General features: G+C 42.9%; 1 protein-coding gene across 9 annotated transcripts; it reads right to left on the reverse strand.

The window, feature by feature from the left end:
• Nucleotides 1–17,779: 17,779 nt before the first annotated feature.
• On the reverse strand, nt 17,780–57,429 carry LOC147465092 (O-fucosyltransferase 35-like). Of its 9 annotated transcripts, XM_086518123.1 has the most exons (10): nt 57,085–57,429; nt 56,424–56,999; nt 40,318–40,464; nt 40,110–40,194; nt 39,975–40,045; nt 39,811–39,899; nt 39,601–39,733; nt 39,272–39,501; nt 38,713–39,189; nt 17,780–18,454 (listed from the first exon to the last, which is right to left on the reverse strand). In XM_086518123.1, the coding sequence occupies exons 1-10, from the start codon at nt 57,127–57,129 to the stop codon at nt 18,229–18,231; spliced, it is 2,079 nt and encodes a 692-aa protein (XP_086374249.1). In that variant the 5' UTR covers nt 57,130–57,429; the 3' UTR covers nt 17,780–18,228. The 9 variants fall into 9 exon arrangements, with proteins under 9 accessions (XP_086374249.1, XP_086374277.1, XP_086374269.1 ...); XM_086518151.1 differs by having other exon boundaries at nt 39,975–40,039; nt 40,318–40,353; nt 56,424–57,227; XM_086518143.1 differs by having other exon boundaries at nt 40,318–40,353; nt 56,424–57,227.
• Nucleotides 57,430–72,089: the final 14,660 nt, after the last annotated feature.

Below are 72,089 nucleotides of genomic sequence, written 5' to 3' on the forward strand. Positions count from 1 at the left end.
TGAAACATACTCTTCACCATTGTCAGTGCGTAAGCATTTAAGCTTCTTGCCACTCTAATTCTCCACAAGTGTCACAAACGTTTTGAAAATACTAAACGCTTCATCCTTGTGCTTGAGAAAGTAAACCCATACTTTCCTCGAGTAATCATCTATAAATGTCATAAAGTAAGAAGCTCCCCCTAGAGATAGGTTAGGCATAGGTCCACACAAATCACTATGAACAAGTGCCAACTATGTATCTCTTCTACTGCTTCTATGCTTATGTGGCTGCTGTGTTTGCTTACCATACAGACAATGTTCACAGAATTCAAAATCATTAAATGAAAATCCAGGCAAATAACCAGAACGAGACAAGATTTCCATTCCCTTCTTGGACATATGTCCTAATCGGCTATGCCACAAAGAAACGTTCGGCTGCTCGGTTACATTGATTACATTTTTAGAGACATTTGATACATAAATCATGTAAAGTCCTCCAGACTCTACTCCATGTGCTACTATCATAGAACCCTTGGATATCTTCCACATGTTCTGTCCAAAAGTGGTGACGTAGCCAGCATCATCAAGTAAACCTGTGCTGATCAAGCTCTTTGTAATTGCGGGAACATGTCTCACATTCTTCAGCGTGAAAGAAGAGCCATTCTGAAACTTCAATTGAACATCTCCAACACCTAAGATCTCACATGTCTGCCCATTGCCTAGCCGAACATGATCTTTAGTGGTCACATAAGAGGTAAACCACTCCTTGTTTGGAGACACATGAAGTGATTCCCCCGAGTCTATAATCCAGTCACTCAGTGCATTTCCATCAGATGCTGTAAGAAGAGCTGAGTCCATTGTATTCTTCAAGAAGTAGATGTCTCTTGACACTAGACTGTCATCCTCTGCAACAGTGTTTGTCACATTTATTTCTTGAATCTTCACTGAGGACTTGTTCTTCTCACCATGGTCTTCAGCTTTCTCTTTGCCTTTTTCTGCTTTCCATTCTCTGCAGTCTCTTTTCATGTGACCCTTCTTGCCACAATGGTAGCATTCTCTGTCACTCTTGCCTTTAGCACTGCGGGACTTGCTACGAGACTGGTTCCTCTTTCCACCTTTGTACTTTTCTTTGGTCCTTCCCCTGACAACTAAGGCTGTTCCTTTGCCTTTGTCCATTGTCTTTCTATTGGTTTCTTCAGTAAGCAGACTTCCTTCTACACCTGCTATGTTCAAACCATCTGGAGGTGCAGAATTACTCAAAGCTGTGCAAAAAGTGTCCCAACTTTCCGGCAATGTGATCAACAGGAACATAGCTCTAACAGGTTCATCAAACTTGACACCTTGAGCTGACAACTGACTATAGATTGTGTTGAATTCATTCAGATGATTGGACATAGGTGTCCCTTCTTTCATCTTCAAGTCAACAAGCTTCTTAAGCCAGTATACCTGTGAAGCTGCACTCTGCTTCTCATAAAGATCACTCAGCTTTAACCATGCTTGATAAGCCGACATCTCGTCTGCTACATTGAAGTAAACGCTTTCTGCCAAAGTTAGCATAATGGTAGAAAGTGCCAATTCATCCATTTTGCTCCATTCATCTTCGTCCATATCTTCTGGTTTTATCCCCTTGAGCTTTATAGGTTTTATCTGCTTCTTTTGTACCAACACGTGCCAAATATGCTTCTTCCACAATGGGAAATTGGTTCCATCCAGCTTCTTGATATTGTAAAGAGCAGTGTCCTGTGATCCAGCCATAGCTACGCTTCGCAGTAGTTTACTTTCCTGGGAAAAATTCGGCAGAGTTTCCCCTGTAAACTGACCTCTGAACCAATATCAACCTGTCAAATGAACCAAGAAAGCTTCAGATTCTGCAGAAATTTTGGTAGAGTCTCCTTTGTAAAATGGCTATGGTGTACTAAAAACAGACCAAAAAACAGCTCAAAAAACCACTGTCTCTCTAACACTGTAAGCTGTGGGTAAACCTATCCTGCACCTGTACTGTCTCTGACTGTCCTGTCACTGTCCTGTAAGCATAGACTGCGACAATGCCTCAACGGCAATAAAGCAAAGATGCAATCCCAACTGTCTAACTCACAGTCAATACATCCTAGCTGCCTATCTAAGGGTGCTCGAGGGATCGCTCCAAGACCTGTATCACCGAAAGGATCTCAACATTCGAGAATCCCCGGCTCAATAAAACCTCACTCGACCCTCAACAAAGGCTGCAGTAAATATGACAGTACATAGACTTCCCACAAAGTCATACATCCACAAATTTCCCACTGTATGCTGTAACCGCTGCGGCGGTTGTTTGCTGCGTGACTCACAGCCAACAAACCCTTAACAGACATACATCATCTCTTACAATACATCCCATGTGGAAGTACCTGCAATGTCAGGGTGAAATCTGGAATATCAAGCAGCAAACACAAGCTACCTGATGAACTAGTGGATGTCGCCTACAGTCTGTGTGTAGATGCGCCCGTGTCGTATGTGACACGCCTCCAAGAACTGTGAGCCGTCCTTCGATGTGTAGACAGCCACAAATCAACACTCTGGGAGTGTCGATATCCTCAGCACCTGCAGTTGTAGGCCGAAAACCCCAAATTTGCAGAGTCAGATCTGCACCCGCTGAGACCACGTAGTCGAAAATGGCCTGCGCAGACCTTTGTCGAAGCCGAACGGTGGCCGAGATGACCTCAGAATGAAATTCTGACAACACCAAGCCCTTTTTGTCCCACGAGATTTGGGGCCGTGTCTTCGCCTGTCGAATTTCACTCCAATCTGAGCTGGTGACTCTAGCCTTCTGCAGTGCTGCCCTGAGCCTCGATCTGAGATCTGATACCAGTTGAAGGAGTACGAGCGGAAGTGCGACGCGAGAGAGAGTGCGAGAAGAAGAGCACGACGATATGGTGAACTCGCTCTACTGTAATGTGTAGAGCATAGTGAGTTCTTATTAGGTTTTTACAAAAGAATATGTGTACATACCTGGCGGCCCGCCCACTTAGTTGGGCGACCACATTGGGCTTTATACCCCAACAGTCATGTCTTTGGGGCTTTGCCGTTGCCACGAAGGCTATGTCCTTCCCTCTTGTATTCTCTAGGAGAATAGCCATATCTTTCCTCGGTAGAGGAGGAAGGTGAAGAAGAAGAAGAAGAGGGTGACCTCTTTCTTGCCCTTTTCTTCCTTTGTTTCCTCTCTTCCTTTTTGGAGTGACGAGGAGAAGGACTATGGGTTAACCGTTTCCTCTTGGGAGGAGTTGGCGATCGTTTAGTCCGCTGTCTTCGTGGAGCACATCTTCGGAGGAACTTAGGGATTCATTGCTTTCTTGTTCTTTGGATTCCTCCTCTCATATGGGAGAGAGTCTTCTTTTGGGAGTCTCATCAAGAGGCCTCCTAAGCTCTCTCTCCTCTTGGAGAGGAAAGGAAATCCCATAAGCATGAAGTTGTTGAGTAACTTCACCTTGCAAAGTAGGGTTGCCCATAGCTTGTTGCAACCTAGTAACAAGATAGTTAACAAACATGGGGGCATCGTCATTAGCACCTTCATGTGCAAAATCAAAGTTATCAATGTTCATTCTACTCTCTTGGTTATTGTCAGCCATGTTAATTAAACTTATGTGTTTACTTAGTGTATGCTTTGGCAATTCAAAACCTTAGTTGCTACTCCTCTTAGCCTTTGAAAATAGGCACTTAAGTATCTACACCCACGGCTCGAATTGGTTAATTATAGAGAGTAGTGGAGGGGGTATAACATAGCAGAGTTGCCAAGGGATAGCTCCTTTTGAACTTCTTATGGCTCAATAATGGTAAAGCCGTAGGCAAGTCTAAAAAGACTCCATTATTAAGACCAAATCTCCCAAGGTGTGCACCATATCCCACATAATGGGCTCAACAAAATCGATAATAGATCCCACTTACCCTAATATAATTAACAAATCAACCATTAATAGGCTACTTAAGGACCTCTCTTCTTAAGCAAGAAAAGAGAAATCAAATGTTCTGATACCAATGTAATGGAAATGGCCTATGAACTTTGAGAGTAGCAGAATTAGGGAATTAGATAAAGCACTTTTGTGACATTACTTTGTGAGCATAGCGGGTGAACTTAATTGATGGTAGCAACATAAACATGGTACTTAGTTATCATGGCATGAACAATACTTTTGCAAGAGAGAGAGTTTAGAGAACATGACAACAGTTGAGGACAGGATTCATACGGAGCCGGTCCCCCCTCCAATAGGCATTTGTATTATAGTTTCTCCCATCAAGAGAGACTTGGTACAATACAATCTTTGTGTTCCTTGTGACCAGTGTATTTTTTTTTGGCTAAAAATTGCCAATTTGGCAAATCTTGAAAATTTTGAGCTTTTTTTTTGCTATAAGGTTTTGTATTTTGGGATAGCTATTCGCCAAAGATATACCCACTGAAGAACTTGATGGTAGGGGAGATTGAGGGCCAAGGAGGTTTGATTGATTAGATTTTATGTAGGAGGTCTGAGATCTTCACACTTCCTCATTTTGTTTTTATCTAGATTTCAAAGACCTTACCTTACTCAACAAGATGTTGTCTCCTAGCAAAACCCCAGTACATATAAGGTGTGTTGTGACATTGATACTTATTTGGAAAGTTTAGGTGGCACTACTTAAATCACTTCTTTCTATTATATAAAAAGTTGTAAGAGATGTTCCTTTTATCCTTACATGTGATATTGAAAAAAATGACCAATTAAGGTATAAATATATTTTTTTGTTGAGAAAATGATAAATTTAATTTAAAATATTTTCCTCGCAAAATTCATAAATCTAGATTCATTTTCTCGCCAAAACCTTGAGTAATATTTTAAGGTCAATGACAAAAAAAAATACAATGCTTATGACCTAGGTGATACAATGAAGATGGAAAGCTTCATGCATCACAAGCATAATATAAACTTTGTAGAAAGCATTAACTATCCCAAGCCTCGGTCCGAAGGCCTCAAACACCTTCAAAGGTGGAGAGGGCTAGCGGGGAATGAGGGTAGGGAAGAGGAAGAAGAAACATTCCATAGGAGAAAGAAATAGTTCCTCACTTATCACTACTCTTCTTGCTAGCATACATAATAGCATAGTAATGAAGATGGAGAAGAAGGCAAGCTTAAGCATTGAAGCATGGCTCTTGGTTGGATTTGCATTTCATAGCCAAGAGTGTTGGTGTAGGCTCTCACTTCTCACAACCTTGGAGAAGGAGATGGAGTTCCTCTACTTTCACCAAGTGAGAAACAAAATGAGTGTGTGTGTGTGTGTGTGTGTGTGGTGTATACCCCCCCAGCACACCCCTTCCTTGCTTGGGGCAAGTTCTACCTTTTTCAAATACCTCAAGCTCATTGGATCCCGCTCCCCCTAGCCAATCACATGCATCATGCATTTCATGTACATGTGTAGCCTTTGGACAAGTGTCCTCCTTACCCCTTAGAGAGAGAGAGCTTGAAAATATCTAGATATTTGTTGGATGGAACTAGAATCTCATTGGACCCCTCTTTAGCCCAACCAATAGCATTCAAGCACACCATGTGGCTAAGCATAGGGAGAGTCTGACATGTGTCCCATGTGCCCCTTGAGAAAAGGGGTGCCCTTTGGGTGAGTGGAAGGTTAAGCCAAAGATTCCCCTAACTTTAGGGCTTTCCCCTTGCTTTGTAGGGTCTCTTTTTGACTCAAGCACCTTAGTCATCAAACACGACAAGCACCTCAAGCACCTTAGTCATCAAGCACGACAAGCACGTTATTCATCAAGCATGACAAGCACCTCAAGCTTAGGTCGGGTTCCCACCTCAAGATCAGCCCTAGCTTGCCTAAGGTCAAAGGACTTTTAGCACTAACCATTGGAGGTCTTTAATGAAGCTAACCTTAAGGTCTTTAAGCTCCATTATTTAGCCTTGCTCTTTGATAGACCATCTCTCATTTGGACCCCTTTACCATTGGCCCCGTGTTGAGATAGATCCATAAGCACATGTCTATATTCTAACCCTTGTTCCCGTTTATTATCCCACATTAAATGATCAGTTTAATATGAGAAAATCATTTGGGTTGGTTAGATATTAGATTTTATGACATTACCTTCCTCTTGAAATCATAGTCGTCCTCGACTATGAGGTAAAAGAGATAAAGCCGTAGTCATTAGTCAATTTTTCTTAGCAGGTAGAGGATCCCTTTTTACCCTATGGCATCATTCCAAGATGGATGACTGATCCATTTGGTGCTTGGGAGACATAGCTGCCACAAGCATGTCTGCTCTTTAGTTTATTTCATCATCCCAAGTAGAGTGACAAATTCTACATGGTGTTTGAGAGACGTCGCCATCACAAACATGATTCTTCGTATGCATACTACTTAAATTTGTGCACAATAAAGAGACAATTAGTCTTATAAGACAAAAACATTGATCATTGAAAAGAAACATGTACATTTGCTTACTCTAATGTAGCATTGTAAGCGTTGACAAGGTTCATACTATCCTTAAGCTGAATTCCTTGCATCCATCTAGCATCTTCAAAAGGATAATTTTTGAACTTAATGAGATACCTCAAGCACCTTAGTCATCAAGCACCTCAAGCTTAGGTCAGGTTCCCACCTCAAGCTCAGCCCTAGCTTGCCTAAGGTCAAAGGAATTTTAGCACTAACCATTGGATGTCTTTAATGAAGCTCACCCTAAGGTATTTTAAGCTCCATTAGTTAGCCTTGCTCTTTGACATACCATCTCTTATTCGGACCCCTTTACCATTGGTCCTGTGTTGAGATAGATCCGTAAGCACGTGTCTATATTCTAACCCTTGTTCCCATTTATTATCCCACATTAAATGATCAGTTTAATATGAGAAAATCATTTGGGTTGGTTAAATATTAGATTTTATGACAAGCACTACTTAGGGGGGGCCTACTTTTTGCCTCTTGATATATAACCTTACATCCATACACTCAAGTTGATGATGGAAGAAATGTTGATTTGTTGTTGAGTAGCAATAGCTCCATCTTAAAAGTGGTAGTTTATGTAGCAATTATATATGTACATGTGTATGTGTACCTATACAAATAGAAATGTAAATTTAAATGTAAGAGACATTCAACGTAGTGGATAAGATGGCTTTCATCTATGTGACTATTGTAAAGAGTTGTGTCACAAGGTTGGAATTTGCATCATGTGAATATAAATAATTGCGTTCTTGCACGGTGACTTGCAAGAAGAGGTGTATATGCACCAACCACAAGGGTTTGAAGATGTGAACAAACCCAAGTATGTATGCAAGCTAAAGAAAGACTTTTTGGGATGAAGTAAGTGTTAAGAGCTTGGCACGAAATAATTGCACTTTATTGTGTTACTAATGGTTTTTGTATGGCTGTTGTGGCTCACTCTTTGTATATATGAGAGTTTGAGAGCTTGTATTGTTGTTGATGGCCAAACACAGTATGGTTGGACGCAAATTGTACTAAGGTGTAAATGCATTAAAGAGATGATGAAGATGCGATGAGCAGTAGCACATTGAAGCTATTACAAGGAAAAGGTTTTGTTGTGTGTGTGAGTGAGTGTGTGTGTGTGTGTGTGTGACTTTGTTCTACACGTTCCCCATCTAGGTCTACTCTAAAAAGTGGTATCAAAGTCCAGATTAGAGAGTTACAATCAATTCACAATTCACACAACTTTTGAACAAAACAATAGCCTTTGTAAGGAACCAATGAGATTTTTTGAATCTGACCTCTATATCCTTTCTCTGGTACCTTCGCAAGGTGGATTAGATACAAGCGTGCCCCTAACTAGCTTCGACAAAGATCTCATATGTCATCAATGATTTGGGATGACGGATGTGTTATTATGGAAATTAGGACAATGTATGCATTGCATCATAGGAAACTCCATATTGTACATTGATACAATGTTCGTTTGATGCCTAGTTTGAGTCAGATTTTATGTCAAGTTCTTGACAATGATCTCCCTCATTTTCAAGACAATGGTCTTATCGGTTCTCAAGCAGTTTGATTGAGTCATTCAGTTGATATTCTATCAAAAGTACAAGGAAGACTGTCGAAAAATTCCACCATAGGTAAACATGGCTAAGAGTTCATCTTAAGTCATACAAATTGTTGGAGAGAAACTAACAAGGAAGAATACAATTGTGTGTTCTTACATGAAATAGAGGACCCCCTTTTTGTGGGGTGTCCTTATTCAACAAGGATTACACAAGTACTCAATAGAAGGCATTCAGACATCTAGCAATGTCAAATGAAGATAAAATTGTTGGAAATCGAGTGCTTCACAAATCATCAACTTGAGCAAGGATAATGTACAAGCTAGATGATACTGTTTATAGGTGCTATTTGTAGGGTTCTATTGTATTTTACTATTCATAGATTGTTTTCTACTTGCCTTTTTTTGCTCGGTGTTTTGATTGCCTCTTTTGGGATGGAATCAAATATCGGGTATATCATAGAGTACATATGCCATGGGAAGCATTTGCACAGGAGTTTCACATTGATACAATTGCCGCTTTAGAGTGCAAAATCCAAAATATGGAGAAATAGCTAGCATAGCTTAAAGTTGCAAAGAAAATCAAATAGCAAAGGCGGTATGCCATACTAGTAAAAGAGCTAGGCAAAGGCATTTCAAAGACCAAAGAAGAGAGTTTTCTTTTAGTTTGTATAGGGAAAAAATGCTTGAGAAACAATCACACATTTATAACAAAAATTCAGGACAATGCACCTATCACGATCCAAGACAAGGAGGAGGAGGTTGGTTGGAAGGATACAAGTAAGAATGCATGGGGACATGACTAGGAAAATGTAACACAAGTGAAAATGTGGCATGGACCTAAAACCCCAAATATTTTTTTATTTTTGGCTTTTGGCTTTTAGGTGTTGTCAAGGGATGCAAGTCCTTCAACAATTCTCTGAGGCAAACATTACCTACTACTGAGTGTCCCACGTGTAGTCATAGCTATGTGGTGGCCTTTTAACCATGTAATGAGCTTTTGGTTGCAAGGCATGAGGACCTGCAAATCCTTAGGATGCTTTGAAATGTTTAGTTGATAACAAAAATCCTGTAGCCACCGACGACGATGTTATCTATGGCAGCAAGATAGGAGAATTTATTCAAAACCATGGACGTATATCTTAAGCAATCTTAGAACACAAAACTCAACATCTAGGAGCAACCATGCTATAGAGCTCCAAAAGGATTGTCAAGCAACTTTACTTGTAACTGTTGCTCAAGGTGTTTACAAAATTCACACCGACACACCACATACAAAAATGATGTGTGGATTTTCAAGAGGTCTTTGCACTTCTGCTTCCTGCTTATTTACATTGTAAAGCAACATTCACACCATCGTACAAATATTGATGGAGGCCTTACTTCTAGCAAGTAGTTTATGATTCAATTGGATCAACTGTCTTTTTGGCCATAGCATTGCTTGACCAGTCTTGATCAACTAAAATCCCAAAGTGTTTGTTCACTTGGTTACATTGAATAGCATTGCAAGGTAGTGAGATTTTTAGAATGGTCATATTTAGAAGGTATAGATATGAAAGCGTACTATCTCATGTTTTGCAAAATAAGACATGCAAAGTGTACTCCCTCTCTTTTTTGGCAAATAAGAGAGGAGACTTGACACGAGTTCATTTGTTTAGATAAGCCAACAAAAACTAGGTAGACCTCATGATTTTAAAAATTGTTTGTTATCATGTGGGCAAGGTATTGATGCCATCCAGACTCTTGGTAGCCACCATTTTGTGGAGCTAGTCTCTTTCATAGGGCTATGGTCCATGTCATTCTATGCATCTCAATGCCATATATGTCACTTATTGTGCAAAAGCCCTCACAATGCCCTTTGCCTTGTTGAATACCAAATCTACCTTTAATATTGTCTCCATAGGAAATTCTCGTGAGCCCCAGATCAGAGCATTCATTTACTCTTTTTACTTATCCCACCAATCAGCCTCTGCTCAATCAGTCATGTGGCTAATTTGGAAGCACAAAAATCCTCGTGTTTAGTAACTTTCCAAAGCAACTAGTAAGGAGTTCATCTTTATAATTAGATATAAGGCGGCTAGTCTTTTCGATTCTTGATCTTCTCGAGTCTATTGCCTTCTTGTTGAAATTCCAAGGAGTTTTCTCCTGTATATTTTTGTGTCATCCTACGGTCTACCATACAGTTGTGGTGATTTTCTTTACTAGTCCATCGGCTTGCTATGCAAGGTGTGTTTGCAAGGGTAGTTGTTGAATAATTTGATATTTCAATTGAAAAATGTGTGTGAGCTATCAACTACCAAAGGTCACACACACACACACACACACACACACACACACACACACACACACACAAACAAGAGGTGCTCATGATTTTGGAAGTGAACTTTGTTTTTAGAATGCAAAGAAATGTTGACAAATGGTGTTATATAAGCTTTAACTGCCCTTAAATGAATACTCTAAAAGGTTTCACTGTTCAGGATGCAAGACTCAAGTCGACCAAAGCTCTATAAACAACCATAGGAGGTAGCTTTCAATGAGGTGATGACGATTTTTTTCTTTCCAGTGCTCGCATACTCTGATTTGAAGTGCAAATACCTTGGTTGAAAATGAAAAATGACCATTGTAATTCGGTTGATCTTTAATTTTCAAGGTTAAAACTTGTGCATTTTAGTTATAAATCTTGGCAAATAGCTTAGCTTTTTTGCATTTATCCCAGTTGTATCTCTAATTTGACCTTAGAGAAGTGATTTATTTTTTGGGCTTTTATGTAGTGAATAAAGTATGACTGTATGTACATAAAAGCACAAACAAGTCAAGGCCAAGAAAATGGTTTTTCTGAGAATTGATTTGGTTGTGCTTTTATGTAGTGAATAAAGTGTGAGTGTATATACATTGCTAACCAGTGAGTATGCGAGTCATATGGAGTACACTTGTCTTGATAAGCCAATAGGTGATTTTAGTCAATGAGAAACTTTATGCTTGACAGTCATGTATGTAGGAGGTGTGCAATAGGGGGCTCCTTCACTTTTATGACCGATGCTTTGAAATCACAACATTTACAAGGGAGAAAGTTTGTTCACCCTAGAGTTAGGCTAAGCTGAGCAAAGAGCATCTCCCTCCCCATTTCTTTCTCTGTCTCTTACTCTATCACCTTCCTTGTTTTTTCATTTATAAATACATGTACATGCCCATATTTATATACATATGTACATTTTTCCATGCAAATGCTTAACTTTGTGTCTATGCTTTAGCTATTGTATATTTTCATGGGTGGTTCTTCACAAGTAGGTCTTTAAGTGTTTTCTAAATCTTTTACAAATATATCACATTGATAGGCATGTGCGGACTTTGAAATGGCTCACCATTTAATTGCATGATTTAGCCAATTCCAGATTTTACAAAGAAAATACAGAGAGTAAAAATTTACAGTGGGTGTGGGTGAGAGAGAGTGAATCCGCCTCATGCTTGAAGCGAAGGCCATGACTCGACCGCATCATCCTATAATTTTAGGAGGACCATTAAGGCATTAGGACTTAATGTGACCCAATTCAAACATAATACAACTATAGAATAATATGGCTTATACTAAAAGATTATTTATAATAGGCTAAACCTCAAAATAACATTTCAATATTTGTAGCTCAAATTTCATCTTGGTGGAATAGTTCCTACAATGTTCAAACTTCTCTCTTCTCTTTTCCTCCTCCTCTCTCTCTCTCTCTCTCTCTCTCTCTCTCTCTCTCTCTCTCTCTCTCATGATCCTTAACCGTGTCCCACCTCTTGAATTGCACCTCTATAATTCCAGCCAACTACCCTCAAATAGATTCTCATTTTTCTATTTTGACAATCCGTATACTAGGTACAACTCTTGATATTATAGCTCCCTATTCCTATAGACTGGTAGCTACTAGAATCCTTGTCCCAACATTACTCCCCCTTAAAACTAGATTGGTAATAGGACACTTTTATGGCCTTGGATAGTTTTATGTTTTCTTAACCAAAGCAATTTCCTAGAATTATTACAAGGGATGCCAATGAGGTCTTAGAGTGTTTGATATCCACAAAGATCGCTTATGAGCTAAAAAAACCTTGGAATTTTTTGGGCTATGGAGTTAATCTCTAGAATTGTCTTTCATAAGCACTTTTCACCCTAAACTATGCCAAAAACGCGTGTAAGTGTGTTGTTTTTGCACATTTTTCATAGAATTAGCCATAGACCACCCTAAAATGCATCTTAGTGAATTATGGGGTGCTACATAAGTATCTTTCATCATTATAAAAGTTATCAAATATTATAATTCATGGATACCTTATGTATTTGAAGTTATGGCCTATTTATGAAAATCATGCCATGCACATTTATGGACGAAATTTACACTTTGATCTATTTTTTGGCAATGTGTATGCAATAGAAAAACAAGTTTGATTGTACATATAGACTCATCACTATTTATTGCATCTTTCTTGAGTTTTGGGACATCTAATAACCCCAATAACTAACAACACAAAGTCAAGAGAAAAAAAGTCATTTCACAAAAATTGGACTCATTTTGAGTTAGAAATGTATTATGTTCAATAATACTCAATTTCCTCAATGAACATGGTCAATTGGTACCTTAGGTCCAAGCTTAACCATATAATACCAATTTGGTTATAAGTACATACTTTTTAAAGAGATTGAGATGGCCACAATGTGGAAGCCAGTTTTTTCATTTGTGCAGTTTTTGGGCTTTGTAGTTATGTCTAGATTTGTCATACAAAAACATGTATAGATGTTTTTTATGCTTTCTGGGTTTTAGTATGAAGGTGAATTATTAAGGTATATTGATATAAAGCATATATACAATTAGATATGGGTGTAGTCATGCATACATTGATGATAGATATGTTGAATACAAAAATGCACTTTTTGTATCTAATTATATGCACAATCAAAAAAATGTGGGGTTATAGAAACTGTACACTTACATTAGGAATCCATTTGAAGTTAATGGCAAAAATAGATTGGTTACGTGAAAAAATCTTTGTGGCGTAGCATGGGGTTAATCATGAAAACATGTTCTTTATAGTCAAATGCGGCACTTCATTGGCTTTAGAAGCTTGTCATGACGACCTAGGAATCAAGAAATATGCATGATACTTATTTTTCCCATGTAGAATGGGTTCTTAGCATTAACCTCATGTCGGGACGCTTGAAACTTCACACATATTCAAGAAGTATTGAGTTTTTTTTTTCCAAAACCTTGAAAGGAAACTTTTATGTCCTGTTACATTCTTGAACTAGTGTTAAAGAAGGGTTTTTGTCATCAAAAACATCAGTGAAAATCTCAATCTAAAAGCACCATTTTTTTAATTAAAAAAAACTTACATTAGGTCTAACTATCTACTGGTAGCAAGGTTAAATAATTTTGAACAGTGTGATTGCAATCATATGACAACAAGAACCTCCAGAGAGATTTTCCCTAACATTAGGTCTAACTATTTGCTCATAACAAGGTTAAATATTTTTGAACTGTGTAATTGCAATCATACTGACAACAAGAATCTCTAGGGAGATTGTCGCTTGGCCAAAAGGGATCTCAAACTAATACATCAGTCAAGATGTCCCCGTCTGAACAAACTTATTGCTCCTATCTTGAAGCAAATTCTTTCAAAAATGTAGAATTCTTACATACCACCACAGATTATTCAAGCGGATGATTTGTTGGACTTGCATGTGACACATAAAAAAATTTAGTACCGTGTGGCTAAATCCACGAGTACATTTACCTTCTACACATAGAACAAGTCCCAAAACTTGTGTTGTTCTCCTGAAAAGAAGAAGAACCTTGTGTTTACTGACTATACTAAACTGAACGGGATCCAAAGAAAATTCAACTCCACAATTTGATGGACCTACATCTTTATGATTAAACAATCGATACCCATATTGTTGTATAATGCTTCCTATTTGGATAGCCAAAATATGATCCTACATATGATGGAGGCTAACTCAAACTGCATACGTGTGTTGTTTATAGTCAAATGCGGCACTTCATTGGCTTTAGAAGTCATGACCTAGGAATCAAGAAATATGCATGATACCTATTTTTCCCATGTAGAATGGGTTCTTAGCCTCATGTCAGGACACTTGAAACTTCACACATATTCAAGAAGATTTTTTTTTTCAAAACCTTGAAAGGAAATTTTTATGTCCTGTTACATTCGTGAACTAGTGTTAAAGAAGGGTTTTTGTCATCAAAAACATCAGTGAAAAATCTCTATCTAAAAGTACCATTTTATTTATTAAAAAAAACTTACATTAGGTCTAATTATCTGCTCGTAGCAAGGTTAAATATTTTTGAACAGTGTGATTGCAATCATACCAACAACAAGAACCTCCAGAGAGATACATTAGGTCTAACTACCTGCTCATAGCAAGGTTAATTATTTTTGAACTGTGTAATTGCAATCATACTAACAACAAGAATCTCTAGAGAGATTGTCCCTTGGCCAAAAGGGATCTCAAACTAATAGAAGGGCTTACATCTGTCAAGATGCCCCCTCTGAACAAACTTATTGCTCCTATCTTGAAGCAAATTCTTTCGAAAATGTAGAATTCTTACATACTACCACAAATTATTCAAGTGGATAATATGTTGGACTTGCATGTGACACATAAGAAAGTTTAGTACTGTGTGGCTAAGTCCACGAGTACATTTACCTTCTACACATAGAACAAGTCCCAAAACTTGTGTTGTTCTCCTGAAAAGAAGAAGAACCTTGTGTTGACTGACTATACTAAACTGAACGAGATCCAAAGAAAATTCAACTCCACAATCTGATGGACCAACATCTTTACGCTTAAACAATCGATACCCATATTGTTGTATAATGCTTCCTATTTGGATAGCCAAAATATGATCTACATATGATGGGAGCTAACGCAAACTGCACTCATAGTGTCCTGATAAATAGTATCGTAGTAGAGGAGTAAAAATAGTAAGCATACAAATGAATACCATCTATTTAAATTGCGACTTGTAACAACTAGGGCTCGATTGTTCAAAAAACAAAATCCAAAATATGAGATGTCATATAGCTATGAACGCTCTAGTAGATGGTCCTTTCTTGTGACATGATGTTGCTCCATGGTCCAAAGTATAGGACAATCTCGCTTTTTACATGAATTCAATAAGCAATAAAAACATAAGTTCTCTTTTGTGGCTCTTTTTCAATTTAGAGCAGATAAAGAGCCCCTCGGGCCCTTGGCCCTCTTGGCATACTCTATATTGGAGACAGGAATTGTCTATCAATGATGAACAAGGTCCTTGTGCAACTCTTGCTTGTTTGCATTGTATACCAAAGCTTTTAAAATTGCATCTTCAAGATGCAAGTAAGTAAAAAAGAAAATCTCAAACTTTGTTTCTCATCCAATTCACCCAATTTAAGGATAATATACTTGGAGATATAACTAGTTAAAAATAAATTGTGCATGTAACAATAGTCACATGCCTTCCGATTCTTCTACACTTCATTGTTGGGTAAGAACTCTTCGTGGAACACAATCTTAAATGTCCCAAGTCTTGGGTTTCTTTGTTGGTTGAGGAGACATCCACCACTTGTAGACATTGCTTTCAAGGGCTAAATTGATCCTTGTAGGCCAAAAGGCATCTTGTGTAGCTCGAAGATGACGATCATCCGCTTACTTTTGAAGAAAAGTATTCACATCATCCTTGTTATGTTCTCAATCTTCACCTTTATAAATTGGAGGTTTAAGTTCCTTCATCCATGATGAACTCTTCTAAGCATTGGAAGTATTAGCACCGTGTGCTACAAGACAACCTGATGGAGGAATCTCATCCAAGATTGTTTGTTCAAGAGAAGTGCATATGAAATTATTGACCAACGTGGTTAGGTAAGTCAAGTTGGTGTTGGTGAAAGCAAACTTTGATTAAAACCTTGTATATCAACAAAGCCGTGATCGTTGTGCAATTCATCAACCACCACCTTGTGAGTTCCCTCATGTGAGCATCAAGCAATGTGTATGCGATTGCTTGAAATCAAAATGATGATCACCCGGAAGCAAAGGACCAGAATCCATCGAAAACAATGAAATAGAGGCTCTCCCAACGAGGTTGCCACAATCCTTGTCGAGAAAATCTTGGTGTACTTAAGACTATGACTTTGCGAGGCAATGAAATTCAACACTTCGTTGCAATTGGCATAGTTTTTGCATATTCAACTCTTTGGCAAAAAACACTTGAAAATCCCTCTTTTAGAGAGAGAGAGAGAGAGAGAGAGAGAGCGCTGCAAGGGGGGGGGGGGGGGGGATTTTTTTTGGGGGGCGGTTGCTAACTTCCCCAAAACTCAAAGTTGCTATTACCAAAAAAAATTGCTATTACAGGCCACTACTTTTTTATATATATATATGACTTTGAAGAGATAAAGAAGAGAATCTTCTGGTTTTCTGTGGAAATAAATACAAACCCAAGATTTGGGTGCTCTATTTTTTTTTGTCTATTTAGGGGATGCCCAAATAGCCTCGGTATTCGTGAATGCTATCATCCATGGTATGGCTTGGAAACTCTTCCATTCTGTTAAGGATAGATGAAAGCCAGCGTCCCCTATAACCTCTAAGGGACGCTAGCTTGTTGGAGGTAAGAGCAGTGCCATTCACAAGTGCGCGCGCGCGCACACACACACACACACACACACACACACACACACACAAAAGCAACATGCACATGCACGTGAGCACGCACACAGACACACCAACCACCACGCGCACAATCAAAACCAAGCATACCACCACACACAGAGGGGAACACACATTGAGTCCAATAGACGGTCCTTGCTATTTTAAGTGCAGCTTGCTGTGTTGAGGCAATTCAAAGGAAAAAATTGGCTGCCATTCTGCAGCTGATGATCTATCATGATGTCTGTGAATCATACATGCTTGTAAGAGGGGGGAAAATAGAGCATCTATCCTGCTTTCAAAGCATTTATATTGCCTAGGCTCCATTGAGAGCCATGAGGATTGTGTTGTCTATCCACCCACAAAGACTTTGCAAGCACAATCATGTTGTCAAGAGCACTGCTTGCTCTACTACCTATCCCACCACTTGATAGCTTAGATACTCGAGCTTTCTTGCAAGGGACAACAGGGCAAAACTTTCACAATGACGCTCCATTCCATGTATTGTAAACTTTATGGAGCCTCTATGCCAGCCTTGATTTTGTCATATCCTCACAACTGTCCTGCTGCAATTCTACTACCTACTGACTCCACATGTAACAAACGGAAAAAAGCGAGATGCTGATACTGGTGGAAGAAGGAAGAGACTAAAGTCTTCGGGAAAATTGCAAATGGAAATGCACATACATCAAAATCCTTACACCCTTCATTGCCAATACGATTCAAGAACACATTCTCATATTGCTAAGCAAGTGGCTTCTCACTTTCTAAATCCTTTGAACCGCTCATTTCACTTTCCATTCTGAATGGTTTCCATAGCTTTTTCATTTGAAATGCATTGGGGGCACCTACTAAGAGTGAACCATAAATTCACATATGGGGGTGATTTATATCGGTCGATCAAGAATAGGGCTAAATATGCACTAGCTTGATGTCGGATTGAGATGGTAGACTCTTATGTATACCTTGGGATCACCTGCAATGCCGTTATTGTACCTGATGATGAGCATGTCGCTTGACTGGGTTTGCTTTCTGAATTGGCTACAAATCGACGAGACCTTCAACAGAGCTGGGGGGTACTGGCTTCCACATGCTCCACATCCTCCAATGCGTGCACATAAACATCCACATTAATCAGAATAAAAAACCATATATAATTTACAAACAAATGGTGTAATAGCTCCTTTTACAACCACAGTAAACCTGGGGAAAAAGAGACCTCTGTCTGAATGCTTCGTCAATTTACAACAAGCTTGGAGCTTGAACAAGGGGAATGGACATTTGAAAAATATTGTAGGTCGGGTTAATGAATTTTTTCCATAATTCAATGAAAAAATTGGGGCTATACACAGCATATAAGCACCTAAAAGAAGGCCTTATTTTACTCTTTCTTCCGCATGATAAAGAATGCTTTAAAGAAGGGGAGCAGATTCCTCTCAAGGAACTCCGGGCTACAAACCGCAACATTGTGCAGGATTTAGCTGAGAATTCCTGTCAAAAGTCCTCATAGCAAAGAGACTGGGCAAAAACATGAGGATACCGATAAAGCAAGAGACAAAAGGAGTGAGAAAGATCAAGAATCTCCCTTCAAAAGTCTTCGGACAGCCTGCTTCCTCTGACAGATGCAGCCAGGGTAGGGGTTGGCATAGAAACTTTCCTCCAGCTTCGGGAACTCCCCCCGCTGCCGCACATGTGGAGCTCCGATCCTATCTGCATGCAAACGTTTAACCTCCGTTTCAAAGGTCGCCCATGTAATGTTTCGACTCTCCAACCCATCCACCAGCCGCACTAAGTTTTGCCTGCAAGAAACCGGGTCGTTAAGATTTGAGCAAAGCTATAAACCTTAAAGACAACATTCACGAGTAAAACATTTGCACAGAACACAAACTCATGACAAATATATACCTTCATAAGGTTAGAATCGTATGAACTTGAAAGTTACAAGAGGAGATAAAACACTCACAAATATACAAAAGCAAGGGACACAAGACAACAGAAAATCAAAAAACTAGATCACTTTATTTGCTACTAAACAAAAGTAGATGAAAACAAACCCTTTTCACTTAAAAATACTTTAAGAAAAGGCATAAGCAAAATGAGATAAAGAAGCTTACTTGACTTAAACTTGGACAAGTACTTAACTTTAAAGTAACAAGGGTAAGACATCAAAAAGCCTTAATCCTAGAAAACGGACTCCACACGACAACTTCTAAAAGAATCTGTAATGTAAGCTAAATACTAGAATTGAATACTATTACGAGCCTACATAGAAGAGCCAAAACATAACCGAAGATCTAGACTTGACACATGCGACCTTAACTTTGCTGCTTGTCGAAACAAGAAGAATAAGATTATCACCTTTATCATGCATAGCCTGGACAACAGCTATGACATCCCTACTCGTGTCATCAGTGCCCAAGAGTAAGTGCAAGTTTGTATAGAGTTCATTCATGATTTGAATGTACTCTATTAAACCAGCGAACTGAGTTTCTATCAGCCTCTGCAGGTGATGCACATACTCAAAACAAAATTCAATCTAAGAAGGTAATGCAGCAAGACTAACTTGAAACTTGCATCATTTAGTACAAACCCTAACCAAACAAGCCAACCACTTTTCAAAAAAAAAAACCTCAAGAGATGGCAAATAAATGAGAGAAGCTTCACTTAATTGAAATTTGTAAAAAAACCTGAACTTAAAGTCCTTCACAGGAAGAGCAGACAATGCGAGACATCATAATCCTTAAATTTAAACTCATACAACGACACAAATGAAATGGAATTATCACTGGAATGTAGTAATGCACAACCAAATTAAACAATATCTTGAAACTTGATAACATGCAACCTTATTGCAGTCAAAGATGACCACCTTGTCATGCATAGCTTGCATAACAGCTACGACACCATATTTCATCGAGTGCCCAAGAGATGGGTGCAGATTTGCATAGAGTAAATTCCTAATCAGGAGTCAGAACTAGTTCATAAAACCAGCCAAGTATCTCTCACTCCACAGGTAATGAGCAAAGGTGGATAATTACTTCTGCTAACTATTGGGAACTGAATATCAAGAATTAGTATTTCCAAAACTCATCCCTTTGGATCGGTGTCTTTAATTCAAGCATTACGCATATTAGCATAGCCAAGCTGGTTGCTTGCTGACAAGACCTGCAAATCATCTAGCCCGCTAAACCCAGAGTATCAGTACACACAGATGCATGCGGTACCCAGCTCAAGTTACAATGCACATAATGGAGATCGAGGATAAAGCACGTTGTACACACACCAGAATCACAAGGGAGTGCCCCCTTAAGCCCTTGGAATAAGGGAACGTGTTCCATAGAGAGAGCCATTCCCAATCCCGCTCTTGTTCTAAAACGACTTGAGAGTTTGTATAAGCAATATTCATGAACTAGGCTCAACGTCCATATAAGATATACACATGCATTTTTATGACCACCATTGAGATCCTTTGAGGTTCTTTTTTCATTATGCCTCTTTTTCAATCATCTGCAGAATTTTGAATCAAATTTATAAACGCATTTGGGCAATCCCGTTTACTCGAGCTTGTCGTTCCTATTCCAACAAGTCGTCCCTTCCCCAAATTGTTTATATTCCTTGACCTCAATTTATGGATCATCCTCTATGAAAGAATCACTGCTTCCATCCTCACAAGATACGCCCATAGACAGTTCCTCCACCTCTCTTTCTGAAGAATCTTTGGATTTCTTCCATGTTTTAAAACTAGCATCAGTCCAACAAATCATTTTAGCTGCCTCCTAGTCCAGCATTGCTCTCTCTGACATTACCCATGGCCCACCAAGAACGATGAAATACCCATTTCCTTCGGCAAAATGAACACGCCTTTTAATGCCCAAAACCTCTAGTCCTACTTCCCTGATCACACCTAAACACCATGCCTTCTGTAATCATCCTCCCTTTCGATTTCATGAATTACTGAATTTGACTTACAGATGTTCTAAACCATAATATAAATTTGTGCACCTCATCTATAAGCCCTTTCCTCAACTACCTTCCTCTAGAACAATCAAGCATACAGGTGACCTCTTCATCCACATCTATTTGTGAATCTGTTACTACAAGCACACCCTCTTTAATGGCTTGTGCAAGCCCTCTTCTACATGGGACAAAGTGCTCAAAATTGAGGCCAAGAAATGAGTCACCCATGAGACTTTACCCGCTTTCCATTAGGTAGGGGTTCCCGAATATAAGCTCCCCAGAAGCTGGGTTGCCCTCACTTGTGAGAAATGGAGTGCAAAACCATTCCCAACAAGAAGTCTTGTGAGTTGATACTTGGTCATTCCCCACTTTACCACTGATTCGATTTGCTTTTCTACGTTCTTCCTTAGTTTTCTACATAGTCACAAGCGACGCATTCCGGGACGGGGGACGAGGGACGGGGCTCAAATGGATTTTTAGTGTAAAAAAGAGAACTGGACGGCAAGTGGGGACGGGAAGCCCGAAAAAGCTTTCATCCTTATTTCTGTATCTGTTTGCTTGTTCTCTTCTCGCATGTGTGCTGGGTGCATGTGAGTGTGTGTGTGTGTGTGTGTGTGTGTGTGTGTGTGTGTGTGTGTTGGGGGGGGGGGGGGGGGGGGGGGGGGTGTGATTTTGCTTTTCTTTTACTGTTGCTTGTTTTTCCTCGTGTAAGGGTTCGGTTCATGTGTGGCAGCATTTGTGGGTGTATGTGTCTCTGTGCGAGGTTTGTTTCGTTGGTGTTTCTTGGTTTCTTTTCCTTCCTTTTCCAGCGGGGTGGTTGCAGTGTGATTTTTCCTCCCAACGCAGTAGTTTGATGGATTTGGCTTAGAGGACACTCTTGCCTTTGAAACGGTGGCCTTTTTCACACTGTTGCTGCTCTTCCATCAATCATCCTCGTCGTTCCTCCTCCGATTTGCTGGTGTTAGCTCTGCTGGCTTTCAACGCCGACTTTGTTGGCTCAACGGTGGGCCACTAAAACGCACCACGGCAAGGGGGAGCCAGTAAAGTAGGCGTCACAAAATGCTGACGTGTCAAGCCACTGAAGAATGGAGCCAACCTGCAGATCCAGGCCGAGGGGCCTAAACCCTAAGTAAAGAAGCAGCAGAAGAAGTTTTTGCCAACTTATAAAGTCTTGTCGAGTGGCATATTTTTAAAGAAGAGTTCCCACCAACTTATGGGACCCCGTCCGATGGGGCCCAAAGTGACTCGGGAGATTAAACTAAAGCGGGACAATCACCCACACACACACAAAGCGTAGTAGATGATGACGTGGCAATTGTACGGACGTCATGGCAGACAAGACAAAATCCCGCAATTTACGCTGACATGCTGATGTGGCACTTGTACGAATTTCCGTGATTTATGCTGGCTGATTTTCAGTGCCAGCTTTTGGGCCAAATGCTTTTGAGTTTAAAGCTTTTCATGTAACTGCTTTTCATAGGCCAAGGGCCTTTAAATATGTGCAAGGGGCTCAGTCTCTGGCACGCTCAGTCTCTGGTGCGGAGGATGGAGTACAAGTATTGTATTGAGTTCAAGCAATATAAAGAAATACCGAAAGGGGCACCAAGGTTTGGGGCCGGTGCTCTCTTGGGTTGGAACACCACCACTCCCCGTCTTGTATGTTGTGCATCTCTTTCATTTCAGTTGTTATTTGAAGTGCTTAAAGTTGTTCAATCTGTCCTATTTTGTTGGCACATGGTGCCCGTCCTCGTTACATTTACCGCCTTGCCAGTGGCTTGCCAGTTATAGTAGTATTAGAGTGTCGGTCGATTCTTCTTCTTCTATAGAGGATCCGGTCCAACTTTTTGCAGCACATTTAATTGATTCTTGCAGTGAATCCGATCAGGAACATGAAAGTAGATCGGCAACATTGTAGAATGATGATGTTCCCGAAGTCACCCAGAATTCAGAGGAGAAAAGGCAAGCAGACGAAGAAGAGTGGAATGCTCAGCTCGATGAGACTCCGGATCTGGGTCTATCAAATTTATAGTAGCGGATGCAAATTAGATCTTGTGCGCTCATTGTGTCTCCCCCCCCCCCCGGACCTCGGGGCTGCTTCCTCTCCGCTTTGATTCGCCTCGTCTGGTTCGCTCTCGGCTTCCCGACTCGCCTCCTGCATCATCAACTTGTCGGTTTTGTCCCCACAACAACAGACACAAATGAAGGCTCCTGCTCCACCCAGAGGGACTCTGACAAAGCCCCCTGGCCCGACCCTACAAAACTAACCATCCGACTTTCTCTATTGCTGACAGAGCAAGCGAGTCTTGTAACAGAGGTGGAGTGCCTTCACCTTCACGCCACCTCTGTCATCTGCAAGATTACTAGCACCCGACCCAGCAGAGGTGAGGTGTGCGACCTCCTCCATGCCCGCCTTCTTCTGGAGGAGGGAAGGATCATCAACATATACTACCAGATTGTGTTTGAGACTCCTATGATGGCTTCCAAAGCCATTTTGATGAGCCCGCTCGCCATCTGAGCAGTCAGGCTCATTTTCGACAGTGGTGCCATGGTTTCGATCTAGCTTCTTACGATCTTGTCAAGGACACAGATTTGCCCATTTCGGATTGTTTCCCCTGCCTGAAAGGAGAGAGTACCTCCCGCTTTTATCCAGGATTGGTTTTGAGATTGGGACTATCTTTGAGACCCCGCGCACGACAGCTTCAGTTGCTGCCAAGGAAGCACGTATACCCACTGTGCGCGTTTAGGTTCGAGCCGCCCCCACTCTCCCGAAGGTAATCCTTTTGCCTAGATGAGTAGCAGCTAGCTAAAGCGTGGAGTATTCGGGTCTCTCGAACTAGTGCTTTATATACATCGTGCAGACACATGGGCCATCTCGCGAAGGCCTACCCTCGCAAGAGACCTCGACCCACAAACATAAGCTCAGTTCCCCACGGTTGGACAGGCAAAGCAGACAGAGACCCAGGGTGCCCAAGCTAGCACTTCTTCAGAGACGGGTGGCCAGTCAGCTAATGTGTCACGTGCACATCTAACCCTATGTGCATGTGGACAAGCTATCTCAGGTCTAGGGTTCAGGTTAGCCTAGGAAGTGTTTTGGCACCCTTATGAGCCTGTGCGCAGGCCGTGCATGTCCACACACTTAGAATAGTTGCATATCCTCTGATTGCACACCCAGTATCACCCAGCATATAAAGTGCCCAAGCAGGATGTCAAATTCCGGTCAGTTTGGGGGCAGAATATTTCATAGGCAATTTGGCATTTTATTTATTAAAAGGCACCATCTTCCAGGGTCGTGGGGCTGTAGGGGAGCTTGCTCGACCGAGCATGTGTCAGGTATATAAGCAGAGGAGGGGGCGCTCAATCCCGGAAGAAGAGGTAGCAGAAGAAGTTCCAGCAACTTGCAGTGCACCTTCTTAGCAAAACCGGTAGAGAGCCCTAGCATTTTCAGCCAACAAGAACTAGCGTCTTTTGTTGCAGATCAAGCCTGGCGCTTGCAGTTTCCCGTCGACAGATCAGCCAAGTCAGTTAGCGTTTTTAGTTTTCAGACATTGCAGATCCAGTCCCTAGCTTCGCAAATCTCACCTACCCGCAGCAGATCCTCGCCGTACCGTCGAATCAGCCAGCATTTACAGTTTCCGCCCGCTGTTTTCAGATTTCAGCATCTGCGTTTTCAGCGCATCGTCATCGAGTCGTCGTCATCGCCATCCTCGCCGACACAGTGTCAATGTTCAGCAGAAAGTCAGCCTTTTCCAGATTTCAGCATCTCAGCCCTATCGTTTTCAGTTTTCAGCCCGTCCTCGTCGTCGTCATCATTGTCATCGACATCGTCGGCAAGACCACAGCATCTAGACCATTGTACCAGATTAGTGTAATCTATAGCATAGACCTCTCTTGCCATAGAGAGGGGGGCCCTTGGAGGAGGGTTTGAGAACCGTCTAGTGAATCTTCTCTCTCTCTTTCTCTCAGTCTCAGCACTTTCATTCACAGTTACAATCACTTTGTTTGTGATCATTGCACTCTCTCTCTAAAAGGAACGGAAGGCTCTCGCTTCCATAAGTAAAAGGAACCCTTGGGCACAGTTCAGAGCACTCATCTTGAGCAATAACAACATTTACTTCCGCTGCACCATACATTGGTATCAGAGCTTTTTGGTAGTGCTCTGTATCACTCAAGAAAAGAACCACATAAATATTTTTTTTGCTTGTTGCGGTCGCACGTAACCCAAGTCCACTTGGGCGTGTCCATTCCTAATTGTGTTTTTGAAGAGTGGCAGGTAACTCAAGAAAGAAGGACTTGTCCAGCCTCCCCTTGTTCCTCTTTTCACTCACTAAGAGCAAACCGTGCACTTAGCGGCCGGCCAATCGACGTGAGGTGGGAAAAAGCAACCTTGGTGTGAGCGCAAGGCCGCCAAGGGATGCGCCCACAGGGAAGAGTCGAGCTCGAGTAAGTGAAAAGCCTTCTCAAACACCAATTGCAAGCTTGGAACTCAAGAACCTCAAGAACTCAAGAACCAAGTTCCTCAAGAACTTCAGTACCCAAGATCTCAATGTATGGTCATCACCCAAAGCGGAATAGATACTTTGCGTCAAGGTGATGAGAGTAGAGTTGGAGAAGAAGAAGTTTCTACACCAGGAGGATTGTTCCTTGATCCTCCCCCATCTCCATCTATGCCACGGATTGCACCAAATCCTATGAAGCTTTGGTCAAGTCGATGATGGAGATGATGCTACAACAGGAGGTGCAACGTGCCGCATTGGAAGAAAGAAGGGCAGCCATGGAGCGTGAGCGTGAGCGTGAGCAAGCGCACTTGGCGGCCGAAGAACGAAAGGCAACTATGGAGCTTGAGCGCGCGAAGCTCAACGCATAGTGGCCGAAGAAAAGCGAGCAGCTTTGGAGTTAGAGCGTGAGGCGCAGAGAGACCAATGCATGCAAGAGTTGGTCCTACAGATACTCACATCAAAATCCGAGCCAATCAAGGACGTTGGCACTTCATCAAGTAGCACAAGTAGAGATACGGATTCCAACAACACAGTCACTGAGAAGTTGATGTTCAGTAAGTATGACGGTAAGATGGATGTTAACGTTATTCATTTTTAGTTGCATCAATTTAATGCTTACTTGCGACGACTAAGAAAACAGGGAATAGCAAGGTTTTGACAGCAGCCATGTATCTTGCCGGTGATGCCAGTAACTGGTATCAAGCATGGCAAGAGGCACAGTTGGTCGTGCACCTAGAGGAAGCCGAGGAAGACGCGCCCCTTTCTTTCAATTCGGCCGACTTCCAAGACAAGCTCAAGGTGTAGTTTATGCCATCTCAGTACTTAGCGCGGTTGAAAGAAGATTAGCGCAATCTCAAGCAAACTGGTATGCCAACTATGTCTTTCTCCAACCGTGTTTTGCAACTCGGCACCCAATTACGCAAATCGGATGATGAGCGCAAAGAGGCATTTCTTTTCGGGTTTGACGAGTATATCAAGTTTGATGTCGAAGTACTCGACCCCATAGATCTCAACAAGGCAGTAGCGATTGCTCTCGCACAAGAGATGAAGCACAACAAAGGAAAGCCTTAGGAGAACAAGTCATCTCACAGTACCTCTCAGACTCCTCAAAACCTACAGAACGGTAAGAACGATAAGAATGGTAGCTCTTCTAGCCCATCTTCCTCTAATCCTTCGGAAAAGAACTCTCAAAATGAATCTAAGGGTAAAGCTAAAACACATGCTAAACCTAAGCTAACCCCGGATGAAAAAGCTGCACAAGGAATTATAGGAGGATACATAACGCTAGAAGAGCAAATCATTTATGCAAAGGAAGGTCGATGTTATCAATGTTATGTCAAGGGTCATATGAAGAAGGCTTGTCCTAAGACAGCACCACCTAAAGAACCCAAAGCAAAGACAGCTACCACAAGCACTTTAGTGAACCAATCTAATTCTCCGCATGTTTCTGACACACACATTGATAAGTTTCTCTTTAAATGTTATGGTCATGTGAAGGGTCAGTGTTTTGTCATATTGTTTGATTCAAACAGTATGCATGATGTGATTGGTGACTCTCTTGTAGAGAGAGCCCGCTTGGAGGTGAGCCAGACAACTCCTCTCGAGGTATCCGGCTTTGCTCCCGGTATGGACTCTCTCATTATGCAAGAGTGCCTTGATGTGTTATTCACTGTTCAGCAAGCTTCCTCTTGCAGAAAATTTGTCGTATCTCCTCTCTCAGGATGTGATATGATTTTAGGCATTTGATGGTTTCGTGAGCATAACCCTCTCATTGATTGGGCAGACAATACGCTCACTCTAAATGCCAAAAGTGACTCTCCCATGATCATTCATGGTAAGGAGGGTCTGCATTCTTTACCTCTCATTTCTCATGTGCATGCGAAGCGTGAATTACGAAGAGGAGCACAACCGGCATTCATCTATGCCTCTCCAGTTATTCAAAGGCTCAAGGCTCCAGACAAGTATTCAGCTTTGTTTACCAAGTATGAGCACCTCGTTTTGCACGATAATCTTCCACTCCGTCTCCCTCTCGAGCGGCAGGAGGACCATTGCATCGAACTCACGAAGGGGGGCACAGCCAGTCAGTAAGGCTCCCTACCATTTGAACAAGATCCAAGAAGAACAGTTAAAGCGGCAACTCATGGAGTTGATGGCCCAAGACTTCATACGCCCTAGTGTAAGTCCTTTCGCTGCTCCTATTTTATTTGTCCGCAAGAAGGATGGTTCGTCTCGTTTGTGCGTTTATTACAGGACTTTGAACAAGATGACCGTCAAGAACAAGTTTCTGATGCCTCGAATTTGAGTATATCCCCTCGATAGGCTCAATGGGGCCAAGGTTTTCAGCAAGGTCGATCTCAAGAGTGGATACCATCAGGTAAGGATATTCAAAGGCGATATCTACAAGACCGCCTTTCGCACAGAGCGAGGGCAATGGGAGTATGTGGTTATGCCTTTTGGATTGACAGGTGCCGTGGGTACATTCAACCGTCTCATGGTAGGCCGTTTTGGCGATATGATTGGCGTGTGTGTATTTACCTTTCTTGATGATATTCTCATTTTCTCTGCATTGTGGGAACAACATGAAAAGGATGTAGAAAGGGTTTTAGCCCGTTTGGATGAGTGTCAGCTGTACATTGCAGCTAAGAAATCTGAGTTTTTTCTCACTGAAGTTACTTATCTAGGTTATATCATTTTTTCGCACATTACCGCACCCATGACAGATGTTTTGAAAGGGGTGAAAACTCGCCGACAACGCGTGGTTTTGCTCGAGGCAGTCGTTGAGGCTTTTGTAGCTCTCAAGGTTACGATGACAGAAGCGTCGTGTCTCATCCTTGCCTCTTGGGACGACCCCTTTGAGGTAAGCAATGTCGCCATAGGTGCTGTGCTTCAGCAGCATGGCCGTCCAGTTGCATTTCTCAGTCGGAAGTTAAATAGTGCCGAAAAGAATTATTCAAGTTATAACAAAGAACTTCTGTCTGTCATTCACTCTCTCAAGCATAGTTTTTTTCAGACACGTCCGATTGCCCAATCACGCTTCCTCACGCGTGCGCGCATGGTTGCCGCATGGTAGCTGTTTTCGGACACGAGCAGGACAGTTTTTGACGCGCTGGCAAAAAACCCCCAATTTCTCAAATGTGGCCCAAAACGCCTCTTCACGATTTATTAAAAACCTGCAGCGTTCCCGTTTCTGCACAGAGAGTCCCCATCGAAGCTTCAGAGTCGAGAGGACTCGAGACCGTGAGCCGGGAGCCCTACCCACTGCCCACACACTCTCCCGCGCGCGGCTGATTCTTCACCTATGCCGTCCGTTACTCGTGAGGCCTCCACTTTGTCAAGGTTTGCAGTGTGCACCTTGCAAGTTTGCAGAATCCATATGGACCGAGTGAAGCATCCCGAATGGTAGTATGTAGAACAATTGAAGCCTCAAAAGAAAGGGCAATTTACATGTAAATGCAAGTATTGTGGGCATACTTGGGACGGCGGTCCCTCCCGTATTCGTGCACATTTATTGTCCCTCTCTGGCTATGGTGTAGGCCCATGTGACATGGTGCCAGAGGACGTCAAAGAGGTGGTCACAAGATTGCATGTAGATGTACAGAATGATGGGAAGGACCCAAATGCATTTGTAGATGCCTTGGTGGATGATTTGGGAGCTAATGCCTCTGCCTCAGGCTCAATGAGTACACATGCATCAGGGAGTGCTCATGTAAGTGCCACTGGGACTTCGGCTTCCAAATCAAATGTGGGGTCCTCGAGCAAGAAGAGGAAGGTTGCACAAGGGCCCTTGGCAAGTGCATTTAGCTTGCAAGCACGCAAGCAAGCAGATCAAGCCTTGCGCAGGTTTTTTTATGCAGAGGACATTCCAGAATGGAAAGTGCGGAGTCCTTTCTTTTTGGAAACGGTCAAGGCAATTGGACAAGTTGGTCCATCTTATGTGCCTCCTCCCACATACAATGCTTTGCGCACCACAGAGTTAAATGATGAGGTCAAATGCATTGGTCATGAGATCATGGGTGTGCGCAAGAAATGGAAAAAACATGGATGCACAATCGTATGTGATGGATGGTCTGACACTAGACGTAGGTCTATCATTAACTTTCTTGCATGCTCTATACATGGTTCTGTGTTTTTGAAATCTGTGGACACATCTGAGGAGACAAAGACATCAGAATTTATTTTCAAGCAGCTTAAGTATGTGATTATTGGGGTAGGACCCTCCAATGTTGTGCAGGTATGCATAGACAATGCAACTAATTGTGTTGGGGCCGGGCAAATGGTGGAAGAGAAATGGAAACACATTTTTTTCACGAGGTGTGCATGCCATTGCTTGGACCTCTTGTTTGAGGATATTGGGAAGCTCCCTTGGATTGCAAAAATTCTTGAAGATGCAACAAAGGTTGTCACATTTGTCACAAGGAAGTCCACTGTCTTGGCATTGTTTCAAATGCTTAGCAAGAAGGAATTGTTGAAGCCATCGGCCACTCGATTTGCCTACTACTTCATCATGTTGGCTAGTCTTGTGGATGAGAGATGTATGCAAGGTGTGCGTAGGCTTATGATTGATGCAAAATTTGTGAAAATGAAGGCATCCAGGACTGCAAAGGCCATAGTGGTCTCGAACATTGTGTTTAATGCATCCTTTTGGCAAGAGGCCAAGTTGATTTTGAAGATTTGTGCTCCCATCTTGAAGATACTTCGTTTGGCTGATAGGGAAGGAGCCACCATGGGGCTTGTGTATGAGCTTACGGATCGCATGGTTGAGCAAATTCAAAACATGCAAGCTATTGATGCGGCAAGGATGCAAGAGATCAAGGACCTATGCGTTGATAGATGGAATATGATGCACACACCACTGCATGCTGTGGGATACTTGTTGCATCCTATATGGCGAGGAAGAGGACAATTCAATGACAGTGAGGTTCATGACGGGTGGATGACATTTTTGGACAGGTATACCAAGGGTGATTTGACCATGCAGGGTACCCTCATTGATGAGTTGGACACTTTCCTCACTGAAAGAAAGTCATTTGCTCATCCTATTGCAAAGGATCCAAAGAGAATGCAAGAGGGTGTAAAATGGTGGGAGACTTTTGGGGCTTGCACGCCCACCAAAGTTACCAGGGAACGGACATTTCGGGCCTTGGAACGCCGGAACGGCGTTCCGACCGGCTGGGATTTTCTGGAACGCGTCGGAACGGAACGGCGTTCCGGCTGGAAACTGTCACCGGAACGGGACGACCGGAACAGCCGGAACAGCCCCAACGGCCATAAACGGCAGTTTTTGAAATTGAAAAAAATGATTGTTAGGCAGCCAACGGCCATTTTCAGCAGTCAAAAAAGTATATAATGCCCCCCTCCTCCCCCATTCTTCACACACTCATCAAGCCTCAAGGCCCATTCTCCCTTGCTTGAGCCTTGCTCTCAACTCTCAAGCCAAGCTCATTCTCCCTAGCTTGCTCTCAACTCTCAAGCCATAGTGTGGCGCCGCGGCATGCCTCAAGGCTCAAGCTCTCAACCTCTCTCTCTCTTGGGCTAACTTCTAAGTTCTAACCCTCAACTTTCAAGGCTCAAGGTTCAAGCTCTCACGGAATCAAGCGGCAAGCCTCTCTCTCTCAATCCCTCTCTCTCTCTCAAAGTTCAAGATCAAGCTCTCTCTTTCACGGATAATCCATCATCCATGGCCTCTTCTTCTCGTTCAACCCCCTCCGTTCATGCGGGCAACACTCAAAAGGCGAAGGAATGGTCGTGGTGGGATGAAGTGACCTCGGAGGGCACCTTGTCGGCGGCGGGAGGTTCTCGTGCATGGGGATGCAAGCTATGCTCTTACACGCGGAAAGGGGGGCATGACAAAGTGAGGGCACACTTTCTTTGAGTGCCGGGACATGAGGTGAAATTTTGTGCCAATGTAACCATCGAGAAGAGGAAGGAGCTCGAGGAAAAGGATCGGCAATTCAACCATAAAGCCAAGCCGGCATGCAAAGGTATTGATCCAAAGACCCTCATTTTCCCTTCTTCCTCTCTACCCGGTGTAGGTGTTGGTGCATCTTCAAAAGGTCCAATTCGTCACCAAAAGACCCTTGCCACCTCTTGGGACCCAAAGAAGAAGGAAGAGGTGGATGTGGCCGTGGCCCGATTCTTCTATCGCGACCATATCCCATTTTTCGCAGTGAGGTATGTTCATTGTTTTATGATTCATCAATCTTCTCTCCCATTTCTTCCGTTATCGTCGTTTCCACTTTTTTGATACTAACCTCTTCTATGTTTGATTGAAATAGGTCGGAGTATTGGAAAGTCATGGTGCAACGGATAGGAGAGTATGGCACCGGCTATGTGCCGCCATCTTCAGAGGCTCTCCGAACCACCTTGCTCGATCGAGAGAAGGCTATCGTGGAGCAAGCAACCCTCAACATTCAGCGTCTTTGGGCAAAACATGGCGTTTCCCTCATTGTTGACGGGTGGAGCGATACAAGGAAGAGATCTATCCATAGTCTCGTCGCATACTCCAATGGAGAGATGTACTTTGTGCACTCTCATGATGCCACTGAGAGTGGCAAGTCCGCCGATGTCCTCTCTGCAGAGTGGACAGCGGCCATAGAAACCATCAGTGAGCAACACGTGGTGGCCTTTGTCATAGATGGGGAGGCATCAAACAGGGCAGCAGCAGCTATCATAGAGGGCCACTATCCGCATGTGACAGTGTGCTTTTGCATGGCACACTGCTTGAACAACCTTCTAAAAGACATCGGCAAGCTAGACTGGATTGCTCCAGTCATTGCTGATGCAGTGAAGATGGTTACTTTCATCAACAATCACAACTTGGTTCGGAGTGAGTACCTCAAGAGGTCGGGCGGCAAAGTGCTTCTAAAGTATTCAGATACCCGCTTCGCATTCAACTTTCTTCTTGTACGCAGGCTGTCTGAATGTCAAAATGCGGTCCGACAGGTCTTCATCAGTGATGAGTTCACCACCTCCCCCTATGCAAAGACAGTTGCAGGGATTTTGTGTAAGGATAAGGCAGAGGATCTTGAGTTCTGGAAGGAGCTCAAGAGTCTAGATGCACAGGTAAAACCGGTGGTTCATTTGCTTCGAGTTCTGGATGGCATGGATCCTTGCATTGGCAAGATTTATGAGGCAATGGACCGCATGATTGAGCAGCTTGCATAGCTTGAGCCGAACGCAGAGCGATATGAGGAGATCCATGCGCTTTGCAGCTCGAGGTGGAATTCATATGCCTCTCCTTTACACGGGGCAGCGTACATGGTGGATCCAGAGTTCCAAGGTGCAGGGCAAGAGACAGATAGGGAAGTCATGAACCAATTTACAGAGATCTTAAACAAGATGGTTCTAGACAGAGATGGGGCAACGCATTGTCAGAGATCAGCTGAGACAGTACAGAGAGATGCGAGGGTCATTTGGCAGTCCAGATGCTCAGATTGATCGCAGGAAAATAGGTTCAGTGCTTTGGTGGGAGGACTATGGCTATGATGGCCCTGAGCTTCAGAGATTGGCGATCCGTATTCTCAGCCAGTCAGTTAGTACCTCATGCTTGGAGCAATTGTGGAGTACCTTTAGCCACGTTGCTTCCAAGAAGAGAAATCGGCTTGGAGTGGAGAAGGCTAATGATCTTGTCTTCGTCAGCGCAAATTTGAAAATTCTTTGCAAGAGTACAGACAAACAGACAGATCCTTTTACACAGTGGGAGATGGAGCAAGAGGCTTCTCAAGCGGGTGGAGATGCACATCCACCAACACCAGGTACTTCATCTGTGGCTGAGATAGAGAAGAACCTAGACCTCGATGATGAGGAATGGGAGGATGTGCATGATTTAAAGCCGGCTACTACGGATTGGGAGGCCTCTCAAGCTAGTGGCTCTTGAGTCTTGAGTCTTTGCCATTTATCCACCTTTTTGTATGGCTGCTTGAGCCTTGCCCTCTTTGCCATTTGTAGCTACTAGCATCTTTATGGTATTTGTCACCTTCAGTCTTTTGGTATTGTGGTCACTGAAATCTGGTTTGAACTTTGCCCCCCTTTGGTTTTTTTGTAGCACCTTGGCCGTTGGCGGCCCTTGAGGCTTGTTACTATGTTAGCCATAATTAATTCCAAAGTGTTATCTCTGACTACTACTCTTGCAATTATTTGAGAGCATTGTGTATGTACTATGGGCATTGTGTTTGCTCATTGTTGTTCATCTGGCTATGTACTCTGGGCGCCTCACATCCCAATCAAGTCATAATAAGGTTAAATGGTCTTCGAATCGTGTTTTTTGTGGGTATTAGAGTCAAAGGACTCTAATACTACTTGTATTCAAACACATAACGCTAAAAAAAATAATATTTGGGTGTTTTTTTAGCCTGCCGTTCCCGTTCCGGGCCCATTCCCGTTCCCCCGTTCCGCAGGGAGGCCCGTCGTCGTTCTCGTTCCGCGTTCCGGGTAACTCTGACGCCCACATTGCAGACTCTTGCACTTAAGGTGCTTTCTCAAGGGACATGTGCCTCTCCATGTGAGAGAAATTGGAGCACCTCCTCTCTCATTCACACCAAGAGAAGAAATAGGTTACTTCCTGCTCATACCGAGAAGCTTGTCTACATACACACCAACTTGAGGCTCTTATGCAAGATCAAAGAGCGCGGCTATAAGAGAATGGAGGTGACATTGGAGATGCTTAACAAAGAGAAGGATAAGGAGCGCTTGCTTGAGTTGCAGGAGATTCAGGAGGCTATTGCACAGAGCACTGATGATGTTATGGAGTCTCTTCCGATTAGCATGCCCAGTGATAGTGGGACTTCATGCTCCGTTGCTAAGGATGAGGCTTGGGATGAGGATGAGGATGAGGATGAGGATGAGGATGATGAGGGTGATGAGGAGGAGGTGGCCTTTGATGAGAGTTAGAGCTCATTGCATTTTGCTCTAGCCTCGGTCCTGACTCCTCTTAGCTCTACTTATGTTTTGGATTCACTATTTAGCATCGAGCGGCTGGACTCCACCCTCTAGGCTCTATTTATGTTTTATCATTTGAATTTTGGAGTACTCAGTACACAGTCTTGTTGGTTTTGGAGGCTCCATATTTTGCCATCTAGTATGATCACGATTCATTGATGTATCTATTGATCAGAGATCTTGATCTGTTTCTCGGCTCCCGACTCCTTGATTTAGCTAGATTCTACATTTTCTATGATGTTTTAATGCATTATGTGGCTTTGGGCTACTCTCTAGAGTCTACTGTTTTAATTTTAATTGCTATTTGTTATGAGATATATATATATACACTAATTTTTTAGTGCCGTATGGTATTCCACGTATGGAATCTTCGAGGGGTCTGAATCAGGCTTATATCGGGCTTCCATACCCGCCCGAGTGAGACGCATGGTTGCCGCATGAAAAAACTATGCTCTCAAGCATTGGAAGCATTTTTTGTATGGTAGAGAGTTCACATTTCGCACAGATCAGTAAGCCTTCAAGTGGCTCCAGTTCACCAGACGAATGATGTGAATGTGATACTAATGAGATTTAGTAAATCAAGACATCGATTAAAAGATCACTGCGTTCTTGATGTGATTGCTAAATAAGTTACAATGATTATAATTTATACATGAGATCTCGACAGGGATAATGATGTAAATGTGATGTGAATGTCGTCTTTGTGCAAGTACTGGATGTGTGTATTTTAGTGTATGGGTGCGCCTATTGAGCTAGTTTATGTCCTTCGTCTGTTTTGCAGGAGTAATCAAGGGAGATTACTCTTCTTTCAAGAGGGGAGTATGTCACAAGTGTGATGACGTGGCATGGTTCTTGTGGACCCTAAAGGGGCCACTAAAGAGGCCGGACAGAAAAAAAAAGAACGTTAAAAGACTACACAAATGCTAATAACGTGGCTATAGTAAATTGCACCGCATTTTGCATTGCTGACATGGCACAACCGTATGGCTATTTTGAAGAGCTTTTCACGTGGCGGTTTTTGAGAGCTTTTGGAAGCACAAAAACAACTTTGGCCGCCCAATTTTAGGGGCCCTAGTAACCTACAAAAAAGTGCCTAGGGGGTGGCTCTATGGGTCAGCTTGGCAACAAATTGCAATGATCACCTTCCAGACAATGTACATTTGTGATCACCAATAAAGAAAGAAATACCAAAAGGGAAGCCACTCTTTGAGGTTAGTGCATCTCAAAGCCAACTCCGTTGTTGTGTTGACTCTTCTCTCTCCTCTCTCTATTCGAGTTCAATTGTTGCAATTTCTTTGTGTTGCTACTGATTTATCGCTTGGGTGTCCAAGCTTGTTACAGGAAAACTGCCACTTTGTATCTCGCCTACAGATTGTTTTTCCAATTCAAGTGTTAATTTTTTTCAATGATGTTCATGGTAAACTAGCAATCTTGGGAATCTTTGGGTATGTTATATACCTGCTATTGTTGAAGACTACATCAAATTGTTGAAGAAACTACAAGGCTTGATTGCGATCCTTATCCCTAGAAAAGTATCAAACTTATGTCAAAGTGCACCTTCAAACTGAAGTTGCCAAATACTTGGAAGATTCAGAATGCTTTTTATGTGAGTCTATTGAGGCTTTTCGAGGGTGAAGTGATAGAGTGATATATGTCCTGTGACAAGATCACGAAGATCACTCATCCTCACACCTCGTCTGCTACAACATCCACGAAGAATATAAGCTTGGAATCCCCCTCTAGAACTCCAAAACCATCTAGATAAGTACTTGTAGATAGAGGCACGAGATGGTAGGGCTAACGGACTCGAGACCATCCTCTCCACCCAATTTGGGTAATGCTTCCAAACATAACCTTCCATACCACATGTAGGACAAAGAACCTCTAGTCTTTCCATTTCACCTAATCCAAAAAAAAATCAACAATCCTCGAAACCTGCTTCTGTTTCTAGACATGATGTCTCTGCAAGAGGTACAAACCCTCGCTTGCTATAAAGCACGGGTATTGAGGTAGCTGCAACACCTCTCAAGAAGTATCGTCCATCCAACTACTCCTTTTCAACATAGGTAACACGAAGATCCTCCCTTCTAAAAAAGGATATGGAGAAAATGGGGACTAGATAACAAGCTTTGCTAGATCCACGACACATCACCACCTTTGGTCAAGAGAAACACCAGATGACAGCAAGAGACTACATAAGGATGGATATGACACAACTCATCATCTTCCAAGGAGAAGAGGAGCGAGGATATAGATCACATCCAACCATCTCCAACAACACGTCTACCTGAGAAGACCATGCAAACTCAATGCAAGTTGTAACCACCATGTTTGCAACAGAAACTCTCCCTATCCATCCCCAACACATGTCAACGAGAAGTCCAATGAGAATATCCACTATAGACAAGTGCAAACCAGGCTTCAAGGCTGCAAGTAACCTCCGGTGGAAAACAATCTCCAGACTCCTCAACACAGGCAAGTACACCGGTTGAAATTGGTCCCAAATCAGTATCCTTTGCCGCACAAAACACTCCAGCTGGCTAGATGAAAATTTGCAAAGGTACCGGGCATGAATCGTCGCACATGAGTCCCCTCTTGCCTTCAAAACACAGCCCCAACGTCATCCAGCTCCTCATTGGAAAACAACCGCACTCCTCCGTCGTCTACCAGCTAAAAAAACGAAGGTTCTTAAGGGTTCTTGTGACAAAATCGAGGCAAACACCCGTCAGTCCCCCTCCCAATGCAGAAAAAGCAAAACTCAAGTAGGTATCCGTGATGAAAACACGACAACAAGTGCCCCTCCTGCTGGCTGAAAATCTGCGACCCTTCACACGCTCCAGATCCACTGGGCGTCAACAAGCCTAGTATCTGATACCATGTCAAAGTGCAGCGGAAGGTGTGGTGACAAGGGAGCCTCGGGAGAGACAAAGGAGAAGAGGAGAGAGAGAGACACTAGAGAGAGAAGACGGAGAGAGAGTGCACAAGCCCTATGGGGCAAACTTTGCATACAAGAAAGTATACAAGGCTCTGCAACTCTGCCCAAATTGGGCGGCCCCCTCCCCCTATATACATGTGTAGACAAAATGCCCGACACACTTACCTATAACCATGTTAAATAAATGGGAATATCAAGAGTCAAAAAGCATCAAATAAGACACCAGGCCTACAAGTGGCACGAACCGGACAAAAACTGGGAAATTCCCCCAATGCCTAGGACCCAACAAAGCCTCACAAGGCCAGGCAAAGCCACAAAGAAGCCCTCACTCACTAGACCTAGACGGGAAACCCAAGAGATGACCTTCAAAACTATAACAACTTAACCCTGGACCCACAGCCCTGAAAGAGTTTAGGATGGGTAATCATCAATGGACGATAGTAAGAATAGAATAGAGTTCCGAATACATGAGAGAATATGCTCTAGGACATTGATTCTAATTAAGCAATGGGCCATGGCCCAAACGTACGTATTGATAGTAGAGACATGTGGTCATGGAATCACAAATCAAGGGGTTCCATTAGCCATGGTGTGGAGTCCTCCCATAATTAGATAAAGCTGTGGAAGAATGGGCCAACAAGAGTAGAAAAATATTCGGATAACGCATGGTATATCGTGAGATCATGAAGGTCAAAGAGGTGATTGAAATAGGTGGAACTTGTGGAAGTTAAATTGGAGGAGCAGTCTGCTAAACCGGAGGAATACTCTATTGCTGCTGAGATCCATATTTTGTCGGGGATAATATGTCAAAAAGATTTTGAAATCATCTCCTTCAACCACAAAGTGGACAAACTGGCAAATTGTTTCAAAGTAATAGCAGGTTGCAAATCAACCAAATAGTCCCAATCCGTAGAATTTGAGAAGAGATTCAGACCTAGCTTCATCTTGTTGAAGTGATCGCTCTACTTGTGAATCAAGGCAAGTGTAGAACTCTCATAACACAGTAACCAGCAGGCACTTCAAACAAAAGCGGCTCGCTTCAAATCACACTTGATCTATTCAAACTTCATTTGAAGACAACACTTGCAAGAGACGGAGAGGTGAAATTCCTCTCAGGGATGTGTTGGCCCCTAAGGTACGCGTCCTTGGCGAGATTTTTTCTCTTTATAATATTAGAAGTTGGAAAAGAGTACTGTTGCCCTCTCTTATGGGAGACGTCTCTCAATGTTTGAGTACAACTAGCACTATGACGGATTTGAAGTTCTTGTAGCTAGACTGCAACTCACCAAAGCGATGACTGTGAACGTTTTATTCATGAACCAACTTGTGCACACAATCCAATAAAAACATCAACACAGATTCTGATACATTAACAAAACATCACATACAGTGCCACATCAGCAATCACAGTCTGCACACATGCCACATCCTACAGTCAGTCCGTACAGCTACCACGTCTTCAGCCTGCATAGAAAGAGTGGTGCTAGCTGTCCAGAATTGAAGAGATGTTCTTAGTGCTTAAAGCCACCAGTCCATCTACCACTGCCATTTCTGCAAGAGACATATCTAGCAGCCTTGTATAAATGAGCTAAACACCATTGATGGAATCCAAAATTTTAGCCCTAAGCACAGGGGCCAGAGCAAAACACAACACATGGAAGAGTTACCTGAGAATCTTATGAAGTTGCCAACTTAAAGATAGGTAGAGAAACAACCAAAACACCAACAATACCTGTCTGGATTTACTGTTCTACGGTAGCCCTCAAAGTACCGATGCCCTTGGACTGCTTTTGCCATATTTCCATCGTATGAGTAAACAAACACGTCACTTTCTACAGCAACCATGTAATCTAGCCCAGCCAGCCTGTTCTGATATCCCTTCAATGGAGCTAGCTCTTCCTCAGTTGCTAAGGTCGAGTGCGAATACACATTGGGAAAATGCTTTCTCAATGAAGTCATACTGGCATTCCCAAAAAGGTCACCTGCTACTATATAGATTTTGGTTGATGATGGATAGCCCAAAGCCTTCAACAGCAAGCCAGTTTCATGTGGAGTTAAAGGGCAACCTCCCTGTAGCCTCCTTTCCTCGGCGTCAATCTCTTTTTCCTTCCAATGCTGCACTTGATAACGCATTTCACGCAGCTCCTCAACCTCTTCAGCTGTGAGTCCATGGGAACAGCCTGTGAACGCAAGCATGTCTTTTTCATACCTATCAAGAACAATAAAAGATTTAAGATCTCCTTTGAATCAAAGGCCTTCCAAGATAAGATGTGGATTGTAAGAAGCAGTACCTTAGATGAAGTGCAATAAAGGGAGTTTCAGTCTGTATTCTCTTGATGAGGGTCTCACCAAGCCGTTGAATGGGATCAACAAATTGTAAAGCCCTATAATTCACTCGACAGCGAAGACGCTGAATTGCATCAGGTAGATCATTGTTGGCTAACCGGGCATCTGCATGTGTAAAATACAACACCTTATGCTGTTTGAGCAGTGGAAGTATTTCCTCCTTGTAATAGGCAGCCTAAGACCACACAAAAAAGAAGAAAATCCATAAGTCCATAATGAAAAGGGCCCTACATCTCACATGAAATTCATGTTAGTTTCCGATCTGACCATGCACCTGAGACCATGAGACGGGTGCCTTTGAAAAAGGCTCAACATTTCGCAATGATTTTGGTAAGGAATCAACCACACGCACATAGTCTTTCAGCGATGTGATGAAGTGCTGAACATCAAAAATGTCTTTGAACTCACTGCAAGTTATGTAAGAGCATAAAAAAGGAGAACGGAAATCAAGTCTTATCATAACACAACTGAAATCCGGTCACACCTTGAGTCTGCCCAGAAAGAAGTATGATCTAGATATGGTATTACAAGTGTCGCATTCATAATCCTTGCAATCGCAACCATATCACAAATCTGCACGTAGACAGACGATGTGAAATATACTCGACTTGACAACACCTCCATTTAAAACAAACTGTAAATACATACTCCTGCTCGCATTTGGTTCAACCCCCCATTTGCATTGACTAAAATATAGCCGTTTGTCCGTTTGCCTGGCACTGCAGACCACTTTAGTACAGAGATTTAAAGAAAGTCAAAAAGTTAGAAAATTCAGTAACCTACGCTTCTGATGTTTCAGTGGTTCAATGCACTGTTCAAGATGTCCTCGATCAGGCTTCGACCAGAGCTCTTCATGAAGCATAGGAACCTTGTTTTAAAAGAAACAGAAGAAGTTTAGTAGAATACCCACCGTGCCTGAGTATCAAGCGAGCAAAAAGGACAAAACGCATTGCAGACCAAGACCCTACTTCCGGCAAGCTTCAAGCCATACCCTGGAAAGTGCATCGACACCATTCAATCCGTTTACCTGCAATGCACCGGACAAAGAAGATGTTGTTTTAGAAGTATCATCTTCTGTCACAAGATAACTAACTCCAGACTGGCTGAAACTTTTTACGTATGCATCATTGAGAAGGACCTGCAAAGCATTTTCAAGATGACCTTAGTGCCCTGTGCACTTTACAAATAAAACAATATAAGGGGCATTAGAGCTGTAGCAGCTTGTATATGATCTTGCAATATACTAAACGCATCCAGACAAACAGATAATGGTAGACTTAAGCAGAATATACCTACATGAATCCAGGATAAATCCCAGATTCACCCTTAAAGGAAAGTGCAAGGTATCCTAGATGAATCCAGGATAAGCCCAGATGCACCCTTAAAGGAAAGTGCAAGGTATAGACCCAAGGTACCCACAAGACAATATAACCATCAGCTCCATCATGCATAGTATTGACTAAATACGACAACATCCCCACTATCAGAGAAAGCAAGGCTTGACTCTAGGAAACTAGGCAGCAGTAACTGACATTGCCCAAAATATAACTGTGTAAATGTCCGTGCATGAGTGTGCATCCATGCACAAAAAATTAAATTGAAAACCCTGTCTTGCATACATGTCTGAACAATTCTCAGCGCCCACAATTTAAGGCCATTTGCCCATCTGGTTGATGAACCGACGTCTCAAAAAGATTTTGAATTGCCTATCGTGGCAGTACACATACACAATTTTCTTGAGCTTGATACAAGCATCCATGCTAAACCGTCAACAGTAGATTTTGAGATCCAGCTATAAGCCATGTCAGGCTATTCTGATATAAATGTGCCAGCAACCAAATGATATACCAACTACTTTTTTCAAATAAATGCATGCATCAGGTATCTCAATTGCAAAAAGAGAAGAAAACAATCCAAAAATGTAGACTTCTGATTGCCTTTCAATTGTCTCCGATGGGTATCGCTGGGATCAATGTTAGCCACTCAATGTCTCCGCAACTCTTTACAAGTATTGTTGTTAGGGATAAAGGCCATTAGGCCAATACCACCACAGGCTAACCGCTCGACTAACCCTAATCTCATTCTTTCTTATTGATAATATAGAACAATAAGGAGCTCACACATAGTGTCAGAAGAAGCTCCACCAAATCTCTCTCTCTCTCTCTCTCTCTCTCTCTCTCTACCCTAATCTCTCAGCCCTTGCATCCCTTCCACATTGCGCACTCATCAACAACCCTATTGATGAGATGAACTGCAGTGGTAGCTGCTTCTGCCCAAAACCCTTCGGGTAGATTGGCATTAGACAACATAGATCTGACTTTCTATAGTATTGTTCTATTCATCCTCTCTGCAACACCATTTTGTGGAGGATTGTAAGGAGTCGTCAACTCACGTTTGATTCCTTTTGAATCACAAAAGTCTTGAAAAGACTTTGAAACATACTCCGCACCATTGTCAGTGCTTGACCTTCTTTCCACTCAGGTTCTCAACTAATGAGACAAACTTTTTTAATGCATGAAGCAATTGATCCTTGTACTTAAGAGGATAAACCCAAACTTTGCGAGAATAGTCATCAATGAATGTGGAAAAATAAGAAGATTAATTATTATGAACATCTTCGAGTTTTTGGCTGTGAAGCATTTTGCCATGTTCCCAAGCATATGCGTAGCAAGCTTGATCCTAAATGATGTGTACTTCAATGAGCAAAAGATGCATAAGAAACCTATACCTACTATTGAAGTTCGATGTATGGTGATTCAAGAGGATTGGATAGTGCATAACAAAGTACGTAATGTACTTGCACAACAACCACCACAAGTGGAAAACCCTCCTATGTTAGAAGAAAGAGTGGAACAACCTAAGGTGCCTGAGTTAAAGAGATCTACTCGAGTTTCTTGTCCTCTTGAACGTTTTGTTCCATCTCTTGACTATGTGATGTTGACAGATTACGGTAATCCTTCATGCTATGATGAAGTTATATCTACTGATGATAAGCTTAAGTGGCAATTGGCTATGCAATCTGAGATGAATTCTTTGAAGAAGAATGACACTTGGGACTTGGTACCATTGAAAGAGAGCATGAACGTTCTTCCTTGCAAATGGATCTACAAAATGAAGATTGATTCCATTGATGATCAGCCAAAGTACAAGGCTAGATTGGTTGCCAAGGGTTTTAGCAACAAAAGGGTGTTGATTTTGATGAAATCTTTTCACCAATTGTGAAGATGACTACTCTTCGCTTAGTGCTTGCACTGGTAGCCATTGAGGATATGGAACTTGTTCAAATGAATGTCAAAACAGCATTCTTACATGGGGATCTTCATGAAGACGTTTATATGCAAAAACCACAAGGGTTTGTTATTGAAGGCAAGGAAAAGATGGTTTGCAAACTTAAAAAAGCTCTCTATGGGACAAAACAAGTATCCCGTCAATGGTACAATAAGTTTTATGCTTCTATGTGGTCTCAAGGTTTCAGAAGGAGTGATGAAGATCATTGCCTCTACACTAAAAAGACTATTGATAATAGTCTCTTAAAGTTGATCTTGTATGTAGGTGACATGCTTATCGCCGGGAAAAGTACCACTGAGATAGATGCATTGAAATCAAAGTTGCGTAAGAACTTTGATATGAAAGATTTAGGAGAAGCCAATCACTTTCTTGGTATGCGGATTGTCAAAGATAGGAGCCAAAAAGTCCTTCACTTATCTCAAACTGAGTACATTTGTAAGGTACTTCAACGTTTTAATATGGAGAGGGGGAAGATATCCAATAGCCCATTACATCCATATGTAAAAACTTAGCCAAATTGATTGTCCTAAATCAGAGGAGGAAAAGGTTGAAATGGCCAAAGTTCCTTATGCATCTGCTATTGGTAGCTTGATGTACGCCACGATTGCTACACGTCCAGACATTGCATTTTGCAGTGGGAGTAGTTAGCAGGTACGTGTCTAATCCTGGTAAGAAGCATTGGGAGGCAGTGAAAGGAGAGATGAGATATTTGAGCGGTACAAAGGACAAATGTTTATGCTTTGGGAGTAAGGAGGCATGCATAAAAGGATACACGGATGCTGATTATGCAGGGAATGTGGACAATAGAAGATCCATGAGTGGCTATGTCTTCACATTTGCTGGGGGTGCAATATCATAAAGATCTCGTTTCCAAGATTGTATTGCTCAATCAACCACTGAGACAGAATATGTGGCCGCCTCTAAAGCTTGCAAAGAAGCTATTTGGCTTGCTCGTCTAGTGGGAGATTTGGGCGTTAATGCTGAGATTCCAATGTTGCATTGTGATAGTCAAAGTGCTATTCAACTAGCACAAAATCCTGCGTTTCATGCAAAGACAAAGCACATTGAGATCAAGTATCATTTCATTCGAGAGATGCTTGAGGACAAGTGCATCGAGCTTGTCAAGTACACACACATGACAACCCTGCTGACCTTCTAACGAAGGGTTTACCTCCTGAGCCTTTGCATATTGTCGTGACTTGATGGGTATTGGGTAGAGCCATCATACTCTACTTACCCCTTTCTCCGCTTATTGGTACATTGGCCTTTAAGTGGGAGATTGTTGGGGATAAAGGCCATTAAGCCAATACCATCACACGCTAATCGCTCCACTAACCCTAATCTCATTCTTTCTTATTGATAATATAAAACAATAAGGAGCTCACACATAGTGTGAGAAGAAGCTCCACTAAAACTCCTCTCTCTCTCTCTCCTCTATCCAAACCATAATCTCGCAGCCCTTGCATCCCTTCCACGCTGCGGGCTCATCAACAACCCTATTGATGAGATGAACTGCAGTAGTAGCTGCTTCTGCCCTAAACCCTTTGGGTAGATTGACATTAAATAACATAGATCTGACTATTCATTCTCTCTGCAACACCATCTTGTGGAGGATTGTAAGGAGCAGTCAACTCACGTTTGATTCCTTTTGAATCACAAAGTCTTGAAAAGATTTTGAAACATACTCCTCACCATTGTCAGTGCTTGACCTTCTTTCCACTCAGGTTCTCAACCAATGAGACAAACTTTTTGAATACACCAAGCACTTGATCCTTGTACTTAAGAGGATAAACCCAAACTTTGCGAGAATAGTCATCGATGAATGTGGCAAAATAAGAAGGTTAATTCTTATGAACATCTTCAAGTTTTTGGTTGTGAAGCATTTTGCTATGTTCCTAAGAATATGCGTAGCAAGCTTGATCCTAAGTCAAGGAAATGTATATTCTTAGGTTATGGTGAGTCTACTAAAATGGGATATCGCCTTTGGGATCCCGAAGCCAAAAAGATTGTTCAAAGTAATGATGTGTACTTCAATGAGCAGAAGATGCATAAGAAACTATACCTACTGTTGAAGTTCGACGTGTGGTCATTCAAGAGGATGGGATAGTGCATAACAGAGTACGTAATGTGCAAGCACAACCACCACCACAAGTGGAAAACCCTCCTATGTTAGAAGAAAGAGTGGAACAACCTAATGTGCCTGAGTTAAGGAGATCTACTCGGGTTTCTCGTCCTCCTGAACATTTTGTTCCATCTCTTGACTATGTGATGTTGACAGATTGTGGTGGGCCTTCATGCTATTATGAAGCTATGTCTGCTGATGAATTCTTTGAAGAAGAATTACACTTGGGACTTGGTATCGTTGAAAGAGGGCATGAACGTTCTTCCTTGCAAATGGGTCTACAAAATGAAGATTGCTTCCATTGATGATCAACCAAAGTACAAGGCTAGATTGGTTGCCAAGGGTTTTAAGCAACAAAAGGGTGTTGATTTTGATGAAATCTTTTCACCAATTGTGAAGATGACTACTCTTCGCTTAGTGCTTGCATTGGTAGCCATTGAGGATATGGAACTTGTTCAAATGGATGTCAAAACGGCATTCTTACAGGGCATCTTCATGAAGACGTTTATATGCAACAACCACAAGGGTTTGTTATTGAAGGCAAGGAAAAGATGGTTTGCAAACTTAAAAAGGCTCTGCTGCTTCACGGGTCTAGGGCATACATGTATGGCTAGTATGTCTCCGGGCTGGCCACCCATAGCCTAGGTTGCTCCTGGTCTGGCCGCCCGAGTTTGGGGCCGGCCGCCCACTTTTGTTCGGGCGCCCACATATATTTCCATATGTCATTTATTTCTTGTTGGGTCGTGGGGGATTTTTCCAAGCATTGCCCTACCCCCCGTGGGCACCTATTTATGGGGGCAGGGGGGTACCCACTTCCATATCTCTCACATGGTATCAGTCGCCAGGGCACTTGGTATCAACAACTTCAAGCTCTCCATTGGACCAGTGCGCAATTACCTGCAAAGGTTCTCCTCCCAAGGGATCCCAACAGCCAACGTTTTTGGAAAGCATCAACGTTCCTACAAATCTTTCTGCAAGAGGGGGTGGCGTCAACATTTGGAGAGCTTCCATTGCGAAGGAATGCTTTGCCACCTATGGTTTTGCAAGAAACATCAAATATATTGATTTCCCTGCTAGCGCTACACTTCTGGGACAGTCTCGTCGCCAAAAATGCCCCTCCTCCATTTGCGTTTTTTACCTTCATCTGCGTTTTTGGGTTTTCAACCCATTTTCGACGGTTTAATTGGTCACTTTGTGTCGACACCTTCCACAAGTTGCTTGGCACCCAGGGTACCCATGAAACCTTTGTCTTTTCAACAAAGAAGGTTTTTGGTGCCAAACAATGCAACAAAAGTGGGCTGCAAATTGACCTGCGTTTTTGCAGCAGGGAAGCAACGTTCAACTTCTAGACCCCGGATCTCGCCACCACCCACCTGGCTTTGCATTTGGTGCATTGCCGACGAGTATCCTCTCCGTCTTCATCAGATTTCAGCCATTACCCCTTGCTGTTTTCTCTATTTTCAGCCCATCTGGGGTAGTGACAGTGATTCACCACCCTTCCCTACACCCTGTGCACTGCTCTGGACCCTGCCGAGAGCGTACGAGCACGCCGAAAATCACTGGACAGCAGCATTTTCATCACCTCGCAGTTGCGTTTTTTGGGTGGACAGCAGTCACATGGTTTGTGTTTTTTCACAGAGGATAAAGTTACCTCCTATCGTGACACCATCCGGTGGTGGTCCATGCGGTCTCTTTGTGACTGCTGCAGTACACGTTATCTTCGACATCGGCCTGATCATCTACAGGCGTACGATCCTTGGGAGATCCATTCATTCCAACCATCATTCGACGGTTGCATACTCCAAAGGGGGTGGTGACTTGTGGTTTGCTATGGACACACCTATGCACTCATTAGAGGAGTTCACACGAGATATGGCCATGCTCATGGCATATGGGATTCCGACATTCCCAGAGAAGACACCACCATCTTGGGTGGACAGACACTTACCACTTGACCTCGACACGTCAAATCACTTTCTTACACAGGAGCATCTACATGGACTCAAGGAGAGGATCTTGGATCTCTTCTTGGACAGGTTCATTGCTTGGATCTACACACTGGAGTAGGACTTCAATGCTTTGGACTTCTTGGAGAGTTTACCCGCGAGATACGGGAGATTAGGCATCACACACTTACATCCGGAGTCACCTAGAGCTTGGCTTGGATGGTAGTGTAGTTGCTCTTCTACACTCTTGATCATTTGGATTTCAACCTTCAAAGTTGCTTACACTCACCCTCGGTAACCTCACAGCTTTATCCCCCGACTTTGGCAATAGGCCACTCCCAGCTCATTCACATTGAGAGCCACACCGAGTTACGGTTTGGTGGCTTTGTTGGCGTGAATTTTGTTTTGGTTGACACCGGAAGATTGGAGACAGGAGATACATGCAAGACGGCATAGAGAGATTGGTCTGGCCTTTCCTCTTCTTAGAGGATCTTCACAGTGCAGACTTCTCAGTCTAGCTTCCCTTCTTCATACAGGATGATTACGGTGCAGATAGCTTGGTCTGACCACACCTCTTCTCAGAGGCCCCTCACAGTGCAGAATGTTGAGTCTGGCTTTCCCCTCATCTTGGATTACCCTACCTACTGACAGGACACCATCCGGTGGTGTTCTGTGCGGTCTATCGGTGACTGCTGCAGCTTACGGTAGCTTCTATAGTGCAAACTGCTTACTCTGGCTTTCCCGGATTCGGAGGGAGTTTATGGCGCAGATTACTATATCTAACCTTCCTGGAGTTTTACACAACTTCGCCACCTGGCCACACTGGGTTGCAGGTTCATGCATTGACAGGCTTCCGTGCATTCTCATGATGGTTCTTGGGCTTCTCCATTTTCTCCAAACGGTTTGACTACAAACACCACAGATCCTATTGGGCAGGACACTTGCAAGTCTATTGGCACTTCTTTCACAAGGAGTTGTTTTCACACTCAGTTCGACCTTCACGCAGTACCTTCACACTGTATCGGCGGAGTACAGCAATTTGCTACACTACTTGTGACGACACTTTACCACGGAGATTTCTTGGCGGTTGGGACACCCCAGACTGCTGCAACACTCGTGGAGTTGGCCGGATTATTGTCTTTAAGTGGGCATCGCAGCAAACATCTTCATCATTTGCCTCACATCTTCGGCTTCATACGGTTTGTTCAGAATCTGGTGCTGAGAGGGGGTGTTAGGCTTACACCACTCTGCTGCTTCACGGGTCTAGGGCATACATGTACAGCTAGTATGTCTCCAGGCTGGCCACGCAAAGCCTAGGTTGCTCCTAGTCCAGCTGGCCGAGTTTGGGGCGAGTTTGGGGCCGGCCACCCACTTTTGTCCGGGCACCCACATATATTTCCATATATCATTTATTTCTTGTTGGGTCGTGGAAGATTTTTCAAGGCATTGCCCTACCTCCCCTTGGGCACCTATTTATGGGGCCAAACGGGTACCCACTTTCATATCTCTCACAAAGCATTGGGAGGCAGTGAAAGGAGTGATGAGATATTTGAGCGGTACAAAGGACAGATGTTTATGCTTTGGGAGCAAGGAGGCATGTGTAAAAGGATACATGGATGCTGATTATGCAGGGAATGTGGACAATAGAAGGTCCACGAATGGCTATGTTTTCACATTTGCTGGGGGTGCAATATCATGGAGATCTCGTTTGCAAGATTGCATTGCTCAATCAACCACTAAGGCAGAATATGTGGCCGCCTCTGAAGCTTGCAAAGAAGCTATTTGGCTTTCTCGTCTAGTGGGAGATTTGGGCATTAATGCTGAGATTCCAATGTTGCATTGTGATAGTCAAAGTGTTATTCAACTAGCACGAAATCCTGTGTTTCATGCAAAGACAAAGCACATTGAGATCAAGTATCATTTCATTCAAGAGATACTTGAGGACGAGTGCATTGAGCTTGTCAAGGTACACACACATGACAACCCTGCTGACCTTCTCACGAAGGGTTTACCTCCTGAGCGTTTTGCATATTGTCGTGACTTGATGGGTATTGCGTAGAGCCATCATACTCTACTTACCCTTTTCTCCGCTTATTGGCACATTGGTCTTTAAGTGGGAGGTTGTTGGGGATGAAGGCCATTAGGCCAATACCATCACAGGCTAACCGCTCCAGTAACCCTAATCTCATTCTTTCTTATTGATAATATAAAACAATTAAGAAGCTCACACATAGTGTGAGGAGAAGCTCCACCAAAACTCTCTCTCTCTCTCTCTCTCTCTCTCTCTCTCTCTCTCTCTCTCTCTCTCTCAATCCTAATCTCTCAGCCCTTGCATCCCTTCCACGTTGCGCACTCATCAACAACCCTATTGATGAGATGAACTGCAGTAGCACCTGCTTCTGCCCAAAACCCTTCGGGTAGATGGCATTAGACAACATAGATCTGACTTTCTCTAGTATTGTTCTATTCATTCTCTCTGCAACACCATTTTGTGGAGGATTGTAAGGAGCAGCCAACTCACGTTTGATTCCTTTTGAATCACAAAAGTCTTGAAAAGACTTTGAAACATACTCCGCACCATTGTCAGTGCTTGACCTTCTTTCCACTCAGGTTCTCAACTAATGAGACAAACTTTTTTAATGCATGAAGCAATGGATCCTTTACTTAAGAGGATAAACCCAAACTTTGCAAGAATAGTCATCGATGAATGTGGCAAAATAAGAAGGTTAATTATTATGAACATCTTCGAGTTTTTGGCTGTGAAGCATTTTGCCATGTTCCTAAGCATATGCGTAGCAAGCTTGATCCTAAGTCAAGCAAATGTATATTCTTAGGTTATGGCAAGTCTGGTAAAATGGGATATCGCCTTTGGGATCCCGAAGCCAAAAAGATTGTTCGAAGTAATGATGTGTACTCCAATGAGCAAAAGATGCATAAGAAACCTATACCTAATATTGAAGTTCGATGTGTGGTGATTAAATAGGATTGGATAGTGCATTACAAAGTACGTAATGTACTTGCACAACCACCACCACAAGTGGAAAACCCTCCTATGTTAGAAGAAAGAGTGGAACATTCAACAACCTAATGTGCCTGAGTTAAGGAGATCTACTCGAGTTTCTCATCCTCTCGAACGTTTTGTTCCATCTCTTGACTATGTGATGTTGACAGATTATGGTGAGCCTTCATGCTATGATGAAGCTATGTCTGCTCATGATAAGCTTAAGTGGCAATTGGCTATGCAATCTCATATGAATTCTTTGAAGAAGAATGACACTTGGGACCTGGTATCGTTGAAAGAGAGCACGGACGTTCTTCCTTGCAAATGGGTCTACAAAATGAAGTTGCTTCCATTGATAATCAAACAAAGTACAAGGCTAGATTGGTTGCCAAGGTTTTAAGCAACAAAAGGGTGTTGATTTTGATGAAATCTTTTCACCAAATGTGAAGATGACTACTCTTCCCTTAGTGCTTGCATTGGTAGCCATTGAGGATATGGAACTCTTTCAAATGGATGTCAAAATGGCGTTCTTACATGGGAATCTTCATGAAAACGTTTATATGCAACAACCACAAGGGTTTGTTATTGAAGGCAAGGAAAAGATGGTTTGCAAACTTAAAAAGGCTCTCTATGGGACAAAACAAGAATCCCGTCAATGGTACAATAAGTTTGATGCTTTTATGCGGTCTCAAGCTTTTAGAAGAAGTGACGAAGATCATTGCCTCTACACTAAAAAGACTTGATAATAGTCTTTTGATATTGATCTTGTATGTAGGCGACATGCTTATCGCCGGAAAAAGTACCACTGAGATAGATGCATTGAAATCAAAGTTGCGTCAGAACTTTGTTATGAAAGACTTAGGAGAAGCCAATCACTTTCTTGGTATGCGGATTGTCAAAGATAGGTCCTTCACTTATCTCAGACTGAGTACATTTCTAAGATTGTCACGTGACACATCCAACCCTATGTGTCCGTGGACAAGCTACAGCACGACAAGGGTTCAGCCAGTCCAGCCAGTCTAGATTTAGAAGTGATCTGGCACTTATGTGAGTCTGTTCGCAGACCGTGCATGGCCAGTCACTTAGTGTAGATGCATATCCTCTGGTTGCACACAGCATGATTATAAGCATTCCCATCAGAATCCTTCAGAGGAATTTTCCAGTGCATTTAGCCTATTTTCCCTATTTTTGACATTTTCACTTATTATTTTTAAGTGACCTTTGTTGGAAAGTAGGTAGGGCAATTTTGCTAAGTTAATATATAAGCAAACCAGAGTTAGCACTTTCTGGTAGAAGAGGCAGCATGAGCACCATTGCTCAACAAGCAACTTCTCAGCAAGAACCCTTGGTGGTGTTTTCTCCTCCAAGCACAGAAACTGTAGCCCTAGCGTTTTCATCAGCAAGCACTATCGCCATACAGCTTCAGCCCTTGGCGTTTTCAGCAACCTCCCATCGCCATAGCCTCTCCCCTTGCTAGCGTTATTCATCCAGATGGCGTAGCAAAACAACCTCAGCCCAGGCGTTTTTCCAAGAAGCCCAAATCGCCTATTGCATGGCGTTTTCAGCAGATAGAGCACGAGCAGATCTCAGCTTTTGACCACCTAAAGAACAGCAGATTCCCAGCGATAAAGACCAGCCATATCAGCGTTTTTAGGAGCAGAAATTCAGCAATAAAGACCAGCAAAAATCAGCGTTTTCTCTTGCGTTTTCAGCCGCAGCAGATTTCAGCCCATTTGCGTTTTTGGACAGCAGATAGAAAGCAGCAGATTTCAGCCCTTAGATCGGTCTCGCCATCCCCGTCGTCGTCATCGATCTAGCTTAGACTTGCATCAGTCACATGCATCCACTTTGTACCAGTTTGTGCGATCAATAGTAGACCACTCTCGCTGACGAGAGTGGGGCCTTCGGAGGAGGGTTTTACGTCTCTGGTATCGTATTCTCTTCTCTCTCTATCTCTCAGTCTAATACACTTGCACGCATAGTGTCCATTCACTTTGTTTGTGATCATTGCACTCTCTCATTAAGAACGGAAGGCTCTCCCTTCCGTAAGAACAAAAAAGAACCTTGAGCACAGTTCGGAGCACTCATCTTGAGCAAAGTTCAAACATTCATTCCGTTGCACGTTACATTGGTATCAGAGCTTTGACAGTGTTCTGTATCACTCAAGGAAAGAACCACAAGAACCACATTTTTTTTTTTGCTTGTTGAGGTCGCACGAACCCAAGTTCGCTTGGGCGTGTCGATTCCTAATCGTGTTTTTGAAGAGTGACAGGAATCCCAAGAAAGAAGGGCTTGTCCAGCCTCCCCTTGTGCCTCTTTTCATTCATTGAGAGCGGACCGTGCACTTAGCGGACGGCCAATCGACGTGAGGTGAGAAAAAGCATCCTTGGTGTGAGCGCAAGGCCGCCAAGGGGTGCGCCCGCGGAAAAGAGAAGAACTCACGTGAAGAGAAGATCCTTCTCGAACACAGATTGCAAGCAAAAGAAGAACCTCAAGAACTCAAGAACCCAGGAACTAAGACCCGCAAGAACCCAAGTTCCTCGCGAACTTAAGAACCCACGACTTCAGAATGGTCATCACTCGAAGCGGAATGGATACTTCGCTTAAAGGTGATGAGCATGAGAGAGGCGAAGAAGAATTTTCCCCACCAGGGGGTTTTTCCGACCCTCCCCCTTCCCCATCTACGTCAAGGATTGCACTAACTCCTATGGAGGCTTTGGACCAGATGTTTATGGAAAGGAAGTTAGAACGCGAAGCAAGACAAGCAGAAAGAATGACAGAATTTGATCGTGAATGCAAAGAAAGAAAAGCAGAAATGGATCGTAGACACGCAGGAAGAAAAGCAGAAAGAAAGGCAGCCATAGAGCGTGAGCATGAGCAAGCGCGACACATGCAAGAGTTGTTGCGAACTCTTTTCTCAAGTGCAAGCGCACTATGCACAGAATCAGGAAAAGGAGACTCTCTCAGTCTCTACTTCTCCAAAGCATGACACACATGATTTGCGTGATGATTTGGATGACACTGACAAGCATGATGATTTGCATTATCAAAATGTGATTTCTCACAAACACGATGAATTGCATGAAGATGACGTGATTGTTCACAAGGATGATGAGTTAGTTGATACTTTTTCTAGCGAAGCTAATCTCGTTGCAGATTCGATCAATCACGAAGGATCGATCTTGGCTCTCGAGCCTAAGTCCAAAGAACCCCTTCAGGAAGAATCGATTTTGGCTCTCGAGCCTAGGTCCAAAGAACCCTCACAGGAAGTATTATGTGTTTGCATGATTAGTCAGCACGCATTGATCAAGTGTTTCATTCGAGATCGTTTCCTGTATTTTAGTCGGCGTGATCCCTTTTCCTAGGCATGACATATTGTACGTTGAGTACGTTTCACTCATGAATGAGCACGAATGTATGCAAATTGTTCATGACAAGATGGAAAGTATGTATGTAAGGAAGTCACATTCCATGTCTCTTCCTTGGCATGGCACATTCGTAGAAAGAGCACATGAAAGTATGAGCACCAAGCATGGGCATTTCCATTGTGAATTGCCACAATTGATTGCTTTAGATCAGAAGAGAAAGATTCGATCTCATTGTTTGCGTGTGTGTGGTGAACAGTTTGGCACTCCGTCTATTTGTTCATCTACATTGCATGCAGTCTTTTAGGGAGACGAGATTTTTTTCTCTCACTTTACATGGAATGGGTATGTTCACGATTTTGTGTTGGAAATGGTTTCAAGAATTTTCAGCCATGGAGATTCTTGAAGAAGAAGAAGAAGCACGACTCTCGACGAAGTTGAAGCATTGAAGGAGCCAAAGAAGATTTTGTCGCTTTCGGCGCGGCCCAAAGAAGCAAGCATTGCAGACCTTTATGAAGTTCAAGTACCGCACGACCCACACATCAGAGTGGGCCGGCGAAGAGACCCTTCCAGGATTCCGGATGCTATTGGCGATCTCCCTCGACGCCATATAGTTCGGTACCGGCACCTCACTTTGAAAAGGAGGGGATGTCACGTGACACATCCAACCCTATGTGTCCGTGGACAACCTTCAGCACGACAAGGGTTCAGACAGTCCAGTCAGTCTAGATTTAGAAGTGATCAAGCACTTTTGTGAGTCTGTTCGCAGACCGTGCATGACCAATCACTAAGTGTAGATGCATATCCTCTGGTTGCACATAGCATGATTATAAGCATTCCCATCAGAATCCTTCAGGGGAATTTTCCAGTGCATTTAGCCTATTTTCCCTATTTTTGACATTTTTCACTTATTATTTTTAAGTGACTTTTGTTGGAAAGTAGATAGGGCGATTTTGCTAAGTTAATATATAAGCAAACCAGAGTTAGCACTTTCTGGCAGAAGAGGCAGCAGGAGCACCATTGCTCAACAAGCCACTTCTCAGCAAGAACCCTTGGTGGCGTTTTCTCCTCCAAGCAAAGAAACCCTAGCCCGAGCGTTTTCATCAGCAAGCACTATCGCCATACAGCTTCAGCCCTTGGCGTTTTCCGCAACCTCCCATCGCCATAGCCTCTCCCCTTGCTAGCGTTTTTCATCCAGATGGTGTAGCAAGACAACCTCAGCCTTGGCGTTTTTCCAAGAAGCCCAAATCGCCCATTGCATGGCGTTTTCAGCAGATAGAGCACCAACAGATCTCAGCTTTTGACAACCTAAAGACCAGCAGATTTCCAGCGATAAAGACCAGCCATATCAGCGTTTTCTCTTGCGTTTTCAGCCGCAATAGATTTCAGCCCATCTGCGTTTTTGGACAGCAGATAGAAAGCAGCAGATTTCAGCCCTTAGATCGGACTCGCCATCCCCGTCGTCATCATCGATCTAGCCTAGACTTGCATCAGTCACATGCATCCACTTTGTACCAGTTTGTGCAATCAATAGTAGACCACTCTCGCCGACGAGAGTGGGGCCTTCGGAGGAGGGTTTTACAACGTCTCTGGTGTCGTATTCTCTTCTCTGTCTATCTCTCAGTCTCATACACTTGCACGCATAGTGTCCATTCACTTTGTTTGTGATCATTGCACTCTCTCATTAAGAACGGAAAGCTCTCCCTTCCATAGAACAAAAAGAAACCTTGAGCACAGTTCGGAGCACTCATCTTGAGCAAAGTTCAAACATTCATTCCGCTGCAAATTACAAAGGTACTTCAACGTTTTAATATGGAGAGGGGGAAGATATCCAATAGCCCATTACCTCCATGTGTAAAACTTAGCCAAATTGATTGTCCTAAATCAGAGGAGGAAAACGCTGAAATAGCTAAAGTTCCTTATGCATCTGCTATTGGCAGCTTGATGTACGCCATGATTGCTACACGTCCAGACATTGCATTTTGCAAGGGAGTAGTTAGCAGGTACGTGTCTAATCCTGGTAAGAAGCATTGGGAGGCAGTGAAAGGAGTGATGAGATATTTGAGCGGTACAAAGGACAAATGTTTATGCTTTGGGAGCAAGGAGGCATGTATAAAAGGATACACGGATATTGATTATGCACGGAATGTGGACGATAGAAGGTCCACGAGTGGCTATGTCTTCACATTTGGTGGGGATGCAATATCATGGAGATCTCGTTTGCAAGATTGCATTGCTGAATCAACCACTAAGACGGAATATGTGGCCGCCTCTGAAGCTTGCAAAGAAGCTATTTGGCTTGCTCATTTAGTGGGAGATTTGGGCGTTAATGTTGAGATTCCAATGTTGCATTGTGATAGTCAAAGTGCTATTCAACTAGCACGAAATCCTGTGTTTCATGCAAAGACAAAGCACATTGAGATCAAGTATCATTTCATTCGAGAGATGCTCGAGGACAAGTACATCGAGCTTGTCAAGGTACGCACACATGACAACCTTGCTGACCTTCTCACAAAGGGTTTACCTCTTGAGCGTTTTGCATATTGTCGTGACTTGATGGATATCAGGTAGAGCCATCATACTCTACTTACCCCTTTCTCCGCTTATTGGCACATTGGCCTTTAAGTGGGAGGTTGTTGGGGATAAAGGCCATTAGGCCAATACCATCACAAGCTAACCATTCCACTAACCCTAATCTCATTCTTTCTTATTGATAATATAAAACAATAAGGAGCTCACACATAGTGTGCGAAGAAGCTCCACCAAAACTCTCTCTCTCTCTCTCTCTCTCTCTCTCTCTCTCTCTCTCTCTCTCAACCCTAATCTCTCAGCCCTTGCATCCCTTCCACGCTGCGCACTCATCAACAGTTGTGATACAAGCTACTATGCAAACTTAAGACACAATCAAAAAACTTTTCATCACAAATGCTTACCTTCAAACAATGCATAAAATTGGTACAAAAAATCAACTTGGCATGCCATATACAATTGTATGCATGCACAACCACACGCATACAATTTCATTTTACAAGAAATCGACTTGGCATGCCCGGGGGGGGGGGGGGGGGGAGGACAAGAAAAGACTTGGCACACCATGTGTGTGTGTGTGTGTGTGTGTGTGTGTGTGTGTGTGTGTGTGTGTGTGAGAGCACTTGCACTGTTCACACCATTGGAGGACAATGTGCTGAATGGGAGTCCTAATACCAATTGTCTCTGACTTGATTAGAAATACTAACTACCAATTGGCTGATTTCTTACCGTGCACTTTCAGGCTATCTCCTTGCCAACCGTGCAGGTGAGGGGTGTGTGCAGACACGTCCATATACCACTGCTTATTCCTGACACAAATCAAATAACAAATTGAGTGTAGCTTACCTTAATCACAGAAGATTGTCTAGGCTCCAGAGCCAGCCAAAACAGGGAGGCAATCTTCCCAAAAAGAAGACAGAGGATAAAAAGGGACCAGAGAAGAAGGGTCCATTGTCTCCAACTCCTTCTGCCTGTAAATCTGTTACAAGATTGGACACCATTGTGCAATAGACAATTGCTTACAATAGCTGCATTGCCATTAGTGTAAGGGCCTGATTTCGCATAGAGGTTAGTGGGGTTAGCATGAGGATTATTGGAATTTGGTGTCTGTGTATGCACAAGAGAGGTATGGTTCGAACTGCGGGAATGAGGATTGGAGAGGTGATATGCATTGAGGCTTTGGTGATTTGGACTCTGTGAATCTGTGGAAGGAGGCCTGCGTTTGTTATTGCTACTATCAGGCAAGATGAGAGAATCATCCGGTGCATCGAGGCTCTCACTGCAGACAAGTCGTTCAATGTCTAAAAGAGCAGCATTGCTGCGCTTTGTAAATGACGATGAGCGCCGACTTGCTGGGGTGTTCATAGATGCAGAGGATGCAACTCGAGGGCTCAGCACTACATGCGCTATGTCCCGGTCTTCCTGTTGGATCAAAGAGACAATGCGGCCACGACCCGTTACCCAATGGTTGCCCATAAGGCCACTTATATACACAAGAAGAACTTGCCTGCTGTTGCTTCTTCCTCCTCTTCTTCCTTCCCGACAGGAACATACACAGGAAGGTCTGCTGGATGATGTTCTTCTTCTTCTTCTTGGGCGATGTCTGCAATGTACTCCAGCAAAAGAGCTATGGAATTTCTCTTGAGCTTCTTGCAGAACTTCGTTGCACTGATCCGGGGTCGCTCATGTGAGAATCTGGAATCCAGCTTGCCTTCTATAGACAACCCAACAACAGGGAATTGAGAGAGAGAGAGAGAGAGAGAGAGTGTTAAAAGCTTCTCTCCTTCCTGTCACATTAGAGAGAGAGAGAGAGAGCGCGCGTTAAAAGCTTCCCTCCTTCCCGTCACATTAGAGAGAGAGAGAGAAGAGAATAAGAAGAAGGAGGGGGGGGGGGGGGAGAGAGAGAGAGTACAGAAGGGCAATGTTTTCCTCTCGCAGTAAAGGCATCACAATGTAGAAAACAAGAGAGTACAAAATTGTCCCATTCCCGGTCACAAAACGCAAAATTCGTCGCAAATTAAAAGATGCGTATCGAGAGAGAGAGAGAGAGAGAGAGAGAGAGACGAAATGGAGGAAGTCTAGAAAATAAGAATGCAGTTGCAAATACTTACCGCAAGGGTAGTGAAGAAGCGAGGCACCGACAGTGAATACCAGCCATGGTAGCTTACCTACATGCAGTTGCAGGGCAGTACGAGATCGCAGCACTCTACTCTTATTCTCCATACATCTCTCTTCCGACGTAAATTATGAAAGCTGGAAAATTTACCCACGTTGTGGTCGGGGGTCCGGGGATAGAGCTCCCCCCAAGTTGCAAACTCGTTGATTTATAATATATATATACATATATATATATTCTATACTATTATAAAAGCGGGAGGGCCCCCCTCGTCCCTATATGGCATGGCTCCAGGTCAGAGGGGATCTAGGGCCCAAATTTGGGGGGCAAGGTGGCTTTAATCTCCGCCGTCGGATCACACGGTGAACTAGGGGTGGGTGAACTGGGGTGAACTGAGGGTGAACTAGGGGCACCTAAATTAGGATATGATCATGTGCCATGCCAACATGGACAGTGACGTGCGCTAGCGTGGTGGTAGGGCATTCGGGTGGCAACCGAGACGTCCTAGGTTCAACCCACACCTCGCGAGGCGGGTGAACTAGGAGTGAACTTGGGGCACCATTTTTGCCCCGAGTTCACCCCTAGTTTACCCCTAGTTCACTACATGATCCGACGGCCGAGATTAAAGCCGCCTCGCGCTGCCAATTTTGGGCCTTAGATCCCCCCTGGCTAGAGGCGTGCCATATAGTGACGAGGGAGCCCCCCCTCGCCCCCAACACTTTGGTTCCGACTACACAGCGAAAGAGAGAGAGAGAGAGAGAGAGAGAGAGAGAGAGAGGGGGGGGAGAGAAGGTTGTCGGTCGTACTAGTTCTATATTCTATACTACAATAAAGGGGGAGGGGAATCCCCCCCGCCCCATGTGGTGCTCTTTCTTGCTTTCAAGCCAATGTGCTTTGCGCAAGGTGACACAATAGACACGCGAGAGAGAGAGAGAGAGGTGCCGCCGTTGGAGGCGACGTCTGTTTCGTATAATACCTATGGGTGAATCTGTCATCTATTATGGCTCGTTGCCGCGTGCCAATAACGAAGTTGAACCCAAAGAGTATAGCTCATCTGGTTGAGCCATCATAATGTATCCCCAAGGTTGAGGGCTTCAGGCTCATGGGCGACAATCAGTGGGTGCTACCAACTTCTCTATTGGGGGAGTTGTTGTTCCTATGGTATCGCCCCTTGTGGATGTGATGTGTACAAGGAATCCTCACTCTCATCTCTATAGAGATTGAAGGGCCACATGACCCAATGCCATGGATGGTAAAAAAACCACAAAAAGAACAAGCACAAAAAAGTGATGAAATCACGAGGCCTGCCAATGACAATTATTGTGCCATGACATGCAAAGTGAGCAGCATGGAGATGAAGCAAGTCATATGGGCCCCTCATAAACTGCAAATCAAAAAACACCAACAAAGCCAACATTCAATTGGTTCCTACCATGCTTGTTTTTGTGAAGATTAAAGTAGGTAGCCAAAGCTTTGTCCTAGTTAACCTCTTTTATTCAGGGCTAGCTCTCAGCCTAATCTCGTCCATTTCCAAGATGGTTCCTCTTCTATTATATTACATCTTGTTCCCAGCCATGCATGGTAAATCCTCGTCGACATACATAAATGGGAGTATGTAAAACATGAGCGTTTACTGTTGCTAGCTAGACTACGTTAACTCAATTGGTTTTGTGGTGGGCATCGTGCTAGTGATGAGCACCAAACTTACCCCATATTAGGAAGAGAGAGAGAGAGAGAGAGATATGATGTTAGTTTGTGACACTTGCTAAGCAAAGCTTCTTGCAACTAGCTACCATCAAGCTTCTTCAATCAATGCAACCTCTTAGCACCCCCATCTTCACAAGACTTTTATGTAGGTATTTAGTATCCCATACATACAAAATTACAAAACATACAAAATTCCTTTCCGTGAATTTTCCAAGAGGAGATTTCAAAAAACTAGGTTATTTTTGAAATTGAGAACAGCTCGATATTAAGTTGAGACACATTTTTCCCGGACACTACTGATCACCAACAAAGGCTCTGCACTATTAGCACGTGTGACCTCTTCCAGCCTTGTCTTCAAACGACTTTCCATGCACCAAATTAGGGAGCAGGGTTGGAAGTTGGGAGCTTGGCTGGGACCGGGATACAATAATGATGGGTGACAACTAGAAGAGAGAGAGAGAGGATTGTTGCATAGGGCAACAGTACTACGACTCTGTGAGAAGGCAAAAGCAGAAAACAAAACCTTCTCGAGGAGCTGGGCTGTGAGGTTGTTACTGCCAATTAGGTTTACTTCAACAACAAATTTTCACTCACAGTGAACAAGATAAATTTTGCTCACCCCTGTTGTGCAATCTGAGTCACTTTGAAGTATCTCATAAGGAGATGGAGATAGTGCATTGAGACGTGAGGATAGGAAATATCTTGCTCGATTCTGAATGGAATGCACGCGTAGGATATTGTGGCCTAGCAGCAGTGTTGCTGGAAGAGGGGCAGTCCTCTGGGAAAGGCTTGATTGGAGCTGACACCATGGCATGGGTTATGTGGCACTAAAGATTGTGGAAGGGGGAAGCAATGCGTCAACAGCTTCGGATATCTACAACTTTGGAGTCTTGGTATTAGAAATTGCTAGTGGAAGAAGAGCATATAGTGCTAGGCAATATCTAGATGTGTGGGCACGGGATTTGTATGAACAAGGAGAATTGTTGCGGGCAGTGGATGTTCGACTTGAAGGAAATTTTGATGAAATAGAGATGGTGAGATCGTTGCTTCTCATGGGTCTCTCCTGCACAAATGAGCACCCCCATGCACATCCCATACTCCCCATTCCCTCTTGTACTGTTGTCGTCGCATCTACAGCACGTTGCATCGTGGGCACTCATACACACACACACACACACACTCAAAGAGGGACAGGCTCCTCGCTGCATCGAACGCTTCCTCTGCATACCCCAGAGAGAGAGAGAGAGAGAGAGAGAGAGAGAGAGAGAGAGAGAGGCCGGGTTTGGTATCCATCGCGTCTCCAGTACCAAGTGACCGGTTGCTCGCCTACACTCGCCTCCTCTGTATAGAGAGAGAGAGAGAGAGAGAGAGAGAGAGAGAGAGAGAGAGAGAGGGGGGGGGGACTCGGGAGGTGGGCTTGCTCTCCATCAAGAGCCCAAAAATCTCTCTGTGTGTGTCTCCCACCCCAAAGCTTCAAGGCCACAGCTCACACGTGTTGTCTTCTCGCTTCTTGAAGCATTTTTGGAAACGAGCACATAATAAAGACCTCCACAATTTACGTGCCCACTATCACCGAAAACCAATAAAAAAATTTAGAGACCATCGTCTTTTAATAACTGTTTGCAAAACTCTATCGTTATAATGAGTGTGTGCTTGACAACCAACCAATCAAAAAATGTGTATTTTTTCAAAACAATCTCTCATTTTTTATTAGGAAAAAGGGAACACATCACTATGGCCTTAGCCCTTTGGGCAGGGGAAAAAAAAAAGGAGGAACTTCAACCAGCTCAAGGAATCCTTACTCCCATCTCTACAGGCATTGAAGGGCCATGACACAACTGCCCTCCACATTATTGCAAAAAAAAAAAGAATGATTACCAATATGAACAAGTTTCCTCAAAGAAAAAGAGCTCTCCCTCGTCGTCACACACCCCACCTAACTATTATGGCTTGAACAACATAGAACAACGATTCATCAACTCATGCACACCATTAATTAAAAGGTTAGGTGGCAAGACATATTGCTATGGTTTAGATGTCAGCACATCATCATGCACACTTTTATAAAAACCGAACCAAAATTAAATTTGGACAAGAAAATGTAAATTCGAGCCACAAATTAGATTTGGAATTCTTGCCCTAGGTTGCAAAGGGTTGATTGCGTTTAAGGCCTTTAAAGGAGAACGTGCTCACGTTCACCTTTAACAGCTCCACCCAGCTTGAAGGAGCATTGGTAACTTGACTAAGCTGACAAAATTAGGTTTAGAAAATTCCCCATGGGATGAAGAAGGACTTAAATTCAAAGACCTCGTTAAAAGAACAAGCTTGCATCTCTCAATGCTACTTGGTAGTGACCAGAATGATGCCATACCCCTCAGTGTTCAAGATCACCTTTCCCAACGATGAGGTTGTAATAGGCTATCAAAGCCTATAGGGGACATAGACTTCATCCCTTTCTACTACCATAAATGCTAAAAACATACATAATTTGTCAAAAAATGGGGGACCGATTGGTCCATATGAAAAATGGTAATGAAAACAAGCCGATTGTGTCCTTAACAATGTTAGTTACAACAACAAGGATGGGCAACACTATTGAAAGTGCTAGACATTATGAGTACGGTCGACCGCCTTCGGCGGCGCCTCTCTCTCCCCCTCTCTCCCCTCTTTATCGCGTGCAAAGGGGCTTTTTTTAGTTTTGGATTTTAGCCTTCACGTCGCAGATTACGACACGTGTAAAGAGCTCCCCCTTCCACCATATTATGTTAGTAGATTATTGTGCTTTGTTTTACCACTGTGTTGGGTACCCTGAGCAAGAAAGTAATCGCAATCATGGTTTGGACAATTCAAGAATGGTGCGCAAACAAACCAAGAACTATGGTAACAATACAAGAAATGTACTTCATTGCTAAGTGTTAGGCAAAACCCTTCGTTGCTACCTGAAATAAGAGACTATCCAAATTTATGCCAAATCCTAAGGTATTAATTGGGGATTTATAACTGAAAATGCACAATGTTTTACCTTGAAAATTAAAGTTCCATGAAATTACTAGCCCGTATACACTAGAAGCAAGGATATGTGAGCACAGCCCTTCACTCATAGAAGTGATCATTCTAGTCTAGTCATTTATGCACCCAAAGGGTGAAAGGAAGAGAAAATCCATGAAGACTTCTCATGTCAATTCTACACTATTATAGTTGCCCTCCCTCAATCTTTCTTCTTTTTCATAGCCACTAGTATAGCCGGCGGTTGTGTGTGTGTGTGTGTGTGTCTGTGTCACTGTGCTCCTGAACGTTGCAGGCCACACCCGCCGGTTGAAGGAGGACATGAGGCGTGGCAGGGGGGGGGGGGGGACCGAAATTCCCTCCCCCTTTATCTATTAGTATAGATAATCTTTTCCTTTTTTGTTCAACACTCACAAATGTAAGTTGAGTGTATTCATCCCAAATAGAATTACATAAGGGCCCAGCTCATACCGACCTAGGGCATCACAAAACCATAGTACCATAGCGCATAGGGAAACGACCAATAAAAAAGCCACCTTGATAGGAGCTGGTTGAAGTAGGAGCTACCCAACCAAAAGGGAAATACAATCGAAAGAAGCCAAAGATATGATCACGACAAGCGGATGCCACTGGGTAAATTGAGTTGCCACCTCAGACCCACGTATCCAACACGTGTTCACCGAGTAAAAGGGCCCACACATCATCACAAAAAGAAACCACATCACTATCCCACCACAAGCCGACATCAACCTAGGCCTGGCAAGGACCACCTCATTTTAATTTCTCACCTCCTCACCTTTTGTATGTCTTAAAAAAGGTTCATGCGCTATATTTACCACGTGAGCACATGAGCTTCTCTCACTTTTGGCATTTAGCCGGGGCACTCCCCTCCTCCATATTATGTTAAATAGATGAAAGTACCCTTCAAATATTTAGGAGCATATGTTCTTTCTAGCAATAGCTATACCTTTTCTCACTTTTTGGAATGGAAAAAGTGGCAAAACTCTTTTGTTGGGGGGGGGGGGGGGGGGGGAGTGGTAATAGGGATCGCTCCCATCAAATATCCATGAGCTCATTTTCACCCAGGTGTCACTTTCAAGGGGACAATAAGGCCAATACATTGGCACACCCTCATTGTAACAACCCACAACCTAGGCCCGACCGGTTCAGGCGAGGCTATGGAAGTTCAATGCATAGGGGTATCAAGGTTGGGTGGCGAGAGTTGGTTCACTGCATCTGAGGTTGTCTTCCTCTGGGTCTGCCAATTTTCTTCCGACCCCCCTCTCCCAGAAGAGTTGATGGCCTGTCTCAGCTTCTCTCTCTTTTTCATTCTTCCTCCTCCACCATCGTTCAAATGAGGCGACGACAGACTTGCACGAAGCTTTTCTTCCTTCGCCCTCATCTAAACCCAGTCTTACAATATAGCTTTGGTTTACCCAAGTTTAGCTCTATTTACGCCAATGCAAATTTCTAGAATGAGAAGATTGCTCATCAACATATTGTTAAATATTAGAAAAATGCACATCTTACAACTTTTTGTGTATTTATTGACGGACAACTCAAGTTTTAAACTCGAATTTTGCCATTTGAATATTGCTTAAACGTGCACGGTGCTCTTTCAAAGCGAGTATGATTGATACCCAACATGGCTCTTGCAACGCTCTCCTCTAAAATACTCTTTTATAACCATAATCCTGCTTTAGTCATATAATGGATGTTTGTTGAGTTTGGTGTTGTAACCAACTTACACGTTTTCCTTTAAAGAACTATTTGATAGTCACAATTACATGATGATGTTTATTTTCCCCACAAAGTCCAATTCTTTTCTTATTATTATCCATGTTTTCCATAACTTCAAGACATGATTTCTAGAGCTAAGGATGCCTTGTGAGCTGTCCTTAGAACATATTTCAACTAATTCCAATGGATTAACTACAATGTCAAACTGGTCAAGACTTGAAATCCAACTAACAAGCAAGTAAAATAGCTCTTTGCATGTTGGCTAATCTTAGAAAGATGGAGCTCAAAAATAATTATCATGCTCAAAGAAACCAACCTATTTGAGGAATCTACATTTAGAAATGTTCTAAAGATCAAGTCAACAATCCTTCACTCAATTATACTACCTAAATTAACGATTAACTTAACTTGCTATGAAATGGAACTTGCATTGCTACAAAAAGCCCCTTTTCTTGGCCATGTTTTTAAAGGTAAACTAGGCATACAAATAGGATTTACGCAAAAATCTAGGATATTTGTTGGGATTTACAATTGAAATGCCCAATTGTTTTACCTTGAAAATCCAAATTCCACCATTTTTTATTTCAACTAGTATGGCCGGCCGCCTTCGGCGGCCTCTTACTGTGCGCACATGCATGGAGCCGATGGCCCAACGGTTGGGTCATGAACGTCACCCACCTACCGGCGAGATGCGCACATGCTGCAGGCCAACCGCTATTCAGTTCTGAAAATGCGAGTCAACTCCTACGTGTCGTGTTGTCCAACCAGTAAGCTTTCTTCCCTCCAAGTAAACGGCGGTCACCGAAGATGACTGTTTAGGCTACCATTGAAACGTTGCGATGACGCCGGTGAGAGTCCCAATGGCTAAGTGCAGGGGCGTGGCGGGCCTGTGGTGGGCTTAGAACACTTTTTCGTCGGGAGCAGCCACCGCTCCTATGCATGTGTGCAGGCTATCTCTCTCTCTCTCTCTCTCTCTCTCTCTCTCTCTCTCTCTCTCTCTCTCTTTATGAGCACGTCTCTCTTATTGTGCACACATGCTAAAAGTTCCAACCGACCTCAAAAGCATTGTCAACGCCATATGTTGGGTTGTCATGTGTCATCGCCAATACATCCTCTTCCCTCCATCGAAACAACTCTCCACTTGGGGCGCGGGGGGGGGGGGGGGGGGGGGGGGGGGGGGGGGCACTCCTATAGGTTTCAAGGTCATAAACCGGTTTCTCAAAATGATGGAGCTGGTCCTACCACTTATCTTTCTTGGAGAGGATGGATGCAAGAGTAGCTTGGAGGTTAGATGCATCTCGTTGCATTAATGCCCCCCCCCACACACATAGTAATGCATTTTCTCCAACTAAATCACAACTCTCTCTCTCTCTCTCTCTCTCTCTCTCTCTCTCTCTCTCTCTCTCAGGTCTGCTCGCAGGGCTTTCTTGCGGCCCTACTACCCCCACCGGGTACGCAGCCTCCACAACTATTGCCATGAACTACCATCTTCTATTCCCAACAGTCGAGCATTTGCAAAATGACCAATAAATGACTGTGTGAGATGGGTTAGAGGCAAACAAATAGAGCATCTATAAAAAAAAAGGTACCAAATATAAGATTGTTGTCGACAACAATCAGCAATTTAGTCTCGAAGAATGTATTAATGCCTATAGATTCAAGCTCGGCAGCTAAGGCTTCTCCTATAGATTTCAAGGTCATAAACCGGTTTCTCAACACGATGGAGCTGATCCTACCACTTATCTCTCTTGGAGAAGATCGATGCAAGAGTAGCTTGGAGGTTAGATGCATCTCATTGCCAGAATGTCCCCCACACATAATAATGCATTTTCTCCAACTAAATCACATCTCTCTCTCTCTCTCTCTCTCTCTCTCTCTCTCTCTCTCTCTCTCTCTCTCTCTCTCTCTCTCTCTCTCTCTCAGGTCCGCTTGCAGGGCTTTCTTGCAGCCCTACTACCCCCATCGGGTACGCAGCCTCCACAATTGTTGCCATGAACTACCATCGTCTATTCCCAGAGTCAAGTGAGAGGAAGAAAGCATGTTAGTGGACACTGGCTGCTCGCAGGGCTTTCTTGTAGCCCTACTACCCCCACCGGGTACGCAGCCTCCACAATTGTTGCCATGAACTACCATCTTCTATTCCCGGAGTCAAGTGAGAGGAAGAAAGCATGTTAATGGGCACCAGTGTTCAGAAAAAATATTGTGTCTCAGCTTAATATCATGCCGTTTTCATTTTCAAATATGAGATTGCTGTCGATCATCAGTAATTTAGTCTCGAAGGATGTAATAATGCCTATAGATTCAAGCTCGGCAGAGCTAACGCTTATCAAGACCTCTCCAGATTTACCTCGCCTTGATTCGTTCCCTTCCCGATCTGCCCTCCTTCATGTGGCTTGTCTCCATGCATCGTGTTTCCATCGACTCTGCCTATCCCTCACGTGTATTATGTTCTGTAGTTCGGAGCATCGTCTGGCAAGCTGCATGTCTCCAGTAAACTGTCATCGCTTGCTTGGGTGATGCCATAGGTAGTACAAAATCCATACACTTGGGAACTTCCATCGACTCTGCCTATCCCCCACGTGTATTATGTTATGTAGTTCGGAGCATCGTCTGGCAAGCTGCAGGTCTCCAGTAAACTGCCATCGCTTTCTTGGGCGATGCCATAGGTAGTACAAAATCCATACACACTTGGGAACTCAGGAGGGAGCAAGCAGTGCAGCATTGGGGATTTTTCATAGCATGAAATTTGAATTCCTAGGTGCTAAGTGACTTCATACAACTCCACTGTAACTCCAGAGTCAAGCGAGAGGAAGAAAGGATGTTAGTGGGTAGTCGGCACTACAATTGTACTACGCGCGTGCGTGCGTGTGTGTGTGTGTGTGTGTGTGTGTGTGTGTGTGAGAGAGAGAGAGAGAGAGAGAGAGAGAGAGAGAGAGAGAGAGAGAGACGATAGTGTGCATCCACTACACCCACTGCCTAGTTATTGAGGTGTGCACCAACTTCAGGCCAATGACTTCCTTGAAGGCCTGACGGCTTTGCAGGGTCAATATTGACTTTGCGTGCAGGGTTGGGAGGGAGACGTATGAGCAGGAGCATTGGCAACGAAGCCAGCAGGAGTAGAGAAGCTGGAGTGTTCTTTCTCCAAGAAAAACGGTCTTGAAAGATGATGCACAGTCCTTTCGGCCTGCTTTGACGTCTGTCTCTCTCCCTCTCTCTCCAATTGATCGCACGCTCTCACTGTTACCGTGTCGCTCAGCGTGCACTCACCGGAGAAAGGAGGTGTTGCCATGTGTCCGGAGGGAGGGGCCGGAATCCCTTCCCCCTTTATCTATTAGTATAGATAAAAAAAGTTTACATTACAAATTGGGATATCCGAGGATTGTATGGAAGCTCAAATAAAGTTTAGTGTTTAAGTATTTTCTATGGGCATGATTGTGGACTTTGCTTAAGGAGAAAGGAAGAGAAGATGTCATCATGACATGTATTGTTCTAGACCAGTCCTATGAGGACATCTTGTAATAAGTAAAGCTTAGGAGTGGTTTCTTTGTCAGGCAAAAAACTTGTAATCCTTTGACCCTCAAGGTTCGGTCTGAGTTCGAGGTTGGTGTATATTTCTAATGTTCTTAATACTATGCACTCACAATTGTGAGTTTTGCAAAAAAACAAAAAAAAAAAGAGAAAGGAAGAGAAATTACTACTTTTTTGTCATAATATAAGGTGTTGAGGGGGACATGTTTATGATTTTGTAGGTGTTTAATCACAAGCAAAGCCTAGAGATAAGTAACAGTATCTATTCTAAGTCCCTCGGCAATTGTTGCCTACCCAAGTTATACCTTTTCTCCCTTAATGGGTGGAAATGTGGTACAACACTTTCCCCCACATTACAACCACATTGACCTCACTTCCTAGCCTTGCTATAAGAAACCATTTTCTTGGTCTCTATATTTTGAGGCAAACGATGATATATACAAAATCTACATTGTCTATTGGGATTATGACTAGAATGCCCAAATTTTGACCTTGGAACTAGGGCCCATTAAAATTACAATTGAGATTTTTCATTTTCAATTGGTAACTTTATGCCACAATCCGGTGGATGTTGTGAGCATTACTTTCTTGTGTTCTTGTGGCCGTATGATTACCTTCATGCCTTTCCACCTTTTCTCCATTACTATGTTTCCCACCAAAACTTTCTTGCCTATTATACAATTTGTGAGTAGAGCACCCATGTGGGTGGCTTGGAATTTGTCCAAAGGCATGAATGCACTTTTTAGCATGCCTTTAGATACATTCCATTGGATTGTTCCCCAATTCTATTTGCAATTTGCTTTCAAAGTGATCTTTCTTTACATAATATTATTGTACTCATACCTAGAATAGCTAGCTTCATTTGATTTCTATAGATTTTTTGAGATTATGGCAATGTCAACTTCATCCTTTAGCTCCTATAGGCCCTTTTTGTGAGAAATTTTCTCTTTCAAATTTAGAGTCGTTAAGAGCATTGTAACATCTACCCTCCAACGATACATTGAAGGGCTCGTCTTCTCTAAACACCAACCTTGTACCCTCAGGGACTGCCTTTCCAACATGCTCAAGGGGAAGAGGTTGCTACGTACACAAAGGTAGAGGGCCTTCTCAAAAGAAACTTGTTTTGGCTCATCGTAGATGGATACTCTTAAATGATGGTATACAATCATGTCTTTTGAAATGCTCAATGGTAGCGACATGATGGCACCCCGGGTGGCCTCTCTTAGTGATGGGGAAAATGGGCCCCACCCTTACGACAATATGAGCATTATGTTTTTCTTCACAATATGGTTTGAGTTTGTTCATGATCGGGGTTGGCCTTGGCTATTTTGGATAGGTCTCTTGAATAATTTCTGCTCTCTTGTATGCGACTCACGAACACTTGTAATTCTTTTTGTGGCTTTCTCATGATGTTCATGAGGAGTTTGTATGGTTTATCTTGTTTTACAAAGTAAATTTCACCGCTCACATTTGTGAGTGTGCCTTTTAAAAAAACATTATGGGTTAACTAGTTTTGATTGGTTGGGTCCGTGAGGAGTTCATTTATCGTGACACCATTGACAAAATAAAAAACAATGTCAATTAAAAACTTAGAGAAAATCTTAGTCACCCTCTCCCTCCCTCTCTCCCTATGACTTATAACCCATTTTTCTCTTGGTTTTGTAATCCAAATTTAGTTTTAAGAATTGCATTGTGTTCCTTATCTCTTGCTCTTTCAATTAAGTATAAGCATTTCAAGTTTTTTTGTGGTTTGCGACTACATGTCTGTGAGTCTTATCTGTAGATTCGAGTGCTTAAATCATCGTTTTTTGGTATTTTCATTATAAGAGAGTTATTAGACCTTAGGGTGACCTCCTAATGTTATTCTATTGCAATTTTCATGACCTAGTACATGATGGATCATGATTTATGTACCTTTTTGGATGGCCATGAACTTGATAGACTTGTCCCCTTAGACCTAATATAGATTCCCTTAAAATGTTGTGACAATTCGACTCCGTTTAGTCATCAAAGTGGCGTGATGACCTAGAGGAGTGAGATAGAACATAGGCAAATTTTTCGATCAAAGAGTGGTGGTTAGCTTGTTGAGTTTACATGTTTGCTTGTTAGGTTTACTTCTTGAAGGCTAACAACTTGAAAGAGTCTTTGTGACCCATCCGAGTCACTTTCATGAGTATTTAGATACTATGTTAGTGCCAGACGTCCATCATGGCGACCCGCTAACATTGTTGCCACTGTCGAGGAATGATCCTTAGGTAGTGAGTGACCTAGTTTGTATTTAGAGACTTCTTTTCCAAATATTTGTTAACCATTTTGTTTACACTTGAGCAATAAAGCAACTAAGCATGGGTTTAGTGCTTGATAGGTCTAAATTCGAGGGACTAGGTAGATCTATCCTTGAGAGGCAAAGAGAGTTATGAGTGAGATACCAAAGGCATTCCATTCTTCAAATCTTCTTGATGCTTGAAAAGTACTATTGCATTTTCCATTCCAACTTTAATTTGTATCATTTTGTTCATTTTTGTTCTTAGATTCATTTTAGTACAAAGGAGTAGGGTAAGTAGAAATCAACACCATCCAATTAGGTTGAAAAGGAGTAGGGTAAGTAGAAACCAACACCATCAGATTGGGTTGAAAAGATCAGGGCAAAAACAATTGAAAACCATATTTTGGCAAAAAATATCATAATTTTGAAATTTAGGAAATTTGGTGGTAGAGACCTAAAAGCTGATTTAAACTCAAAAAGTTGGTGCCCAAGGGCTTCACAAAACTCACAAGAAGCAATTTCATAAGTTTCATCAGGTTTTGTGGGGGAACATGGATTGCGATTCATGTCCCCCAGAGACAGACTGAGCCAGAACAGAGACCATCTGCTACCTTGTGGCTTCAACTGGCTGAAACCAAAGTTTGGGGTCAGATTGAAACCAAAATCACACTCAAATCAAGGAAATTGTGAAAAATTATCAAAAGCTAGGTTAATTGGCCAAAACTTGGGGGGTTTTGACTTTTTTGTGATCTAAATCCAAAAAAAATCAGGAATAGCTTCAAAATACCATAGACAACTAGCTAAAAAAGTTTCATGTCAAAAGGAGGTTAAACATGGATCATGATCCATGTAACTCATTATATATTTTGACTGAGATTTGAGCAGTGAGTACCTGCGACGACTGAAACACATTTCCCAAAAGAGACACTTGCAAAAATGCTGAAAAAGTGATCAAAAGAGCCAAGATTAGAGGATAGTTAAAAATCGCAATATGGACCCAAAATTTCAATTTTAGTTGACTGAAACTTATTCAAATTTAAAGACATTATGGGGATAAGCTACAAACATCATAGTCTATTAGCTCACCAAAAAATAGGGCCGGAAGTGATGGAACATGGATCACGATCCATGTCCCCCATCTGAGATTTTGGACATAAATTTTTTTTAGTCTATAGCAGAGACCATTAGAAACAATACTTCCCAAAGAAAGATTGCTAAAAGAGTCCAGAAAGCTTATCAAAAGAGCCAAAAACACTTTAAAGTGAAAAACCGCAAAGTCAAACCTAGGGTTTGCCTAAATTAGCTAGTCAAAACCACACAAGAAGCATATATATGGTGTCAGGGTACCAAGGGCAAGCTGTGTGTGAAGTTTCATGATATTCTACCACCAAGGTACATGAATCGCGATCCATGTCTCCCTATCATATTTTGATACTAGAATTGTATCATAGCTAGATCTGTCACAAGAAGCCTAATGGTCTTTTCAAAATTGAATTTGGAATTCATTTGAGGATTTTGCAAGCAAAAATAGGTTTTGTACCAAAAGAGAAATAGTTTTGTCAATTCAAAAGTTTTGACTAACAGAGTGATTGTAAACTCATAGCCATTGAGTATTTGCAATACATATTACATGGGCTAGAGCATTGCGGCCTGAGGTGATCTCCGCTTTCAAACAAAAAGAGTGAGAAAGTGAAGGAAGCTTCACTTTGATTGAAGCATTACATTGAGAGGTGTCCTATACGAGATCTACCACAAGACAAGAGGCTATTAGTTCTCTTCATAGAGGGTTTGAGGAACGAGACTCTAAAAAAGGACCTACACTTAAAAGCTGGCAAAACATTTGAACAAGTCACTAAAGAAGCATTGTATCTAGTGGACAATTGTAAGGTTTATGGAGAGATAACAAAATATGTGGACAATACGACCATCAATGCCTCTTCTACCATAAGTGAATCAAAACGAAGCGAGGAGAATGAATCGAAGCTATTGACAAAATCTAAATGCACGACACACAACAATGGCATCAAATATACCACTTTCCTTGAAGTGGTGTGGGATCGAGGTGTGATCAAGAAAAAGTATGCCAATCAGGAGACAAATGAGTGTTTCTAAGGGGGGGACAAGCCTCAACCAGTGTTGGGCCAACAAC

Source organism: Adiantum capillus-veneris, chromosome 1, assembly GCF_014529385.1.
Source record: "Adiantum capillus-veneris isolate H3 chromosome 1, ASM1452938v2, whole genome shotgun sequence".
Taxonomy (NCBI): Eukaryota; Viridiplantae; Streptophyta; class Polypodiopsida; order Polypodiales; family Pteridaceae; genus Adiantum; species Adiantum capillus-veneris.

Coding starts and splice junctions, on each gene's coding strand:
- LOC147465092 (XM_086518106.1), bottom strand. CDS start 57,053: ATGGGCAACCATTGGGTAACGGGTCGTGGCCGCATTGTCTCTTTGATC. Junction 39,900..39,974: donor TGAACCAAATGCGAGCAGGA/GTATGTATTTAC, acceptor GTCTACGTGCAG/ATTTGTGATATGGTTGCGAT. Junction 18,455..38,712: donor AGAACAGTAAATCCAGACAG/GTATTGTTGGTG, acceptor GGTTTCTTGCAG/GCAAAACTTAGTGCGGCTGG.